General features: G+C 35.9%; 5 protein-coding genes across 5 annotated transcripts; 2 read left to right on the top strand and 3 right to left on the bottom strand.

Moving 5' to 3' along the window:
• Positions 1–32,560: 32,560 nt before the first annotated feature.
• Positions 32,561–62,335, bottom strand: LOC101894146 (uncharacterized). The gene is made up of 4 exons (XM_059132161.1): positions 61,592–62,335; positions 61,400–61,468; positions 39,778–39,900; positions 32,561–34,170 (listed from the first exon to the last, which is right to left on the bottom strand). Exons 1-4 carry the CDS (start codon positions 61,961–61,963, stop codon positions 32,812–32,814), a joined length of 1,923 nt encoding a protein of 640 aa, XP_058988144.1. The 5' UTR covers positions 61,964–62,335; the 3' UTR covers positions 32,561–32,811.
• On the bottom strand, positions 42,633–43,489 carry LOC101893688 (sarcotoxin II-1-like). Its single transcript, NM_001308996.2, has 2 exons — positions 43,287–43,489; positions 42,633–43,225 (listed from the first exon to the last, which is right to left on the bottom strand). Exons 1-2 carry the CDS (start codon positions 43,454–43,456, stop codon positions 42,670–42,672), a joined length of 726 nt encoding a protein of 241 aa, NP_001295925.2. The 5' UTR covers positions 43,457–43,489; the 3' UTR covers positions 42,633–42,669.
• On the top strand, positions 46,302–47,240 carry LOC101893852 (sarcotoxin II-1-like). The gene is made up of 2 exons (XM_005180022.4): positions 46,302–46,547; positions 46,609–47,240. The coding sequence occupies exons 1-2, from the start codon at positions 46,378–46,380 to the stop codon at positions 47,162–47,164; spliced, it is 726 nt and encodes a 241-aa protein (XP_005180079.3). The 5' UTR covers positions 46,302–46,377; the 3' UTR covers positions 47,165–47,240.
• On the bottom strand, positions 48,991–49,904 carry LOC131800318 (sarcotoxin II-1-like). The gene is made up of 2 exons (XM_059132179.1): positions 49,677–49,904; positions 48,991–49,613 (listed from the first exon to the last, which is right to left on the bottom strand). Exons 1-2 carry the CDS (start codon positions 49,844–49,846, stop codon positions 49,058–49,060), a joined length of 726 nt encoding a protein of 241 aa, XP_058988162.1. The 5' UTR covers positions 49,847–49,904; the 3' UTR covers positions 48,991–49,057.
• LOC131807150 (sarcotoxin II-1-like) lies at positions 53,773–54,812 on the top strand. The gene is made up of 2 exons (XM_059132173.1): positions 53,773–54,016; positions 54,079–54,812. The coding sequence occupies exons 1-2, from the start codon at positions 53,847–53,849 to the stop codon at positions 54,632–54,634; spliced, it is 726 nt and encodes a 241-aa protein (XP_058988156.1). The 5' UTR covers positions 53,773–53,846; the 3' UTR covers positions 54,635–54,812.
• Positions 62,336–72,089: the final 9,754 nt, after the last annotated feature.

Genomic DNA, 72,089 nt, shown 5'->3' with positions numbered 1-72,089 from the left:
GCTATGGACCTACACAGACAATTTTCTGTCATAGGCTTTAGTATCCATTACGAACTTCAAATACCAAATTTGAAACTATTCCGGTAAATAATGTCTCTAAAATCATCAAAATACCGAATATCGGGGGGTACCGTTATATGGGGGCTATACGAAGACGTGGACCTGCACAGACAATTTTTTGTCATAGGCTGTAGTATTCATTACGAACTTAAAATACTAAATTTTAAATAGTTCCGGTAAATAACGTCGCTAAAATCATCATATTAACGAAGATCGGGGGTACCATTTTATGGGGGCCACACGAAGACGTGGACTCGCACATACAATTTTCTGTCATAGGCTGTAGTATCTATTAAGAACTTCGAATACAAATTTCAAACAATTCCGGTGAATAAGTTCGATAAAATCATGAAAATACCGAATATCGGGTGTACCGTTATATGGGGGCTATACGAAGACGTGGACCTACATGACCCATTTTCAATAACAAAAGTCCTGCCGACATAATACACATTTGAGTAAATTTTTATCTACTTACTTCACTTCGTTCGGAAGCTAGAGTGATTTCCACAGGCGGATAGACGGACGGACATTGCTTAATCGACAAAGAATTTTATGGTGATCAAGAATATATATACTTTGTGGGGTCTAAGATGTATATTTTGGCGTGTTTCAAACGGAATGACAAACTTGATACACCCTCCATACTATGGTGGAGGGTATAAAAAATCTAAGATTTGTGGAACAATAACACTTGGAATATTGAAATTTAAAGGTTTATTTAATCTTAAAAAAAATTATTAAAATATATTAAATATAGCCAGATTTAAAATTTTGGGTGACCACTTTAGTGGAATTTATTGGACCTATATAACTTACTATCGTAGATTCTAATATTAATAGTTGTGTTGTCCCGTGGAGTTTTTTTTATTTTGTTAATCACAATAAAGTTTGATTTTCTATTCCTACAATTAAATTAAAAATTCAAGTGTAAACAATGCTATTCAAATGAAATATAAACTCCTTCCGCGAAATCCCACCCTAACCCCCTAATGCTTTACAAAAAACATGTGGCGTTACAGCAAATCCCGCAATAGCAAATAACAATCTGTAGCTAATAGTGTTACCGAATTTAATAATTGCCACCAAACAAATTCGCCGAATTGGTAAAGAAGCAAATGGCGACAGGCCAATTGAGAAAACGTATTGGCGACAACAACAACAACGAAAGCAGCAGCTAACAAACGTGTGCATAATTTCATTACAAATTACAAAGCAATAAACATTTGTAACACCGCGAATAGCGTGAACACTTTTTAACAGACCAGCAGCCGCTCTGCTTGAATACTCCCAAAAACACGGGGAGAGACCAGTTCAAACCTTTTACGAACATTGACTACAGACATAAACCAATGGACCAATGTTGGAAACACACACAATTTGATTCTTACAGCTGCCGCACGTGTTGGAGTAGCGATGAGTATTTACAAAATCACACGCAAATTGCATTTCCAACCGCAATAATACAATCGAGTACACAATCCGCCACCTACACTCCACTCTATGCCAAACCACTCCCGACACTAACTTCGAAGCGGATGTCATGTTTATAAATAAAAATTAAAATTCCATTGATTAGAAAATTGTTAATGCATAGAATTCGATGCTATCCTTTCCTGAGTTGCTAATTGACAGTGGGGGGAAATGTGGGGAGAAATAGGGAAACCTTTTATAAGTTCTTCTACTATAGAGGACATATAAATGTGAAGTTCTGGGAAGGGTACAGTGGGGAGAAATAGAGGAACTTATGTAAGTTCTTCTACTATAGAGGACACATAAAAAGTTCTAGGAAGGGTACACGAGGTGTTACTTAGAATTATCCGCTATTTTGGGCCAAGACAAACATTTCCACTGACTCATCAACGCCCAGACGAAATGGCTGAAGCTAGAATCTTCAGATTTTGTGTTAGGATCACTATTGGTCCGAAGATATCCGATAAGGCTAGGTTTTTGAAAAATTCGTACTAGAACGGTACGAAAAATATTAAAAACTACTAAACAGGGTACCTTTGCATTTGACGAAGAAGTAGAGCTAGACCTCTTAAACTTGGAATGAGGGTTACTCACGAAGTTGTTGAATGGTTTTGGAAATACGTACCGATTGGAGCTAAAAACTTGAAATTTGGAATGAGGATCAAGGATGAGCCGATATAAGGATGTAGTTTTGGAAATTTGTACTCATGTATACAAAAAGTACTAAAAGGTACTGAATTTAGTACAATTTAAATTTGGAGAAACGGATGGAGCTGGAATCTTGAAATTTGAAATGAACTTAACTGGCGGAGTGTAAGATTGTGATATAGAAAATGTTTTTGAAATTAGTATTTATGTTCAGGAAAAGTACTAAATGGTACTAAATTTTGTAAAATTTGGATTTGGGTAAACCGATAAAGCTAGAATTCTGAAATTAAGAAATAAAAATACTTGTAAATTGTGGGTCTAGGGAATGTAGGTATTTTCTGTTATTCGTACTTATATAAACTAAATGGTACTAAATTTCGTACAATTTAAAATTTTCGGAGAACCAACAGAGTTGGACTCTTGAAATTTGGAAATAATATTAATATTGCAGTGTACGACTGAGGTATGTAGGTAGTTTTGGAAATTCATACCAATTTTGCTGTCGGAGTTTTGTAAATTTTGTATTAATATGTACTATAATGTACTACATTTGGCAAAATTTGAATTTATGTGAGCCGATACAGCTGGACTCTTAAAATTTAGAATTAAGATGACCCTTGGAGTATAGGATTGGGTTGTGTAGATTGTTTTGAAGAATTGTACTTATCTGTACTATAAGTACTAAATTTTAACCATATTTTGAAAAAACAAGTAATAAAGCTGTAAATTCGACCGGGCCGAACTTTGAATACCCTCCACCATTTATTGCAAATTTGGCAATTTTCAAAAAATAAAATCCGTTAAAAATTCGGTTAAAGTCATAAAAATACCGAATGTAGACGTATATTAGAGTCTATACGACGACGTGGACCTGCATAGGCAACTTTTGTCACAAGCTATTACAATATTCAAATGCGAAACTTGAATAAAAATGTAGCTAAAATCATCAAAATATACCTCCGAATATAGGGAGGTACCATGGGGTTATAAAACGTGGACCTGCACAGACAATTTTATGGCATAGGCTGTAGTATCCATTACGAACTTCAAATGCGGAATTTGAAACAATTCCGGTAAATAATGTCGCTAAAATGATAAAAATACCGAATATCGGGGGGGTACCATTATATGGGGGCTTTACGAAGACGTAGATCTACTTGGCCCATTTTCTGTCTTGGGATGTAACACCCATTACGAACTTCAAATGCGAAATTTGAAACAATTCCAGTAAATAATGTCGCTAAAATCATCAAAATACCGAGTATCGGGAGGTACCGTTATATGGGGGCTACACGAAGACGTGAACCTGCACAGACAATTTTCTGTCATAGGCTGTAGTATACATTACGAACTTCAAATGCGAAATTAGAAACAATTCTGGCAAATAATGTCGCTAAAATCATTGAAATACCGAATATCGGGAGGTACAGTTATATGGGGGCTATACGAAGAAGTGGACCTGCACAGACAATATTTTGTCATAGGCTGTATTATTTATTACAAACTTTCGATATTAAATTTGAAATAGTTCCGGTAAATAATGTCTCTAAAATCATCTTAAAAAACCGAATATTGGGAGGTACCCTTATATGGGGGCTATAGGAAGACATGGACCTGCACAAACAATTTTCTGTCTTAAGGTGTAGTATTCATTTCGAACTTCAAATACCAAATATGAAACTATTCCGGTAAATAATGTCACTTAATTCTTTAAAATACCGAATATCGGGACGTACCGTTATATGGGAGCTATACGAAGACGTAGACCTACACGGCTCATTTGCTGTCATAGGCTGTAGTATCTATTACGAACTTGAAATACGAAATTTGAAACAATTCCGGTAAATAATGTCGCTAAAATCATTAAAATACCGAATATCGGGGGGTACAGTTATATGGGGGCTATACGAAGACGTGGACCTACATGGCTCATTTTCAATGCCAAATGTCCTGTATGCATAATACATAATTGAGTAAAACTTTATTAACGTACTTCATTTCGTTCGGAAGCTAGAGTGATTTCCACAGACGGTTAGACGGACAGACGGACGGACATTTCTAAGCCGACATAGAATTTTATGCTGATCAAGAATATATACTTTGTGGGGTGTAAAATGTATATTTTGAGGTGTTACAAACGGAATGACAAACTTAATATACCCTCTATACTATGGTGGAGGGTATACAAATAATGGATTAATGGAGGTAGAGAAGATAGATGAGTACTTTTTAGTGATCTGTAAAACTATTTAAAGGCTGATCAAAATGGATACATGGAAGAACATAATTTTCTGCTATACTGCCGAAGACACTTTAAACACTAAATATTGCTAAAGTGCACGAATTCCGAGGAATCTTGATACCTTTCCCCCACTGTGCCCCACCAAAATATCAATTGTTGTGGTAACTTGCCAGCAAATGTGTGGGTTGACTGAACATTTGTTACAGATGCACAACCAGCGACAACAACAATAGCAGCAGCAACAACAACAAAAACAACATTTTTCTGTTTCGTTGGAAATTGGTTTAACAACACGGATGTGGATTTTGCCATTTGCCAGCATCGGGAATGGTGGAAGTACCACTGAAGCTGAAGCTCGTTTTGTAGGAAGGACGAACGGACGGAAGGATGTTCTAATTTTTATTCGTGTGAAATCACAACACAACACAGCTACGACGCTATCTTTGATTTGCATAATTTACAATTGTTTGGCACAAATGAAACTATTGTTGCGAAACAGGAGAGAGAGAGAGAGAGGGTACAATCGAGTGAGTCAGATTATTCGTGGTAGCCAATAAATTTGTTGTTGCTGTTCAGATAATCTTATGGCAGAATTGAATATTGAAATTTATGTGATTTCTAGTTGTGCTGGGCCATATAATATTGTTATTTATAATTTGGTTTTAAATTATTTGATACTAAAAAGGAGTATTGTTGTGATTATATGCCAGGGATGGGGAAAAGGTAGTTGATTTGGAGCAAATATTTGTGGTAATGAAACTCGGAAAGACAATTCTTCAACATGAATTGATAATTCTTCAGTTTCATAAGAAGCCACGAAAAAGACATTTGATATATTATATATTTAAACAGAGTGTTACTCAGGGGGGTGGGGAGAATGGCTTCGATGGCGGCAAGAGCAACAAAACTCCCCAGATACGCTCACTACGGTTTCCTCCAAGGGAGTTTTAGAGGAGATGACAATGCGCCAATCAGCATCCGTGATTGATCGAGCAAGGGAAGTTGTAGTGGAACGTATGGAACTTATACACAGAGCTTCGTAAACACTTGGGCGCCACTATACAGAGTTAGATGAAAAAACCAGTAATCAACTTTAGAATGCTGTCAGTTCAAAGCCCCTCGTCCGACATCTGTTAAAATTATTCCGGTCATAGCTCATTATATTGTCTACAAGCGCACATAAGCATTTTGGTGAGAATTTGCCAGAAAAAAGTTCCCTGTGATGAAATTCAAGCGTGATAGTGTGATTTCTATATATTTGGTAGGAAAACCACAAGTGACTATCGTTAGAGTACTCTAGCATTTAGATGTGAATAAATCGCTTGTGTCTCGTACCATTGCTCGATACAGTTATTCTAGTAGCGTAGCCCTATGTCAAAGAAGTGGAAGGAAGAAAACAGCAACATCAGCAGAAATGGTTCGAAAAATAAAAAAAAAATAGTTGATCGAACCCGCGTAGCAGTTGTCGAAAAATTGCTCATGAGCTGAACATATCGCAATATTCCATTCTGCAAATATTGAACCAGTAAAGAACGACTTAAAGTCGGGTGGGGCCGACTTTATGATACCCTACACCATCTTGCTAATTTAGAAGAGCTCTACATAACAATTAAACGTTTTTATGGGAGAATTCAATCATACACGCTATGATTATAATTATAATTAAAAGTTCAAAAGACTAAATATGCCGAAGCATTTCTATATCTTAAATTCAGACCTGTATTGCCCATTTGATATATATGGGAGCTATATCCAAATCTGAACCGATCTTGATAAAATTTGCAAAGATATTTCTGAGCTGTATTTCATATATTTCCCCAAATATTGTTGATACAGAGTGGATATTACGGCTGCGGAGGACTAAAATAACAAATCGGATGAAAAATATATATGGGAGCTATAGCTTTATCTGAACCGATTTCGATCCAATTTGACATACTAGCCAAATTCCATCTTCATTGGGCAAATATATGACGTTTGGTGCACAATAAAAGCTAAATCGGACGAAGTTTTATATGGGACATATATCCAAATAAGAACCGATCTCGATAAAATTTAGCAGAGGTATTTCTGAGCTGTATTTGATATATTTCCTTGAATATCGTTGTTACAGAGTGAATATAACGGCTGTGGGTAACAAGTACAACAAATCGGGGAGCTATAGGTATATCTGAACCGATTTCGATCGAATTTGGCATACTTATTTTCAGGCCCAAATTGGTTGTATGTGCACAATTCTATAATATTCGGGCTGATATTATACGTTTGGTGCACAATAAAAGGCAAATCGGACGAAGATATATGTGGGAGCTATATCTAAATTTTTACGATTATCTCCAATTTCAATAGGGTTCGTCCTTGTGTAAAATTTCATCTGAATCGGGTAATAAATGCGAACTGTACTTTGTTCACAAAAATACATAGACAGACGGACGAACGGACGGACATGCATAAATCGACGCAGAATGTGGTTCTATGCAGATCATCAAAAGGAACTATGGGTCTATCTCGTTTCCTTTTGATGTTACAAACAAATTCACAAAGACCCTGACAACCTTTTGGTGTAGGGTATAATGAGCTCGGGGTAAAGCCATTGAAATTCCAAAATGTGCAAGAAAAACCGCAAGAGAAAGAAAATAAACTCAAAAGAGCTAAAGAGTTGCTTCGCTTGTCCGAATGTGGTGAACTGCCGAGTTTGGTTTTCTCCGATGTCCAGCTGTTTGTAAACAAACAAAATGATCGTGTTTACTTGCCAAAGAGGTCAGCTAAAAATGCGTACCTTCGGTTGGCCACCAGAACTCAGGCGCCGGCCATGGTGCCACCATGACAGCCGATGGGCGCTCTCCGTTCGTATTAATCGACCGTGGCATCAGAATAAATGCCGAATATTATCGCGAAAATATTCTGGAGGGTGTATTAAAGCCTTGGACATGCAAACATTTTGGCCGCAGACCTTGGACATTCCAACAGGACTCAGCACCATCGCACTCAGCGCGCGTCATCCAAGAATGCTTTCAAAACGAGGTTCCTCGCTTCATTTCCGGCGCACAATGGTCACCAAAATCTCCGGATACCAATGTTTTGGACTATTGTGTCTGGAGTAGTTTGGAAAGCAAGGCTGGCGCTAAAAAATACCAAGGTGTCGATCACCTCAAGCAAACGCTTCGCCGGGAATGGGCCAAAATGCCGCAGAGCAACATTCGGGCTGCATGTGACGTGGTTTCATTGGCGGTTTCATGGCCATAATTTGTGCCAAAGGTTACCAATTCAAACAAATCTAAACTTATTCTAAAATTTGATGTTATTTCCGACATTTTGCTTTCATTCAATAAAATTAAAAAAAAAAAAAAAAATAAATAAATAAAAATTATGGCGTTTGACTTTGTTGCAGTTTTTTTATCTCACCCGTTTGAAGGCCATTTGCAAAAAGGAGACCAGTTCGTGCTAAAGGTGACCAATTCGAACAAATCTAAACTTATTCTAAAATTTGATGCTATTTCCGACATTTTTGCCTTTAATTCAATAAAATTCAAAAAAAAAAAAATAAAAACACTATTTGCTGACATCATATTGGGGCTATGTCATGCTATTTTCTGTTTTTATACATGTCAACAACATTTAAACAGAGCTTAGAAAACAGTTGGGCGCCATAATATATAATGGTATTTTTTTTTTTGCCAAGGTGTTGGGATTATGTCATGCAAAAATGTGTACAAACTGTAACATTTTGTGCCTTAACGCATTTTCCTAATTATTTGTACAATTCTTACCTTAGAAGATTTTCAAAGGTTTCATATTTCATTCAATTAATTATTCGACTATCAAACCACAACCCTTTGACTTGTTATCGATTGCTTTTTGTATTGTTTTTTTTTCTTTTTTTTTTTTAATTTCACAAAACGCATCAAAGTTTATGTTCAAGGATTTCGGACTCACACAGATTTCAAAGGCATTTTTCACTCACTCGCTCGCTCTTTTCGCGGGTGCACTCCCTCCCTTTTGTGGGTTTTCAAAAGAATCCTTAAATTGGTTTTAATATTTTCACACATTGTTCAACAGTCCAATGAATATTGAAGTGCGGCAATTTTTGCCTTTGAGTTGTTGGTATTCGGCATTTTCACACACACACACACCCACGCAGTGCCAATAATCATGAGAGGCAATTTTTGGCCTTTTGGCAATACGAAAGGCAAAACAAAAAACACGAAACGAAACAAGTACTACCAAATGCTCACTTACATACATAACGAAATAAATATTTGTATCTTTGTTTATTTGCCAACATGAAAATGCAATGCCTATGCAAGTTATTAGCATGTTAACAGACACAAGTAAATGGCTGCATTGCTTTAATAAATCTGCTCATGGCAAAGGAATTAAACAGTGATTTCGAGGAATAACAGCGAAAAAAAGAAACTTTTTTTGGTAGAATTATTAATAAATTGTTGGTCCAACGTTTAGCAATAAGGTGTCCACTGTGACGTATACAATATTGATACGCGACAATTCTCATAACTCATACGCCATAACCATATAAAGAAATGCTTGCATTTGATAAGAGAAAGTGGAAAACAAATATTACGTATATCTCTTGTATGTCTTATTCATAATTTTTCTACCCTCCACCTTGACAAGGAGGGTATATTAACTTTGCATTCTTTTTTTAACATCCCTAAATATTCGTCGTAGACACCATAAGGTATATATATTCATGATCACCATAAAATTCCAAGTCGATTTAACAATGCCTGTCTGTCCGTCGCGATACAGCCGCATTATTTGACGTAGAGCTTCAAGTAGAAAAGTACCGCACGGTTTTGCCGACAGATGTATACCCTCAGCCAATGCTCGTTAATTAAAAAATATTTTGACTTCTGTTATGAATTTTCAAACTTTTGAACCTCTATGGAATGAGTTTTGAAATGCTATTAGGATTGGAGTAAAATCAGATTATCGTTTATCTTTCTGTGCAAAAAAAAAAAAAAATATTTTTTTTTTGAAAACTTCGACCATTTGTGGTGGAGATACCAGAAGGAGTGGACCTATATATTCAATCTTAACACCATACCTTGGGTTGACATAAATATTGGGATCTGTGAAATTACATCACATTGTATGAGAGCTGTAATAATTCAAAATATTGATCATTTGTGGGGGAGGTACTTGATGGAGTGGACCGATATTGTCCATTTTCACACGTGATCTAGCACTGACTTAAATATGAGGATGCGCAAAGTTGGAGCAAAATCGGATTATCCTTTCACATTCTGTGCAAAAAATATATTTTTTGAAAATTTCGAACTTTTGTGGGGGAGGTACCAGAAGGAGTGGACCTATATTGCCCAATTTCGGACTCGATCTAAGTTTGGCAAAGATATTACGATGTACGAAGTTTGGACCTAATCGAATACACCCTTCGAGAGTTATCGTGCGCACCAGCCAGCCATACAGACAGACGCACGGACAGACATTGCTAGATCGACTCCAAATGTCCTGAAACGGATTTGGTCCAAAGAGACCTAGGGTCTAAAACCGTTATTTCGACTAGGCACGTTTTAACCGTATCGAATTGTATATACCTTCTGTAGCCATATGGCTGAGGGTATAATGACATATATCGATCCACGTTATGGTATAACAGTCATATAACGGTACCTCCCGATATTCGGTATTTTGATGATTTTTGCGACATTTCTCCACGGATTTGTATAAAAATTGGTATATGTAGGTCTTAATGGGTTTTAATTTCACTAGCGGAACGTTTTTGTATAGCCCCCAATAACGGCACCTCCCAATATTGCGAATTTTCATGGTCCATTTTTTCCTATAGCCCCCATATAACAGTAATTCTCGATATTTGGTATGTTGATGATTTTTGTCACATTATCCACGGATTCGTCTAAAAATTTTTATATGTAGGTCATAATGGATTAAAGTTTCACTGGCGGAACATTGCATGATTTTCCCAACATTTTTCAACGGGGTTTTTTCTAAAAACATTATACATATACCAAGTAGGTCATACATATACCAAGTAGGTCATAATGGGTTAAAGCTCCGGTGACGGAATGTTGTCCACGTTTTAGTATTGCCGCCATAAAACTGGTTCCTCCCGATATTCGGTATTTCGCTGATTTTCGCCATATTTTTCCACGGATAATGGGTTCTAGTTACGGTGGGGGAACATTGTATGTATACAGGGTGAGTTGAAAAAACTGTCACCAAATTCAGACTGCTGTCATTTTTGAGCCACTCGCCCGACAGCTGTTAAAATTATTCAAGTGACAGCTCATTATATTTTTACTAGCGTACAAAAGCATTTTCATGAGAATTTTCCCGGAAAAAAGTTTTTCGTGATGGAATTCAAGCGTGATAGTGTGATTTCTTAATATTTGACTGGAAAACCGCAAGTGGCCATCGTTAGATCACTCCAGCATTTAAATGTGAATAAATCTTTTGTGTTTCGTACCATCTCTCGTTACCATGATACTGGTAGCGTAGCCCGACGTCAAAGAAGTAGACGGAAGATAACAGCAACATCAGCAGAAATGGTACGAAAAGTAAAGAAGCGACTTTATCGAAATCCGCGTCGCAGTGGCCGGAAAATGGCTCGTGAGCTGAATATATCGCAATATTCCATTCGGCAAATATTGAAAAATGAGCTTGGGGAAAAGCCATTGAAATTCTAAAAAGTGGAAGAACACAGCAACAGAAAGAAAATAGACTCAAAGGAGGTAAAGAGTTGCTTTGCTGAAAGTGGTGAACCTCCGATGAGAAAACATTCGTTTGCAAAAAACATTCGTTTGCAAACAAACCAATTGGCCACCAGAACTCTTGCGCCGGCCTTGGTGATGGTGTGGGCCGCCATAACAATCGATGGTCACTCTCCGCTCGTATTAATCGACCGTGGCATCAGAATAAATGCCGAATGTTATCGCGATATATATGTAACCATTTCCGGGTGGCGCATGCTGAGTGCAATGGTGGTGAGTCCTGTTGGTATGTCCAAGGCCTGCGGCCAAAATGTTTGCGTGCTCAAGCCTTTAACACACCATCTAGAATATTTTCTCTATAATATTCGGTATTAATTCTGATGCCACGATCGATTAATACGAGCGGAGAACGACCATGGCCTGTTATGGCACCATGGGCTTCGATTTTAATTTGAGTCCTCTCAAAGTCATGACTTGTACTCTTTGGTAATGATAAATTATATGAGAAGTCAAAGCCATTCTATTTGATCGATCGATATATAATTAGTGAACATTTCTTTTAATTCAAAATATGAATGGCATTTAAGAGAAAACGTTACCTGCTGTATGTTTACCTCCCACTATGTGTCCGGTGTAAATCACAGTGCCATAATTTTCCATTTAACGCAAACAAATCCGTTTTAAAGCTTTCATGGACATTGAACGCACATGTATTCCTAAATATTTTAATAGTTATTTTCATATTGACCCACAAATAACAATGACCATGTAGGCTGGAAGGTACTCTGGCCACCAGCCATCCATCTGGCCAGCCAACCACACATAAACTGTGCGCGCGCGAAAAGAAAACACAATTGCTTACCTTTTGAGAATGACCCCAAAATTGCATTGGAATTTTGTTTTTTGCCCTCACGGTCGGTCCGGCCAAAATGAATGGTTATGAAAATATATTCATAACCTTTCATATTAATTGCAGCCATCATTGCAGTACGAAGCTTGTTATGGGCCTGCGTGTGTGTGTGTGCGTGGATATCCTACTGATGATATTCACGCAAAACGCAGTTGAATTCCGCAATAGCTATATTACAATTGACCACTTTATATCACCCAGCCATGTGCAAATTTGGTAAGAGGCAGGCAGGCAGCAGAGAAATGATGCTGCCGCTGCCGCTGATGATGGCAGCAGCAGCAGCACAAAAAAATGTTTATTTATTGAAATGCAATTTGTGTTGTGTTTTTGGTGTTAATTGCTTTGCTGTTGTATGCAAACAAACATACACACACATTCGCTCACACACCACCCTCTCTTATAGACTCATCTATATTCGCGATTGTGTGTGTGTGAAGTAGTGGTTGTGTGCCTGCCAGTGCTTTGTTAGTGCGTGTAATGAAGTTGCTTTATTTATTGTATTTGTTTATGCGATACGTTTGTACGTTTGTTCCACACACGAGCTTGTTTCGTTCGCTCATTGGTTCTTTCTTTCGTTCAATTGTTCGTTTATTTCATTCAAATTTATTGTTATTGAGTGTGACTGTGTGTGGGTGGGGGAGTGTATGTGTAATGTGTTTGGATGTGCAAAGTGAGTGTGTTGCATTACCTGGTTCAATAGGCACAGTGAGAGCCAATTGAATTTTTACCTAAAAGGAGCAAATTGATGAGAGGTGATAAAACTCAATTTTAAATGATTGCAGAAGTTAGAAGTTTTAGATAGTTGTGTAAACTGAACCTATGGCCACTATATATGACATTAGCTTGAGAATAAAGTGAGTCAATATAGTTCTTCGTCGAACTTGGTAGAAATATTGTAATGCGTTGAGTAGAGAACCAAATTTTTAATGCATTGTACGGGAGGTACCAGCTGTGGGTTGTAATATAAATATAAGTATATTTGGTATGAGACCTTGGCTGTTTTCTGTTTTATATGAGTTTTTTATATTTCATGGCACAATTACCAAGGTAACGAATATATTTTTATACCCTCCACCATACTATGGTGGGTATATTAACTTTGTCATTCCGTTTGTAACTCCTCGAAATACTCATGTCAGACCTAACAAAGTATATATATTCTTGATCATCGTAAAATTCTAAGTCGATTTAGCGATGTCCGCCTGTCTGTCTGTCCGTCTGTTTTAATCACGCTATCTTTCGAATGAATTGAGATAGATGTCTAACATTTTGCACACATGTTCATTTTTCCAGTAGGCAGGTTAAGTTCGTAAATGGGCCATGTAGGTCCACGTTTTCATATAGCCCTCATATAACGGTACCTCCCGATATTCGGTTTTTTAATGATATTAGCGACATTATTCACCGGAATTGTTTCAAATTACGTATTTGGAGTTCGATATGGGAACTACAGTCTGTGACAGAAAATTGTGTATGCAGGGTTTAGGTACAATACCCACCGAAATTGTTTGAGATGTGGTATTTGTAGGTCGTAATGGATGCTACAGCCTGTGACAGAAAATTGTCTATGCAGGTCCAGGTCTTCGCACAGCTCAGATAGAATGGTACCTCCTATATATTGATATTTTGATGATTTTAGCTACATTATTCACCGTTTATTTCAAGTTTCGAATTTGAATATGGTAATGGTTTATGACATACAATGCCTATGTAGGCGCACATCGTATAGACCCCAATATAACGGCTATATTTATTATTTTTAAAATTCCAATAGAATGTTTTAAGATTTTATTTTTTGAAAATTTCCAAATTCGTTCCAAATGGTGGAGGGTATTCACAGTTCGGCCCGGTCGAATTTATTGCTTTTTTACTTGTCATACACTCAGGCATATGACAACATTTGATAAGGCCAAAACGTAACAAATCGAAATAACAATTTTAGACCCTGGGTTTCTTTGGACCAAATCCATCTCACGACATTTGATGTCGATTTAGCAGATGTACCCCCGTCCGTCTGTCTGTCTGGCTGGCTGGTACGCACGATAACTCTCGAAGGGAGTATCCGATTTGGTCCAAAATTGCTACACCCAAATATTATTATCAAACTTAGATCGAAGTCGAAGATGGACAATAGCAGTCTACTCCTTCTAGTACCTCCCCACAAAAATCGAATCGAATCGAAGGGTCAAAATGTTGAATAATTATAACTCTTATAAAATATGATGTAAGAATCTGACTGTCAATTACACACATCACAATATTTTCATTAACCCACGGCCTGGTATGAAGATGGAATATATCAGTTCACTTCTTGTGGTACGTCTCTCGCAATGGGTCAAAATTTTGAATATCCATGAAGTTTATAAAACACGAAGTTAACATTCGATTCCATTTAGACTTGGCACATCTCAACATTTTCATAAACAAAAAGATGTGTTATAAAAATGGTAGAGATCGGAAAATTCCTTCTGGTACCGCCCGAACAAAGGGTCACAGTTTTGAATAACCAAAACGATCATAAAATCCGAAATAAGGATCTGATTCTCTTCAGTTTACACATTAGCTATAGTTTTATTGACGCAATGTCTGATGTGAAAATGGGATACATCGGTCCAATTCTTCTGGTACCTCCCCCACAAAAGGTCGAAATTTTGAATATCGATAAAGCTCATAAAACGGGACTTTAACATCCGATTCCATTCAGACTAGGCACATTTCATCATGTCTATCAATACAAATCTGTAGTAAAGATGGCAGAGGTCGGACCATTTCTTCTGGTACCTCTCCCACATAGGGTTCAAGGGATCAAAATGCCGAATATCGGGAGGTCTATACGAAGACGTGAACCTGCGCAGACAATTTTCTGTCATAGAATGTACTATCCATTATGAACTCCAAATATTAAATTTGAAACAATTCCGGTGAATAATGTCGCTAAAATCATCAAAATACCGAATATCGGGAGGTACCGTTATATGGAGGCTGTACGAAGTCGTGGACCTCTACTGTAAATATTCTGTCTTTGGCTGTTGTATCCCTTAGGGATTTCAAATATCAAATTTGAAACAATTCCGGTAAATAATGTCGCTAAAATCATCAAAATTTCGAATATCGTGTACCGTTATATGGGGCTATACGAAGACGTTTACCTACATGGCTCATTTTCTGTCTGAGGCTGTAGTATCCATTACGAACTGCAAATATCAAATTTGAAACAATTCCGGTAAATAATGTCGCTAAAATCATCAAAATTTCGAATATCGTGTACCGTTATATGGGGGCTATACGAAGACGTTTACCTACATGGCTCATTTTCTGTCTGAGGCTGTAGTATCCATTACGAACTGCAAATATCAAATTTGAAACAATTCCGGTAAATAATGTCGCTAAAATCATCAAAATACCGAATATCGATGGGTAAAGTTGTTTGGGGTCGTATAGCCTACGTGGACCTACATAGCCCATTTTCAATACCAAAAGTCCAGCAGACATAACACACTTTTGCGTAAAATTTTATCAATCTACTTAAATTTGTTCGGAGGCTAGAGTGATTTCCACAGACGGACAGACGGATAGAAGGACAGGCGGAGGGACATCGCTAAATCGACATAGAATTTTATGCTGATCAATAATATGTATACCCTTCATATAATGGTGGAGGGTATAAAAAAATAATATCTTAAAAATACCGAACATCGGAAGTTGCCAATATAGGGGGGATATACGATATTTTGGACCTATATAAACAATTCGCTTTCAGGGGGTAAAGTACTTACAAGGATCTCTTTGTGTGGAATTTTAGACAATTCCATTGAAAAATGTGGCTAAAATCGTGAAAATACCAAGTATCGGGGAGTTCCGTTATATGGGGGATATACGATATCGTGGACCTATATTAACAATTCCCTTTTAGTGGGTAAAGTACTCACAATGAACACCTTGTGTAAAATTTTAGACAATTCCATTGAAAATTGTGGTTAAAATCATCAACAATACCGAAAATCGGGGTTACCGTTGTATGGGAGCTATCGTGGACCGATATAGACCATTTTCGAACTTGACCTGCCTGCAGACAAAAGAATGATCTGGACAAATTTAAAAAACATCCCATCTTTATTCGTTTTGACTCTAGCGTGATTACAACAGACGGACAGACGGACAGACGGACGGACGGACAGGGCCTAATCGTCATAGATTTTTACGCTGATCAAGAATATAGGTACTTTGTTGGGTCTAAAATTATTATTTCGATGAGATACAAACGGAATGACGAACTTACTCTCCATACTATGTAGGTGGAGGGTATAAAAATATGAATTAATTTCATTGCCCTAGAAACTGTAGGCGTATGATGCTTATTGTTTTATTCCTATCGTTCATACGCAGTAAGTTACCATATCTGCACCGATTTTCACCAAATTTGAATTTGTGTCAATTATCTTTATATTAGTGTTGATATTACACATTCGATGCACAATAACTAAATAATAGCGTCCAATGATTTTGTAACTAACTCCAGTTGTCAACCACTGTGCTGGGCACACATATGTTTTCGCATAGTTATTTGCACTCACCAAACGTACATATGTGCCATACAAATGCAAGAGTGCGTAAGGGTATTTGTGGGTGTTCCAACCGAAAAAAAACCTTAACAATGACACGCCACAAAGAAAGAATTTCCATTGTATTTTTGGTTTTGTATGGCGAACTGTTGAGTGCATCACACCACCACTTCCACTGCCACATATCCTTCTTTCGCGAAATTTCATGGCATGACTCTTTTGACTGGACTGGACTGCTGCTGCTGTTTGTTCAATGCCGTAGAGAAAGAACTGCATTTTTATAGCCATAAGCGATTTTAAGACAATAAATATTAAAATGCTATTTATGCCCAACAACAATTTCATTTTGAGTCACCATGTTTTTTTTTTTTTTTTTTTTTTTTTTTTGGTTTTACCCGCATGAACTGTCGCTTGCTTACCACGCACACCTTTCATTTTATACGTGTAATTGACACGTATTTTTGTTGCTGTTATTGTTGTCGTTTATGGTAGCGGGAAATAAATATTACCCAAAGTTTGCAATATTTTATTTTTAATGAAATTATTTCCGAGCAGGTTTATGGTTAGTCCACCTATAGATTGTATCAATTGCACAGCGATTATAGGGCAATAAGCGATGGGGAAATTATATAGAATATTTTATATTTTATATTTTTTGCATAGCATTTCCGTTGAGATTTTGGATTTTAAGAACATTTTATAGAGTTGACCATAACGAGATAGGATCAAAATGTTTGTGTATGAGATAAAGAGAATATTCATGAGAGTATGTGAAGGAAGTGCATAAAAAATTTAAAAATAAAATTATTTTCAATCTTTGTTATGCTTGCCGTGATCAGTAGGATCGTATGGATTTGAATAGCCGGAAAACGTCGTCCCTAAGATAATTGTAGATCAGGTGCTGATTTAAATGCATATTTGGTTTTTGCCAACGTTTTTTTTTTTTTTTTTTTTTTTGATTTATCATCTCCTGTAGAAATTTCGGAGTTTACTTCAAAGTTTACTACACGGCGAAGGGCTTCAAGTAGAATTGTGTAGTATGACCAAGTCTTTGTTCATAAGCCAAAAATACTATACATCTTAGCATTGGTATATAGCGTTTCCGAACAACTCGATTTTTTTATTTGAACAATTTACGGAAAAGGGGTTTGAAGGAGGAGAAAATTCTAAGACGAACTAGCCCTGTCCGCCCGTCTGTCTGTTGTAAACTCGCTAAAGTCAAAACGAATAAGTATGAGATTTAAAAAAGCACACAGATCAGTCTTTTGTCTGCAGGCAGGTTCGAAGATGGCCTATAACGATATCGTATAGCCCCCATACAACGGTACCCCCCGATATTTGGTATTTTGATGATTTTAGCCACGTTGTCCAATGGAATTGTCTGAAAATCCACACAAGGAGTTATTTTTGAGTACTTTACCCTCTCAAAAAGAATCGTTTATATAGGTTCACGATTTCGTATGGCCCCACACAAAGGTACACCCCGTTATTCGATATTTTAATGATTTTAGCCACTTTTTTGCAATAGAATTTTCTGAAAATCAGAACAAGAAGTTCTTTCTGAGCACTTTACCCTATGGAACAGAATTTTTTATATAAGTCTACGATACTGTATAGCCCCCACACAAAGGTAACGCACGATATTCTGTATTTTTATAATTGTAGCCAATTTTTTTTCAATAAAATTGTCTGAAAATCCACATAAAGATTTCTTTCTGAGTTTCAAATTCCATATTTAGAGTTCGTACAGGGAACTACGGTCTATGACAGAAAATTGTCCATGCAGGTCCAGGCCTTCGTACGTACGTACCAGTACCTCCCTATATTCGGTATTTTGACGAGTTTAGGTACAATACCCACCGAAATTGTTTGAGATGTCGTATTTGACGTTCGTAATGGATGCTATGGCCTGTGACAGGAAATTTTTTATGCTGTTCCAGACCTTCGTATAAGCCCCATATATCGGTTCATCCCTATATTCGGTATTTTGATGAATTTAGCTACATTTTTTTCAAGTTTCGTATTTCAATATTGTAATGGCTTATGACAAAAGTTGCCTATGCAGGTTTACGTCTTCGTATAGACCCCATTACATTGGCTATATTCGGTATTTGTAAGATTTTAACAGAATTTTTGGGGAATGTTATTTTTTTGAAAATTTCCAAATTAGTTCCAAGGGTATAAAAAGTTCGGCCTTGTCGAACTTACTTTTTTTATTTTAGTTATTTATTTATTTTATTTATTAATTAATTTATTATTATTATTATTATTATTATTATTTTTTTTTATTTGGAGAATATAAAAATATAACGGCTATATTCGGTATTTTTAAGATTTTAAGAGAATTTTTGGTAAATGTTATTTTTGTTAAAAATTTTCAAATTCTTCTAAACTTGTTTTTACTTTTTTTTTTATTTTATTTATTAATTATTTTATTTCAAGTTCATCAAAATGTTGGAGGGTATAAAAAGTTCGGTCCGGCCGATGAGGAACAACATTTCTTTAACAATAAGGAACAACATTGGTATCCTATTTGAAATGAGAAGGAGTTTTTTATTCCAAATATAAATGTAGGATATGAGCCAAATTCTTAAAAGTTAGCCGATTCTCGTTATGTTATACTACTAACATGTTTATGCAGGAGTACCATTCTCTTAGGTATACAGTTTTTCTTTAAGGACATACTATAACTTATTGTCTGTCCTATGTTAGTCCATTACTCCTAAATATTTAGAGATCATATACAACAAGTAAGCAAAGGCTATAGCCGTGCGGGGCCGACCATGTGATACCCTACAACACTACAATATGCTCGAAGTACCCTTATATCCAAATCCTTTTTGGAAGATTTCGTTTTTGAAATAATGTCAAAGAACCTCCCGAGAGGTTGCCCTTAGTTTTTTTACCCGGAGAATTTGGCCAATATTTACGCACTCCGTAGTTTTGTTAAGTATTCAAAACAATTTTACATGGAAGTTGTGGTCCATTTTACAGCTAAATATAATCCAATGGTCATCAAAAATGCTAGACTTCTTCCCTGTCTTAACTCTCTTCTGATGCGAAATTCCGAGTCGATTAGTTTTCCTTTGTGGCCTATAGAGCGACTGCAAAAATAGAAAAAAATATTTTTTTAGTCCATTTCGTGAGGATGGGACGATAATTGCGATATGCATATAATACCCTCAAAATGTAGTGTTAGGGGTGTAAACATTTAGAAAATTTACAATTCAAAACTTTAAGTCAAATTGAAAAAATCGCATGGGATAAAAAATATGACAAAAATTGAAAAAAAAAAAAATTTCTTAGATTTTTTCGTTTTCCTGCAAGAGACCATTTCGAATTGATGGGAATTGTGAAGATCGGCCCAGCCGTTCTTGATTTATAAGCAGAATAAATAAGATCAATTCATTTACATATATATTGTACTTATTTTGCTATATATCCGATTTCGTGGGATTGAAAATATTCGCGGTTTAGTGGAAATATTCCTATTTTCTTACATAAAAGTTATGGTCTATTTTATCCGTTAATTATTGTCCGATGGTCAAATTGGTAGGTTTCTGCCCAATCTCAAACTCTAACTCAATGTAAATTTTCGCGTCGATTGGTTAATAATTGTAGCCTATAAGCAACTGCAAAATCAGAAAATTATTCTGTTTTTGGATCAACACCTAAATATCGTGCGATCATCTCCAAAAACAATTTGGTTCTATTCTGACCATACCCCCACCTCCATTTTCAATTTCGTAAGGATCGGTTCATAATTGCTACCTGTAGCTTGATTACAAATTAACATGGACAGACCGACATACGGACGGACATAGGACATACATAGCTAGATCGACTCCTCTCGGTGAGATAGGAAGATCCATATATACTTTCCTATGCGGGAAACCAATATTTCGAGGTGTTACATAATTTTTGGCCACATCAAACTTATAATACCCTCAACACATAGTATTGTAGGGTATAAAAATATATAGGCTTTTATTTGGATCCCAAATCTCAATATTTTGACCCACAGAGAGATGTAAATTAACATAAACTAAGGGAGGAACACACATAGATATGCTCCTCAAGATATAGGGAACGGTTGAAACAATACTTTTTTTAATTTACAAAATAAGACGTTTAAATTCTTCATTTTACTTTAGTTCCCTAAAAATCAGTATGAAAACTATTAAAATATTTTCAAACAAATGTCTGATATTTTTTTTAACAAAAATTTACATTTTCCTTCAATGATTTTTCCGAGCCCTCCATTAATTTTTTGACACCATTAGCATTCTCTATTTTTATCTATTCTCAATGTCTAAAAATTCAGTCTCTATGACTCTTCCGAGGTGGTCCTTCCTTGTTTTTTTAAATTCAACATCGAGTATTTTTTTTTTATTCCTTTGCAACGATTATTTTGCTATAAATGTTGCTGTTGTTGGCATTATTTGATAACGACCAGTTGTGTGTCGCCTTGCCTCCAAAGAATGCACATTTGACCCCGTTGCATGTCTTACGCTGTTCGTTCTTTCCTACACTTGCTGTAATGTCTTCATAGTCTCTTCTCCGTTTTTTTTTTCTTTTGTTGCTTCCCTTTCCATGGTAAATGGGCGTTTCGAGTCGTTGGCGAGCTAGAGGCAGAGACGCAGAAGTGGTACTCTTGTTGTCATTAGTAGCCGCTGTTATGTGACGTTTGCATTTCCGTTTCCGTGACAGCATCCATTACTCTATTATTACCACTTAATCGAGTTTCCAACATGTAATCAACACTTTCAATATTTGATGCCAATACCAGCAGCAAAAGCTGTGGTGATGACTGGTAGCTGCTATCAAAGTCTCCATTGGTGTGACAACAACGTTTCTGTTTGATTTTGTGTTCGTTTTTTTTTTTGCCGTTGTTACTTTTGTTCTATTCGGCTAGAGCTTTTCACATCGGTGTCTTGTAATTGAAAAATGCTGTGAATAAGTGACACAATGATTTTGAGTAAATAATGGGGTATGGGTATTGGGAACACGGGTTTATGTTTTAATGTTTGGGAATAATATTTGTTAAATGAAATACACTGTGCAACAGCCAATCTGGGAAGTAGAAAATTCTAGGTGGTGGTATAGTATTCTGGAACCCAAAATCCCGCATGCATTTTGGGTTCCCAGGCCAAACAATTTTAGGTCCACACAGAAAGGGCCTCAAATATTTTATTTCGCAAAATTTAAATATAGTTTTATTTTGCAGTCCGATGGGTTACATGCAGAATCAATTGTACAAACTATGGATCATGTCGGCTAAGACGATTTTGCCCTGTCCGTACGTCCGTCTGTCCGTCAGTTGTAATCACGCTAGAGTCAAAGCGAATTTTGCACACATCGTTCTTTTGTGTACAGGCATGTCAAGTTCGATATCCATTTACGATATCGTATAGCCCCCATATAAAGGTACCACTCATATTCGGTATTTTGATGATTATACCCACATTTTTTCAATAGAATTTTCTGAAATTCTACACATGGAGTATTTCCACCCTGAAAGATAATTGTTTATATATTTCCATGATACCGTATATCCCCCATATATCGGTAACTCCCGATATTCAGATGATTGTTGTCACACATTTTAATGAAATTGTCCGAGATTCCACACAAGGAGTACTTTGGTATTTGAAGTTCGTAGTGAATACTACAGCCTCTGACAGAAAATTGTCTGTGCAGGTCCACGTCTTCATACAGCCCCCATATAACGGTACCTCCCGATATTCGGTATTTTGATGATTTTGGCGACATTATTTGCCGGAGAAGTTTCACGTTAGGTAATTAGAGTTCGTAATGGGAACTACAGTCTGTGACAGAAAATTGTCTATGCAGGTCCAGGTCTTCGTATAGGCCCCACATATCAGTACCTTGGTATTTTGATGATTTTGGCGACATTATTTGCCGGAGAAGTTTCAAATTACGTAATTAGAGTTCGTAATGGGAACTGCAGTCTGTGACAGAAAATTGTCTAGGCAGGTCCAAGTCTTCGTATAGCCCCCATATAACGTTACCTCCCGATATTCGGTATTTTGATGATTTTGGCGACATTATTTGCCGGAGAAGTTTCAAATTACGTAATTAGAGTTCGTAATGGGAACTACAGTCTGTGACAGAAAATTGTCTAGGCAGGTCCAGGTTTTCGTATAGCCCCCATATAACGTTACCTCCCGATATTCGGTATTTTGATGATTTTGGCGACATTATTTGCCGGAGAAGTTTCAAATTACGTAGTTAGAGTCCGTAATGGGAACTACAGTCTGTGACAGAAAATTGTCTAGGCAGGTCCAGGTCTTCGTATAGCCCCCATATAACGGTACCTCCCGTTATTCGGTATTTTGATGATTTTGGCGACATTATTTGCCGGAGAAGTTTCAAATTACGTAATTAGAGTTCGTAATGGGAACTGCAGTCTGTGACAGAAAATTGTCTAGGCAGGTCCAGGTCTTCGTATAGCCCCCATATAACGGTACCTCCCGTTATTCGGTATTTTGATGATTTTGGCGACATTATTTGCCGGAGAAGTTTCAAATTACGTAATTAGAGTTCGTAATGGGAACTACAGTCTGTGACAGAAAATTGTCTAGGCAGGTCCAGGTCTTCGTATAGCCCCCATATAACGGTACCTCCCGTTATTCGGTATTTTGATGATTTTGGCGACATTATTTGCCGGAGAAGTTTCAAATTACGTAATTAGAGTTCGTAATGGGAACTGCAGTCTGTGACAGAAAATTGTCTAGGCAGGTCCAGGTCTTCGTATAGCCCCCATATAACGGTACCTGCCGTTATTCGGTATTTTGATGATTTTGGCGACATTATTTGCCGGAGAAGTTTCAAATTACGTAATTAGAGTTCGTAATGGGAACTGCAGTCTGTGACAGAAAATTGTCTAGGCAGGTCCAGGTCTTCGTATAGCCCCCATATAACGGTACCTCCCGTTATTCGGTATTTTGATGATTTTAGCGACATTATTTGCCGGAGAAGTTTCAAATTACGTAATTAGAGTTCGTAATGGGAACTACAGTCTGTGACAGAAAATTGTCTAGGCAGGTCCAGGTCTTCGTATAGCCTTCATATAACGGTACCTCCCGATATTCGGTATTTTGATAATTTTGGCGACATTATTTGCCGGAGAAGTTTCAAATTACGTAATTAGAGTTCGTAATGGGAACTACAGTCTGTGACAGAAAATTGTCTAGGCAGGTCCAGGTCTTCGTATAGCCCCCATATAACGGTACCTCCTGATATTCGGTATTTTAATGATTTTAGGTACTACTCACCGAAATTGTTTGAGATTTCGTATTTGAAGTTCGTAACGCATGCTACAGCCTGTGACAGAAAATTGGCTATGCAGGTCCAGGTCTTCGTATAGTTCCGATGTAACGGCACCTCCCTATATACGGTATTTTGATGATTTTAGCTCATTATTCACCGTTTATTTCAAGTCTTGAATTTGAATATGGCAATGGCTTATGACAAACAAAGCATGTAACGGCTTTATTCGGTATTTTTAGGATTTTAACATAATTTGTAACGGATTTTATTTTTTGAAAATTTCCAAATTCGTTCCAAATGGTGGAGGGCATTCAAAGTTCGACCCGGCAGAACTTAGCTGCTTTTTTACTTGTTTTTTTTACGCCAGTATGAGCCTCTAAGATATTAAAGCTATTTCCCTAATTAAAATCTTGAAAAAATTCTCTTCAAAAACATTAACACTCTTTTCAGGAACTTTGCCTATTAACTCTGTTAACAAAGTGTCAATGTGATTGAAAAGTCTCACCCTGCAAGTGATAGCAATTTCCAGAAACATTAACCCAACTCATTTTCTAGCTGTTGTTGCACCACAATATTTTCTTCATTTCTTGCTTCCTTCCATTTCCCTTCTTTTTATGCTTCATCGTTTATGTCCTTATTTATTCATTATCTTCAGTCATCCTTGGAATATTTACAAAGCCTCTCTCTCTCTCTCTTCATTTTTTAATCAGTGTTCTAATTTGAGAAAATTGCAATAAGAAATTTCATTGCAAGGATTTTTCACTTGAAGTCCTTGTAGCCTCGCTGTCGTAGATTGCCTTATCAATAAGAAAACGAGGGGAGGGGGGAATCACTTTTAATTTTGTAACTTTGCACTTTGTTCTGGGTGTTAATTGAATACGTTTTCTATGGGGCCGTCCCTTTTTTATCAAAGACTTCTTCATCAGCATCAGCAGTGGCCTCAGTCGATGGTAAAAAAAATGAAAACAAGATGACATAGAGAGAGGCAAAACAACTGGTTTGTCAATGTATCCAAGAGCTAAATTATACAATATTGACTGCAATAATTACTTCTTCTATTCCATTTTATGCGTTTATTGAAAATATAACTGAGGTTCAATTCGATGGGTGCTGCTATACAAAATTGGGAATCATATTTTGTTAGTTATGTCAAATATATCGCCAGAACAGGGTTGACTTTCATTCATTGCAGATATAGCTGCATATACCGGGTGAGATTACAAAAATCGGCAACAAAGTAAAACGCCATAATTTTTACATTTTTTTTAAGTTTTATTGAATGAAAGCAAAAAATGTCGGAAATAGCATCAAATTTTAAAATAAGTTTATATTTGTTCAAATTGGTCACCTTTGGCACGAATTATGGTTTTAAAACGGTAAATGAAACCGTCACACGCTGCCCGAATGTTACTCTGTGGCATTTTGGCCCATTCCCGGCGAAGCGCTTGCTTGAGGTAATCGACACTTTAGTATTTTTTAGTCCCAACCTTGCTTTCCGAAATACTCCAGACACAATAGTCCAACGTATGTACAAGGTCTGCGGACAAAATGTTTGCGTGCCCAAGCTTTAATACTCCCTCCAGAATATTTTCGCGATAATATTCGGTATTTATTCTGATGCCACGTCCGATTGATGTGATGAAAATTTTGGGATGTTCCAAGTCTTGAATGGAATCATATGTCAATTTCGCTTTTTATGAGCTTAATGAATATTCATAATTTCGACCTTGAGTGAGGGAGGTACCAGAAGGCGTGTACCGATATATTCCATCTTAACACCAGACCATGTTGGGATGTGTGAAATTTGAAGACAATCGGACTTTTACATCACATGTTATGAGCGTTGTAATTATTCAAAATGTTGACCATTTGTAGGGGAGTATTGATGGAGTGGACCGATACTGTACACCCAACTTAGCACTGACGCAAATATTAGGATTTGCAAAGTTGGAGCGAAATCGGATTATCTTTTCTCTTTCTTTGCAAAAAATATATATTTTAAAAATGTCGACTTTTTGTGGGGGAGGTACCAGAAGAAGTGGACCGATATTGCTCATCTCCGAACTCGATCTAAGTTCGACAAAAATATTACGATTTCCCAAGTTTGGACCAAATCGAATATTCACTTCGAGAGTTAGCGTGCGCACCAGCCAAGCAGACGGACGGACATCGCTAGATCGACTCCAAATGTTCTGAAACGGATTTGGCCCAAAGAGACAGACCGACATCGCTGAACCGACATAGAATTTTACGCTGATCAGGAATATATATACTTTGTTGAGTCTTACGTGAGTATTTCGAGGAGTTACAAACGGAATGACAAAGTTAATATACCCTCTTTGGTATGGTGGAGGATATAAAAAATTACCAGGTTAATATTCTGTTAGATTGAGGACGGGTCAACGCTTTCGACATTACAGCATCTACTACTCTCAACGCAAACCCTCTGCTGTAACAAGCCTGTTCTATCCACCTAGGTTAGGTTAGGGTAAAAGACGCGCGGTTACCATATGCCAACCGCTCCACTCAGAGACCTATAGGTCCACTGTGTTCATCCTAGGAGAATGTTAAGAAAAGAGGAAAAAGTGGTTGGTAGAAGAGGTGAAGATAAGAGATAGAGTTGTAGAGTATGATCAACGGCTGAGGAGTTTGCCGTGTCGTCTTTAGTCACTTGAATCTTCTGGGTAATTGAAAGATTATTATAGGGTCAGTGTTAGAAAAAGAAGACAGATAACGTGACACTAGTTCTCCCACTAGTCTTACAGTAGTCAATGTCGAAGCTGTCCTATTTCGAGGTCATAGTCGTCACCTTACAATGACCTGTAATGATACCCACCACAAGTTTTAAATAAGGTTTTGACAATGACATCAACGAACTTGTTCTCTTGTCTGGGAGTGTGGGCCAGATTCTTTTGGAGATGGTGCATCCCACTTCGTCCAGCCATTTTTGTTGGACTCTCTCAGAGTAATGTCTGTGAATGACCTGTAGGAAATGGCACAGTGGTGGTTTAACCGAGTTGTCTACTTCAATTGTAGTTGATTCGGATCCTAGCCTGGCCAATTCGTCTGCAGAGCTTGATGGACAACCCAGTCTTCTCCAAGGCTTCCCTGCAGTTCAAAACAGCCCTAGACTTGATAGTAAAGGAATTTTAGGACTTCAGTGCCGCTTGACTATCGACATAAATAGTCACCGGACCGCTGTCCTCAGTGCTCCTCATGACCAGCAGGTCTGTGGCCTTTTTTGACCGCAAAGATTTTCGCCTGAAATACGCTACAGTTGTTTCCAAGCTTGTAGGATTCACGAACATTAAGTGTATCGCAGAAGACACCAGCTCCCGTACCACACTCCATCTTTGAACCGTCGGTATAAACAGCTATGCCGCGGAAAGGTGGGTTCTTATGGTGTTCTATCCACCTAAACGAAAACTCTATATGTTACCACCACAACCAAGTCAATGAGAATTATTTCTCATACGATGTTATGATATTCTAATTCACGAGACACGGTGTAAGCATTGCATATTGTGGTTGAATTGTTCGTCGTTCTATTGCGTTGCTTGGGTAACATTGCTGGGGTTGAAAGTTGGTGATGTTGTGTTGGTATTGTTAGAGAGTAGTGTGGTAGGTAATGGCTGATATTGAGTGTTAGTTGGTAACTATTGTTAGGATGTTATGCATGTGTTATTTTTCACCTGCTGTCATAAATTAAAATGAACTAAAATACCAAATGTATGGTTCAAATGTTTCTCTTATAAAACTCTTTGCTTAGGCCACTCTTTCAATTCGCTTCTAGCCATTGGCAAAATGCATTTCCATTTGGTGGCTTTTTAATTGCTTTCCATTATGCAAACTTCTCGCTCTCTCTCTCGCACACAATGCTGTGATTCCTCATAGTTTGTCATCGTTCTTTGGCGTCGTATTGCGGTTGGCTTTCTGGTGGCATTGCCGCCTCCAACTCTCTCACCATGATTCCGTTTGCATAGCCGGATTATACATTTCTAATTCATCTTCATTATGTTTGGAAGGAAACAGCTACATTTCTTAGTTTTAATTTAATTTTAATTGATCTATTGACATTAAGAGTATACACTGCCAAAGGCCGTACCCCTCACCCCACCACCCACCATCGATGGATAATTTAAATACCGCGGATGGTTGGTTGCTTGGTGTGGTGGCGGTGTCGTGTAGCCTTAACGTAGAAATATTGTCAATTAATGCGGAATAGTGAATATAAATTAGTGGAAATTAATTAATGTAACGGTTTATTAAGATGCATGGCATTGAATTGCAATGCATCGCGCGGCTCGGCACGGCCCTGCAATGCAAAGGTGAAGTACATGATTTAATGCAGTTAATGAATTTGTTTTCGTTTTGTAATCAAAGATCCCGGTAACAAGATGTCATTATTCTATGGCTTTGAGATTTTAATTATATTTTACAAGGGCTTCTTTGCAAGGGAAAATTAATTATTTTTTCCGAACTACATGAAAAGAAATGTATATTATATTTTTTCTCAAAAATATATGGTGACATTTTTGTCGTCGAAATCATGTCCTTCGGTGCCAATTGCGAACATTGTACAACTCTGATGATAAACAAGTAAAGAAAGTCTTAAAGTCGGACGGGGTCGGTTTTATGATACCCTACACCACTTTGCTAATTTAGTAGAGCTCCGCATAACCATTAAAAGTTTTTATGGAGAATTCAATCATACACACTATGATTATAATTTAAAGTTCAAAGGACTAAATATGTCGAAGCATTTGTATCTTTTAAATTTGGACTTGTATTGCCCATTTGGTGCACAATTAATTTGAAATCGGATAAAGATATATATGGGAGCTATATCCAAATCGGAACCGATCTCTATAAAATTTGGCAAACATATTTCTGAGTTGTATTTCATATATTTCCTTGAATATTGTTGTTACGGAGTGCATATTACGGCTATGGGTAACGAATATAACAAATCGGATGAACAATATATATGAGAGCTATAGCTATATCTGAACCGATTTCGATCAAATTTTGCAGACTTTTTTTCAGGCCTAATTCGGTCGTAAGTGCCAAATTCCATCCAATTTGGGCAAATATTAAACGTTTGGTGCACAATTAAATTGTAAATCGGACGAAGTTATATATGGGAGCTATATCCAAATCTGAACCGATCTCTATAAAATTTGGCAAATATATTTCTGAGCTGTATTTCATATATTTCCCTGAATATCGTTTTTACGGAGTGCATATTACGGCTGTGGGTAACAAATATAACAAATCGGATAAACAGTATATATGGTAGCTATAGCTATATCTGAACCGATCTTCACCAAATTTGACATACTAGCTTCTAGACTCAATTCGGTCGTAAGTGCCAAATTCCCTCCCATTTGGGCAAATATTAGACGTTTGGTGCACAATAAAATTAAATCGGATCAAGTTATATATGGCATATATCCAAATCTGAACCGATCTCGATAAAATTTAGCAAAGATATTTCTGAGCTGTATTTGATATATTTCCTTAAATATTCTTGTTACGGAGTGCATATTACGGCTGCGGAGGACAAAAATAAGTAAATCGGATGAACAATATATATGGGAGCTATAGCTATATCTGAACTGATTTCGATCAAATTTGACATACAAGCTTCTAGACTCAATTCGGTCGTAAGTGTCAAATTTCATCCCATTTGGAAAAATATTAGACATTTGGTGCACAATAAAATGTAAATCGGACGAAATTATATAGGGGACATATATCCAAATCTGAACCGATCTCAATGAAATTGAGCAAATGCATTTCTGAGCTGTATTTGATATATTTCCCCAAATATTGTTGTTACAGATTGTATATTACGGCTGCGGAGAACAAAAATAACAAGTCGGATGAACAATATATGTGGGAGCTATAGTTATATCTGAACCGATTTCCGATTTAGGCCTAATTTGGTTGTATGTGCAAAATTCCATATTTTTCGGGCTGATATTACACGTTTGATGCACAATAAAAGGCAAATCGGACGGATATATATGTGGGAGCTACATCTAAATTTTGAGTGATTATCTCCAGTTTCAATAGGGTTCGTACTTGAGCCAAACAAATGATCTGTGCAAAATTTCATCTGGATCGGACAATAAATGCGACCTGTACTTTGTTTACAAAAATACATGGATGGACGGAAAGACAGTCAGCCGGACGGACGGACATGCATAAATCGACTCAGAATGTGATTCAATGCAGATCATCAAAAGGAACTATGGGGTTATCTCGTTTCCTTTTGTCTGTGACAAACGAATGCACAAAGACATAATACCTTGACCACCTTGTGGTGTAGGGTATAAAAAGTGTCCAGATGTTGTATTTTCTTCATTAGAGTAAAATTGTACTGTTTTGAAATTCACCGTACGAAGTTCTTATAATCGAATTCTGATGTAATTTATAGTAGCAGGTATATAACACAATTTACAACCACTTAGTACTTTTAGTAGGTTTTTAAGTACGTAATTTCACCCTCGCACACTTATTTGACCCTGATAAAAAATGTCAGTATTCAACGGCACCAAACTGTCACATTTTCCGGATGTATTGGTAGCTGATCTTCACTCCAAAATCCACAATTTGAAAATTTTGCTTATTTACGTACTCTTTGAGGCAAAAATGAGCTTAGTTCGAAAAAAATGTCTGTATCAAATTTTAATTAATTGCGAAGTATAGAGCAAAATAAGGCCGAAATATTTGGCAGAAATATTTGGCAGAAAAAAATCGACCTGCGATTTCCAATAATAAACAAGTAAGCAAAGGCTATGGTCGTGCGGGACCGACCATGTGATACCCAACAACACTACAATAAGTTACAAGTCCCCTTATGTCCAAATCCATTTTGAAAGATTTCGTTTTTGAAATAATCTCATAGGGCCCTGCCCAGGTGTTATCTTTAGGCATTTGACCGAGGACATTTGCCCAATATTTACTCACTACGTCGTGTTGTCAGGTATTCAAAACAATTTCACACCAAAATTGTGGTCAATTTTACAACTAAATATAATCCAATGATCATCCAAAATGCTCGACAAATTCCCTGTCCTTAACCTCCAAAATTTCGTGTCGATTGATTTTCAATTGGGACCTGTATAGCCTCTGTCCGAATGTATATCTTCAAAAATAATAGGATTTAATTCTGAACCTAAACCTACCCTTATGCCAAATTTCGTTAGGATCAGACAATAATTGTGACCTGTATATAACACCCTCAACACACAATGTTGCAGGGTGTAGAAAAGTTTTTGAAAATGTACAATTCAAAACTGTAATTCAAATTGAAAATATCGCATGCGATAAAAAATATGGCAATAATTGAAAAAATATAACAAAAAATTATCACTTTTTCGTTGGCAGATTTTTACGCGATTTTCTTAGATTTTACCCCTTTCTGGCAAGACCCCATTACAAATTAGTGAAAATTGTGCCTATGTCGCTACATAACCGATATGTAGGCTATCAGCATCACTGTAATGGTCAGTGGTGATCTTCTAATCAATTTGTGATTTGGCCGAGATTAAAAATATTCGCGGTTTTGTGGAAATTTTCGTATTTTTCGACATTAAAGTTATGGTTTGTTTTATCCATTAAATATTGACCGATGACAGTTCAAATTGGTAAGCTTCTGTCCAGCCCTAAACTCTAACTCCATCCAAAATTCCGCGTTGATTGGTTTATAATTGCGGCCTGTAGAGCAACTGCAATATGAGGACATTGTTCACTATTTTGTCCATTTCAACCCCTTTAATATTGTACGATCATCGCAAAAAGAAATTTACTGATCATCAAATTTTTCACGAAGTAAGGGTCAGAGACCTATTGTTTTTTGAGTTTCTCTCAAAATATTTACTTGCTTAACCAAAAATTTAAAAGTGTACTTCGCTTTACAAAATATACACTTCAATATATTAAGTCAAATTGAAAAAATCGCATGCGATACAAAATATGAAAAAATAAAAAATGTTACAAATTTCTCAGAATCGATCCAGTCATTCTTGAGATATAAGCCTTCTAGCTGACATCGCCTTCCTTTGTATATAAACATTGTGTATATGTCGCTATATATATTCGATATATTTACTATCAGCATCTACGTAACGATCAGAACTGTTCGTCTATTTGTGATTTCGCCGGGATTAAAAATATTCGAGGTTTAATGGGAAATTTGGCTTTTACTTAACACAAATGTTATGGCCTATTTTACCCACTAAATATTGCCCGATTGCCATCAAAATTGGAAGACTTCTGCCCAGCCTTAAGCTCAAGCCCTGCTAAATTCCTAGTCGATTGGTCTGTAATTGCGACCTGTAGAGCAACTGAAAAATCAGAAAATTTTTCAGTTTTTATACGATACGAGGGTATAAAAATGTCAGTATTTAGTATTCAACGGCACCAAACTGTGACTTTTTTCGGATGTATTTGTAGCTTTTGCAATGCTTATGGCTGATCTTCACTCGAAAATCGACAATTCCACAACTTTGCTTATTTACCTACTCTTTGCTCTCAACTTCACATGGAATTTCCCACCCCAAACCTTGCGATTTCCAATGAAAAAGTAAACAGTTATTTATTTTTCTTTTTAATTATTCTATTTATAAATAGTATAAACATACACTATATACAAGATGCAAATATATTACCAACAACAACAACAAAATTAACATTAATTAATACTCATTTAAAGGAAACAAAAACATCTCAACACATCTACCAAAAAAAAAAAAGAAGGAATCCCTTTCGTTTATCAGTTTGATATTATCACCAACCTCAAATAGCGACTAAAGTTTACGGTTCCTCTGAAAGGATACATCTTTGCCACAAAGGTAGGCGGCTGCGAAAATTCCCAAATAACACCACCGACTACGCCTAAAATCAACTCAAGGATTTTAGGGAAATTGTTGAAGGTGTTGTGGGATTAGTCGAAGATGGAGTTGAAGAAATATTATCGCCCTCGCAGATGGCATCATCTTCATTATCGCTATGGTGATACAATTTGCTGGCTAAAGACAAGGGACTATCTTTTCTCAAATTCAGCTGACAATGCCTGGCAGCTATGTTCCGAATGGTCTGTTCATAGTGTTTGGGAAAAGGTCGACGTTGAAACCAAATTGGTGAGGTTTTGTTTTGAAAGAGAGAAGGAGAAAATATGGGTGCCGTGTTGGAGAGACAACTCGACGGTTGGATTGCAACTTCATTGGTTATTATTGCCATAGATTTAGTTCTCGTCATTGGCGGAAATTTTATTGTTGTTGTTGTTGCTGCTGTCTGCTCCATTGTTAAATCACTTGACGATAATGAAAAATGCCTGCTGCTCCTCGAAAGTATTTGTTTGCTACGACAATCAGTGTTTGAATTTATGTTCACATCATTGTTGCAATTTGTTGGATGCGTTTGGTGTTCGAATGGTTGTTTCTGCCTTGTCCCGGGGGCTGGCTGACATTGTCGTTCAACAGTTGTTGCCATAAAATCTTCTCCCTGAAATTGATTTGTGTTTAGCTGATGTTTGGCTGTTGCAAGTTCACATTGTTCCTGGAGTCCCCCACATCCTCCTCCTCCTCGTTTGACTTGATAAGCTTCTTCTAACCCGGATAATATTGATCGGTTGACCGTGTCACTGACAGCATTTGCATTTGTATCGATGTTATTTGTTAGATTTTCCATTGAATATGCCTTGAAATTGAACAGTTTCGTTAGCAATTTATTGCAGCGCCCATTCGTTGCCATTCGTTTGCTTCGTTGCGAGCTCTGAGACATATCTGTTTTATGTTTTCCCTCCGACGAAACCACCTCCACCATTGACCTCTGGACTCGGGTCCTCTCTGGCATCAATGACATGGTCGCCAATGACGACCATTCCGGGGATTTATGAAGTTGCCTCTTTAAGGCAACACATTCCAGTGTGGTCTTAACCATCTGCAATTGTCTATTATGGCGTCCAAAGATTTTCTGACGCACTTTATCTTCGTTGCGACATAAATCGAAGGCACTCGTTATGGCCGTTTGGAGTTGTTCAGCAATTAAAGCCGGCCGTGGATAATAACGATCTCGGCAAACGGGACAATTTTCAGCTCGAATACGACACTCGACACACAACAAATGACCATTTTGGCATTGCATGGCGGGTGGAGTGATTGTGTCACGACAAACCGGACATTCCAGAACGTTAAGTACGCATTGGACGATTGTGGAGAGGCGTTGTAATGTTTGCGGCATGGGAGCGGCACATAAACTCTGCAATGAAAAGAAATGAAGAAAAAGGAGAAGAAAATTGCAGTTCATTTAAAAAAAATTTAATTGAAAAGAAGAAAAAAGCTGTAAAGGCTAATCGGACGAAGTTATATTTGGGAGCTACATCCAAATCTGAACCGATCTCGATAAAATTTAGCAAATGTATTTCTGAGCTGTATTTGCTATTTTTCCCCAGAATATCGTTGTTACAGAGTGCATATAACGGCTGCGGAGGACAAAAATAACAAATCGGATGAACAATATATATGGGAGCTATAGCTATGTCTGAACCGATTTCGATCAAATTTGGCATACTTATTTTCAGGCCTAATTTGGTTGTAAGATCGGCTGGGCCGAACTTTGAATACCCTCCACAATTTGGTACAAATTCAACATTTTTTCAAAAAAAATCCGTTAAAAATTCTGTTAAAATCTTAAAAATACCGAATGTAGCCGTATATTAGGGTCTATATGAATATTACAACTTTGAATATTACAATATTCAAATGCGAAACTTGAAAAAGTCTGTTTATAATGTAGCTAAAATCATCAAAATATAGGGTGGTACCATGGGGGTTATAAAACGTGGTCCTGCACCGACGATTTTCTGGCATAGGCTGTAGTATCCATTACGAACTTCAAATACAAAATTTGAAATAATTCCGGTAAATAATGTCGCTAAAATCATCAAAATACCGAATATCGGCTGGTACCGTTATATGGGGGCTATACGAAGACATGGACCTACATGGCCCATTTTCTGTCCTAAGCCGAATTATCTATTACGAACTTCAAATACCAAATTTGAAACAATTCCGGTAAATAATGCGCTAAAATCATCAAAATACCGAATTTGGGAAGGTACCGTTATATGGGAGCTATACGAAGACGTGAACCTACATGGCCCATTTTCAATACCAAAAGTCCTGCAGACATAATACACAGTTTAGTAAAATTTTATCAACCGACTTCATTTCGTTCGGAAACTATAGTGGTTTCCACAAACGGAGAGACGAAAAGACGGACGGAATGATAAACTCCCTCCATACTATGGTGGAGGGTATAAAAATAGTGGATTAATGGAGGTAGAGAAGATGGAGGAGTACTTTCTCGTGATCCGTAAAACTATTTAAAGGCTGATCAAAAAAGAAACATGGATAAATGGAGGAAAATAATTTTGTGATCGGTAAACTTGTTTAATGGCCGTTTGATGCTATTGCTAGGCCCATATCTTTTCGGGAGGATTCTAAAAAATCACTATATAAAATAAATACTTTCATTAAAATAATTTTCAGAATTTTTTAATTTTTTTTCAGGGTCTTTCTGAGATGTTACAGTGAATTTTGAAAATGCCCAGGAAATTTCAGAGCCTTAGATGTTATAATATTCAATATTTCAAGAGTTATCATGATCCGGGATTTTGAAATATATATTTTTTTAAGGACTGTAAGCTAAAATCGTAGATTATTGAAAACAACATTTTAATGACCTTAAAAGCGGAACTATGTTTTTTTTTAATTCTAATTAAAAACAAGTTAAAAAGCGGTAAGTTCGGCCGGGCGGAATTTTGAATACCCTCCACCATTTGGAAATTTTCAAAAAATAAAATCCTTAAAAAATCCTGTTAAAATTTTAAAAATACAGAATATATTCGTTATATTAGGGCCTGTACGATGTGCACCTACATAGGCATTGTTTGTCACAAGCCATTACCATATTCAAATTCGAAACTTGAAATAAACGGTGAATAATATGGCCAAAATCATCAAAATGCCGTACATAGGAAGTTACCGTTATATAGGAGCTATACGAAGACCTGGACCTGCATAGATAATTTTCTGTCACAGGCTGTAACTTCCATTACGAACTTCAAATACGATATCTCAAACAATTTCGGTGAGTATTGTACCTAAAATCGTCAAAATACCGAATATAAGGAGGTACTGATATATGGGGCCTTTTCGAAGACCTGGACTTGCACAGAAAATTTTCTATCTCCGGCTGTAGTATCCATTTCGAACTTCAAATGCCAAATATGAAACAATTCCGGTGATTATTGTTGATAAAAACATCAAAATACCGAATATCGGGAGGTACCGTTATATGGGAGCAATATGAAAACGTGGACCTATATCGCCCATTTAGAACTGTTTTGTTTGTAATTTATGAACTCGAAAACCGCTGAACAGATTTTCCATAAAATTTCCAAGTAAAATAGTTCATCGCTTGAAAGAAACATAGGGTATATATATTTTAGGGTATATCTTGAAATTAGAGATATAGCATCAGAATCGGAGGTATCTCCCAGAAATGTAGATCTTATATGCATATATCTATTGATCGATTGCAGATACACTCTCCAAATTCGGAATGCGTAACGGAATTTGGAACAAAAAAAATTGCCAAATTATATTGAAATCGGTTAAGATTTCGATATAACTCCCATATATATTTTCGGCCGTTTTTACGTATTTGATGCACTCAATGCTATATTTACGTCCGATTCCAATAAAATTCGGAGTGAGAGACGAAATTTGGTACCAAAAAAAATTTGCCAAATTATATTGAAATCGGTTGAGGTTTGGGTTAGATCCCATATATATTTTCGAACGATTTCACATATTTGATGCACCAAACACGACACGTATGTCCGATTCCAATGACATTCGGTATTAGTCCCTAAATTTGGTACAAAAATAGTATTGTCAAATTATAGTGAAATCGGTCGAGGTTTGGGTATAGCTCCCATTTTATACATATTTCGATCGATTTCATGTATGTTATGCCCCAAACACGATATGTATGCCCGATTCAAGTAAAATTTACAATGTCTTTCGGAATTTGGTTACCATAATAAAAATCATCATCGTTAGAGCACTCCAGTATTTAAATGTGAATAAATCTTTTGTGTCTTGTACCATCGCTCGTTATCGTGATACTGGTAGCATAGCCATACGTCAAAGAAGTGGACGGAAGAAAACAGCAACATCAGCAGAAATGGTTCGAAAAGTAAAGAAGGGGACTTGATCGAAACCCGCGTCGCAGTGGCTCGTGAGCTGATCATATCGGAATATTCCATTCGGAAATTTTGAAAAATGAGCTCGGGGTAAAGCCATTGATATTTCAAAAAGAGCAAGAACTTACACCGCAACAAAAAGAAAATAGACTCATAAGAGCTAAAGAGTTGCTTCGCTTGGCCGAAAGTGGTGAACTGCCGAATTTGGTTTTCTCCGAAGAGAAAACATCGTTATCCAGCAGTTTGTAAACAAACAAAATGATCGTGTCTACTTGCCAAAGAGGTCAGCTGAAAATGTGCACCTTCGGTTGGCCACCAGAACTCATGCGCCGGCCATGGTGATGCTGTGGGCCGCCATAACAGCTAATTGCTATTCTCCGCTCGTATTAATCGACCGTGGCATCAGAATAAATGCCAAATATTATCGCGAAAATATTGTGGAGGACGTATTAAAACCTTGGGGACGCAAACATTTTGGCCGCAGATCTTGGACATTCCAACAGGACTCAGCACCATCGCACTCAGCACGCGCCACCCAAGAATGATTACAAAATGAGCTTCCTCGCTTCATTTCCAGGCCACCAAAATATCCGCATACAAATTCGTTGGATTATTGTGTCTGGAGTATTTTGGAAAGCAGGGTTGGCACTAAAAAATACCAAAGTGTCGATCACCTCAAGCAAGCGCTTCGTCGGGAATGAGCCAAAATACCGCAGAGCAACATTCGGGCAGCGTGTGACGGTTTCATTTTCCATTTGAAGGTCATAATTCGTGCCAAAGGTGACCAATTCGAACTTATTCGATAATTTTAAGCTATTTCCGACTTTTTATATCCTCAGCCAAATGGCTACAGAGGGTGAAAATGTGCCTAGTCGAAATAACGGTTTTAGACCCTAGGTCTCTTTAAATCAAATCCGTTTCAGAACATTTGAAGTCGATCTAGCGATGTCCGTCCGCCTGTCTGTCTGTCTGGCTGGTGCGAACGATAAATCTCGAAGGGAGTATTCGATTTGGTTCAAACTTCGTACATCGTAATATCTTTGTCAAACTTAGATCGAGTTCGGAGATGGGCAATATCGGTCCACTCCTTCTGGTACATCCCCCACAAAACGTCGAAATTTTCCAAATGTATATTTTTTGCACAGAAAGAGAAGGTATAATCCGATTTTGCTCCAACTTTGCAAATCTTAATATTTGCGTCAGTTCTAGGTCAGGTGTGAAAATGGGCAATGTCAGACCACTCCATCAAGCACCTCCCCCACAAATGTCAAAATTTTGAATAATTGCAACTGTCATAAAATGTGATGTAAGAGTCCGCTTGTCTTTAAATTTCACTCATCCCAATATTTATATTATCCCAAGGTCTGGTGTTAAGATGGAATATATCTGTCCACTCCTTCTGGTAAATCCCCCACAAATGGTCGAAATTTTTTAAAAAAAAATATATTTTCTGCACAGAAAGAGAAGCAGTAATCCGGTTCGGTCCAACTTTGCAAATCCTAATATTTGCGTAAGGTCTAGGTCAGGTGTGAAAATCGACAATATCGGTCCACTGCATCAAGTGCCTCCTCTATAAGTCTTAAAATTTCGCACATCCCATTATTTCTACTAATACAAGATCTGGCTTTAAGATGGATTATATCGGTCCTCTCCTTCTGGTACTTCCCCCACAAAAGGTCGAAATTTTGAATACCCAATAAGCTCTTAAAACGCGAAATTAACATCGGATTCCATTTAGGCTTGGTACATCTGAATATTTCCATCAATACATGATCTGTTAAAAAAACGGTAGAGATCGGACCATTCCTTCTGATACTTTCCCACAGAGGGTCAAAGTTTTGAATAACAAAAACATTTATAAAATCCGAAATAAGCATCAGGTTCTTTTTATATTTTTTACACATGACTTTATTTCCACTAACAAACGATTCGTTGTGAAAATGGGATATATCGGTCTACTCCTTCTGGTACCTCAAAATTTTTTCTGTAATTATTTTCGTGTAGCACAGTGTTATAGACTGGATATATATCTAAAATTAAAGGACTGCAAGGAATCTCATTCCCAAAATTTAAAAAAAGTAGGTTGGAGAATTTCTCCCTCTATAAATTTAAATTTACGATGTAAAAATTCTAAACGCCGATATACGAGTCTTATATTTGAAGCTCTACTTTCATAATCTGCTGGATATTTCCAGTAGTTTTTGCAAAAAAAAAATGTTGTCGCATAGTGTTGTCAGAGTTCTTCCACTTTATTGAAATGATTTTCAGGGAATATTCGAAAATATTTCTTCTTAAAAAATATTATTTTAAACTTTTTGCCCAGCGTTTTGCTCCTCCAAACAATTTTCCTCCATTGCTACTCGGACATTTTCAATAAAATGTTTAAAATCGTTGGATGAAAACAAGTATGTGTGTGTATGTGTGGGAGTCTGAATTTTCTTGTTTAAATAAACTAACATGTCCGCTGCAAAGCTGACTCACTTTATTGCATCAAGCAATTTCAATATTTCCACCTATACACACACATTCATTCATTCTCTCGCTAACAAAAAAACCTTCATCTCCAACACTTACACATTCAGTTGCATACTTACCTCTTGACTACATCCACTATTGCATTTACTGTTCCAGAGTAATAACGTGACTTGGGATTCCGAGGATTTTACCAATTTTGCAATTTCCGTGATTCGCAAACCCAATACATCAAAGCCATTAACCTGTCCCGCACACGAACGCACAAACACATACAGAAATGTTCAAGCGCCATGGTAGAGATCGTCAAAATGCAGCAGCACAAATATGAAATGAGAAAAAAAAGAAGGAAAACGAAATCAAACTTCAGCAGCAACAACAACAAAAAAGGAAAGAATAACAAAAAACATCAACGTGAGAAAAGAAACCATCATCATCACCATCATCAGCCAAGGTATCAAAAGCATCAAAATCATGACTTTTCCCATACACAAAACTTTGAACCGAACGCACACTTAATGCATTTTAACGGAATTGCAAGGCAAGCAGCGCAAGAGAGTGTCGAGGGAAGAGCACGAGAAATATAACAAAAAATATTGTTAAAATGACATGCACTTGCTTGCATTTTGGTGAAAAGTTGTCAATAAATTATAAGCCACTAACCGCAAAAAAAAGTATCACAAGGCATGTCTGTCTCTGAAACACCTACACCATATCAAGGAAGCAGCACACATACATGCGCCTAAAAGTATACATTGCTTTTTTGTGCGTTTGAACTGTTTGTTAACGGCACTCTGTAGTTAGCAGAGTTAAATATTATTTAAATGTTTTAGCAGATCGCTATTATCGACTACGAGAAACAGTGTTACCTACAGTTATGTTACGATTCTATTGCATGAGTTAAATGTTAGGTGAATTCTGTTAAGTGGTTTGTTTTAACATTTTCACCAATGTAAGTTACCTGTAAATCAATGATTAAAAGAAATCAAGTTGAAAATACATTGATGCCCTTGAGTGAAGAATAAATATAAAATCCTGGAATAATTCTAATGAATCAGAACTGTTGTATGTTGGCTATGGTTTTACATCAATACAAAACAACATGAACAACTTAAAAAATTTTAATAAAACGGTTTCCATAGCAAAACCAGCCTATATTGTAATACATCCCATACCCTCCACCATATATATTAAGTTCGTCATTCCTTTTGTAACTCATTGAAATAATAATTTTAGACCCAACTAAGTATATATATTTGATCAGCGTAAAATTCTAAAACGATTCAGTGGTCTTTTGGTCCTTGGAAATGATTTTCTTTAAAAAATCCACGTTTAGTGGTCTTTTGGTCTTTGGAAATGATTTTCTTTAAAAAATCCACATTTAGTGGTCTTTTGGTCCTTGGAAATGATTTTCTTTAAAAAATCCACGTTTAGTGGACTTTTGGTCCTTGGAAATGATTTTCTTTAAAAAATCCACGTTTAGTGGTCTTTTGGTCCTTGGAAATGATTTTCTTTAAAAAATCCACGTTTAGTGGTCTTTTGGTCCTTGGAAATGATTTTCTTTAAAAAATCCACGTTTAGTGGTCTTTTGGTCCTTGGAAATGATTTTCTTTAAAAAATCCACGTTTAGTGGTCTTTTGGTCCTTGGAAATGATTTTCTTTAAAAAATCCACGTTTAGTGGTCTTTTGGTCCTTGGAAATGATTTTCTTTAAAAAATCCACGTTTAGTGGTCTTTTGGTCCTTGGAAATGATTTTCTTTAAAAAATCCACGTTTAGTGGTCTTTTGGTCCTTGGAAATGATTTTCTTTAAAAAATCCACGTTTAGTGGTCTTTTGGTCCTTGGAAATGATTTTCTTTAAAAAATCCACGTTTAGTGGTCTTTTGGTCCTTGGAAATGATTTTCTTTAAAAAATCCACGTTTAGTGGTCTTTTGGTCCTTGGAAATGATTTTCTTTAAAAAATCCACGTTTAGTGGTCTTTTGGTCCTTGGAAATGATTTTCTTTAAAAAATCCACGTTTAGTGGTCTTTTGGTCCTTGGAAATGATTTTCTTTAAAAAATCCACGTTTAGTGGTCTTTTGGTCCTTGGAAATGATTTTCTTTAAAAAATCCACGTTTAGTGGTCTTTTGGTCCTTGGAAATGATTTTCTTTAAAAAATCCACGTTTAGTGGTCTTTTGGTCCTTGGAAATGATTTTCTTTAAAAAATCCACGTTTAGTGGTCTTTTGGTCCTTGGAAATGATTTTCTTTAAAAAATCCACGTTTAGTGGTCTTTTGGTCCTTGGAAATGATTTTCTTTAAAAAATCCACGTTTAATGGTCTTTTGGTCCTTGGAAATGATTTTCTTTAAAAATCCACGTTTAGTGGTCTTTTGGTCATTGGAAATGATTTTCTTTTATCTTTAAAGATTTTTTTTTTAAAAATCCACGTTGTGATCTTTGGTTTGGTCATTGAGAAAATACACATCTATATAAATACAACAATGGTAAGACAAAGAGTACTCGGCAAGAGAAAAATTAACTCAATGTCGATCGATTTTTACACCCCTTCGAAAACGAGGGAGACAAGGAGCGATCTCCCTCGAAGTTTAATATAAGTGATTTCCCACAAATTGTGCAGATACTGCTAATTCCAAGTAATACAATCTACTCAAATTTAAGCTATTTTTTTTCTTTTTCGATGTTTTCTTAGGATAAGAAAATATGAATGTTGGAGTGTACAGCTATCGAAAGGCTAAATAAACACCGAAATACCTTAGAGGCATTTCTCTTGCCAGTACAAATTTCTCGATAATACTTTTTTAAATTTGTCAATTTCCTCGATGAGAGGTCCATTGAAGTTTCTACTGCGTCTGTTAGAAAATATAAAGAAAAACTGGAAAAAATACCCATTTTTGATAAGTATTGTTCCAGGGGTAATTCTAATGACAATACAATAATTTTTCAAATGTAATCTAATAAATATTTTTTATTTCGTAATTATTATTTTTAAAATCTTAAAAACTATATGTTAAATTAACCCTTAAAAGCATGACTTCCTCCAAAGCCGAAATTGAACTCCCTATGATTTTCCAAGGGACCATTCAACCACTTCGAACCGGAGCCGTAGGCATCCAAACGGGTATTACCATCATTGGAAGTGAAGATATTTGTGTGACCACCAACCGAGGCCTGTTTGCCGAAACCTTCAAAACGCGTAACACCAGCATTCAGACCATGTCCACCTTCGTTGGTCCATTTCAGCGAGCCACCTTCTCTGTTGAAACCAAAACCATTGTTCAGTTTTGTGTTTGACTGTGAATAGAAGGCATCGACACTGTTTCGGTCATTGTTGAAGATGTTGACACCCAACGATTTGGTAAAGGTATCACTGTGACCCTTGGTAATGTCACGACTCAGCGAGCCACCAACGCCCAGGGAGTTCTTCCAGTCCAACGAACCCGATGAGGATTCTGAAAATTGTCCATTGGGAAAATAGGTCTTACTTTGGGTTACGGTGCCGTCCAATTTGTTCGAAGGACTTGTCAATATGTTACTGCTCACCGAGTTGGTTTTTATTTGGATACCAGTGCTTTAAAAAAGAGGAAATTTTAAAATTTCTCCAAAGGATCACGGAAATCAAAACTACTTACTTTGCTGCGGGATTATCGGGAGAACGACGAGCTCTCATAAGCTGAGGTGCCTGAGTGGGAGGTGGATAATATGGCAATTTTTGTACATAAACTCGTTGCGGATGAGCTTCTGTTACGGAAGCAGTAGCTAAAATGCCAACACAAGCTGCGAACAATAGAATACACTTCATTTTCAGGCTAAAATTGATTGATTGTTCGTTTATTTTCGTTTGAATACTCTCTGTGTTCTGATATCATCTGTGAGAGTGGCATGGTCTTTTATACTTAAAGACAGTTTTGGGTTTTTTGTCCAATGTGTAATCTTATCAATTTTTGTTTTACTTTCGGTTCTTTGAGATTCACCATCTTCGAGGGAATTTACACACAGCTGCTTGTTGTAGCAAAATGAGAATAATTCGTAAAATAGCACGCACAGTATATTAACTTATTATTTAAAGAAGAAAGGGGAGTTTACAAGCGATATATTTTAGAGGTGGCTAAAAACAAGGAAAAATAAAATTTTGGGATTTTTTTTACCGTTATATGGGGGGGCTATACGAAGACATAGACCTACCTGGCCCATTTTCAATACCACATTTGAGTAAAATTTTATGAACCTACTTTATTTCGTTCGCAAGCTGAAGTGATTTCCACAGACGGAATATATATATATATATATATATATATATATATATATATATATATATATATATATATATATATATATATATATATATATATATATATATATATATATATATATATATATATATATATATATATATATATATATAGGACTTTTAGTATTGAAAATGGGCTATGTAGGTCCACGCCTTCGTATAGCCCCCATATAACGGTACTTCCCGCTATTCGGTATATTGATGATTTTAGCGACATTATTTATCGGAACCATTTCAATTTTGGTATTTCAAGTTCGTAATGGATACTACAGCCTATGACAGAAAATTGTCTGTGCAGGTCCGGGTCTTCGTATAGCCCCCATATAACGGTACCCCCCGATATTCGGTATTTTGATGATTTTAGCTACATTATAAACAGATTTTTTTTCAAAGTTCCGCATTTGAATCGTGTAGACCCTAATATACGGCTACATTCGATATTTTTTAGATTGTAACCGAATTTTTAATGGGTTTTATTTTTTGAAAATTGTTAAATTTGTACTAAATGGGCGAGGGTATACAAAGTTCGGCCCGGCTGAACTTTCACCGTTTTTACTTGTTATTTTTCGAATATAGATTTCTCGAAATCCGAGCATTTTAAATATATAGTGTCTTCCGCAATATTGCACATAAAAATACGAAGAATATTTTGGTGGAAAATATTAACCCTCAATCAAGTTGCAAAATTTGGACTTTTTTGAACTTTTTTTAAAAAAATGATTTAAAACTTCCCGTGATCAATTTAAATCAATATATTAAAATTATTCCTCATAAAATTATACTAATGGTCCTAGAAGACGTCAACAGTCTAAACCTTACCTAAGCGCTAAAATTCATGTATATAAAAATAACATTGAAACTTTACATCGCAAAGTAACCTTAATTGAGGGGATAGATTTCGCCTATCTTTATTTTTTTTTTTTATTGATGTTTTCGAATATAGATTCCTTTTAATCCATTGAATTTAGGTATATGGTGACTTCGGCAACATTCCAGAGAAAATTACGAGGAATGTTAATGTCGAAAATGTTATGCCTAAAGTGAGCCGAAAAAGTGATATATTTGGTTCTTTTTTTGAAAAAGTGGTTAATTCCCTTGAACGGGTCGTAGCGATTCAAAATATTCCACAAAATTGCTTGTCTTAAAATTCTATTATGTGTCTCAAAAGACGTCAAGGGTCTAAGTCTTACCTAAACGCCAGGAATTCGTAAATATAAAAAAGCTCATTTTAGGGTTAAAGTTGTACTTTTTGTGAGTTCATGCACATTTCTCCCACAAAGCATCTGTTTAGAAGGATTACGTCAAAGGCAAACATATTCTTCAGAAAATTTCACCATAAGCTGCCGAAGAGAAGAAATTTCTATATCCATTATATATCACGAAAATATTTGCATTACTCTTGCCAAAAAATACACGAAAATATTTCTTAATTTTTTGATCAATTTTCTACGGACTTTTTTCGAGTTGACGCCTGAAAGTAAAATAAAATTTCGTTTCAGGTGGAAGGTGTTAAAGAATGAAATATTGTACACAAAATTTAACTAAAAATTCCGGAATAAACCATATTTCTAAAATCCATAGTTTTCAAGAATATTATATTCGAATTTTACATATTTCAAGTGAAAATTATGAGTTTTTGATTTCTACTGTTAATTTAATACGTTTCGACTTTAAGTCAGAATCTCCCTTAATACACAATTTTTTGGGGAAAGTATTAAAGGAAGAAATATTCTAGATCAAATTTCAATGTGAGTCTCTGAACAAAAGAAATTTGTATAGGTAATATGTAACATAAAAATGAAATCATTTTTTGTTAATTCAGTTTTTTTTTTTATTTCAGAAAATTTAAGTATTTTTTTCCAATTCGCTCAAAAGGAACTCTTTCTAGGTTCGTCGTATTTTTGACAATACCTCATATTGTTATGAGTAAATATTGTTATCGTAATATATGAAATTTTCTTTAAAAAAATTCACAGCATTTCCCCACAACATCGGTTTGCACAAATTAGGAACACATTATTAGTGCCGTAAATAATCCCTGAAATAAGATCACAAAGAAGGAGGCAACAAACTTTGAAGTCGAAAAAATCCCAAAATTTTATTATTTTCTTATTTTTAGCCACCTCGCTTGTAAATTCCACTTTCTTCTTTAAATGATGTCTTTATATTGACTTAATATACTCTTAATATGTGCGTGCTATTTTGCGAATTATTCACATTTTGCTACAACAAGCAGCTGTGTGTAAATTCCCTCGAAGATGGTGAATCCCAAAGAACCGAAGGCAAAACAAAAATTGATAAGATTGCACATTGGACAAAAAACCAAAACTGTCTTTAAGTATAAAAGACCATGCCACTCTCACAGATGCCATCAGAACACAGAGAGTATTCAAACGAAAATAAACAAACAATCAATCAATTTTAGCCTGAAAATGAAGTGTATTCTATTGTTCGCAGCTTGTGTTGGTATTTTAGCTGTTGCTTCCGTAACAGAAGCTCTGCCGCAACGAGTTTATGTACAAAAATTGCCCTATTATCCACCACCCACTCAGGCACCTCGAGTCATGAGAGCACGTCGTTCTCCCGATAATCCCGCAGCACAGTAAGTAGTTTTGATTTCCGTAGTTCTTTGGAGAAATTTTAACATTTCCTCTTTTTTAAAGCACTGGCGTCCAAATAAAAACCAACTCGGTGAGCAGTAACATATTGACCAGCCCTTCGAACAAATTGGATGGCACCGTGACCCAAAGCAAAACCTATTTCCCCAATGGACAATTTTCAGAATCCTCTTCGGGTTCGTTGGATTGGAAGAACTCCCTGGGCGTTGGTGGCTCGCTGAGTCGTGACATTACCAAGGGTCACAGTGATACTTTTACCAAATCGTTGGGTGTCAACATCTTCAATAATGACCGAAACAGTGTCGATGCCTTCTATTCACAGTCGAACACAAAACTGAACAATGGTTTTGGTATCAACAGAGAAGGTGGCTCGCTGAAATGGACCAACGAAGGTGGACATGGTCTGAATGCTGGTGTGACGCGCTTTGAAGGTTTCGGCAAACAGGCCTCTATTGGTGGCAACACAAATCTCTATACCTCCAATGATGGCAATACTCGTTTGGATGCCTTTGGTTCGGGTTCGAAATGGTTGAATGGTCCATTGGAAAATCATAGGGAGTTCAATTTCGGCTTTGGAGGAAGTCATGCTTTTAAGGGTTAATTTAATATAGAGAATTTAAGATTTTAAAAATAATAATTACGAAATAAAAAATATTTATTGGATTAAATTTGAAGAATTATTGTATTGTCATTTGAATTACCCCCTGGAACCATACTTATTAAAAATGGGTATTTTTCCAGTTTTTCTTTATATTTTCTAACAATTAACAGACTCAGTAGAAACTCCTATCGACCTTTTTTTTAAGGAAAATCATTTCCAAGGATCAGAAGACCACTAAACGTGGATTTTTTTAAAGAAAATCATTTCCAAGGACCAAAAGACCACTAAACGTGGATTTTTTAAAGAAAATCATTTCCAAGGACTAAAAGACCAATAAAACTGGATTCTTTAAAGAAAATCATTTCCAAGGACCAAAAGACCACTAAACGTGGATTTTTTAAAGAAAATCATTTCCAAGGACCAAAAGACCACTAAATTTGGATTTTTTTAAAGAAAATCATTTCCAAGGACCAAAAGACCACTAAACGTGGATTTTTTAAAGAAAATCATTTCCAAGGACCAAAAGACCACTAAACGTGGATTTTTTAAAGAAAATAATTTCCAAGAACCAAAAGACCACTAAACGTGGATTTTTTAAAGAAAATCATTTCCAAGGACCAAAAGACCACTAAACGTGGATTTTTTAAAGAAAATCATTTCCAAGAACCAAAAGACCACTAAACGTGGATTTTTTAAAGAAAATCATTTCCAAGGACCAAAAGACCACTAAACGTGGATTTTTTAAAGAAAATCATTTCCAAGAACCAAAAGACCACTAAACGTGGTCTTTTAAAGAAAATCATTTCCAAGGACCAAAAGACCACTAAACGTGGATTTTTTAAAGAAAATCATTTCCAAGAACCAAAAGACCACTAAACGTGGTCTTTTAAAGAAAATCATTTCCAAGGACCAAAAGACCACTAAACGTGGATTTTTTAAAGAAAATCATTTCCAAGGATCAAAAGACGTGGATTTTTTAAAGAAAATCATTTCCTAGGACCAAAAGACCATAAAACGTGGATTTTTAAAAAAAAAATATTTCCAAGCACCAAAAGACAATTAAACGTGGATTTTTTAAAGAAAATTATTTCCAAGGACTAAAGACCACTAAAGGTGGATTTTTTAAAGAAAATCATTTCCAAGGACTGAAGACCACTAAAGGTGGATTTTTTAAAGAAAATCATTTCCAAGGACTTAACGCTGATTTTTAAAGAAAATCATTTCCAAGGACTAAAGACCACTAAAGGTGGATTTTTAAAGAAAATCATTTCCAAGGACTTAACGCTGATTTTTAAAGAAAATCATTTCCAAGGACTAAACGCTGATTTTTTAAAGAAAAGCATTTGCAAGGTCTAAAGACCACTAAAGGTGGATTTTTAAAGAAAATCATTTCCAAGGACTAAACGCTGATTTTTTAAAGAAAATCATTTCCAAGGACTAAACGCTGATTTTTAAAAAAAAAAAATCATTTCCAAGGACCAAAAGACCACTAAACGTGGATATTTTAAAAAATATCATTTCCAAGGACCACAAGACCACTAAATGTAAATTTTTTAAAGAAAATCATTTCCAAGGACCAAAAGGCCACTAAACGTGGATTTTTTCAAAGAAAATCATTTCCAAGGACCAAAAGACCACTAAACCTGGATTTTTTAAAGAAAATCATTTACAAGGACCAAAAGACCACTAAACGTGGATTTTTTCAAAGAAAATCATTTACAAGAACCAAAAGACCACTAAACGTGGATTTTTTAAAGAAAATTATTTCCAAGTACCAAAAGACCACTAAATGTGGATTTTTTAAAGAAAATTAAAAAAACTTTAGATTTCATATAATAAATATTTATTTTTCATTTCTATTATTTTTTTAAATCTTAAATTATATTTCTTCGATTAACCCTTAAATGCATGACTTCCACCAAAGCCGAAGTTGAATTCTCTTTGATTTTCAAATGGACCATTTAACCATTTCGTACCGGAACCATAGGCATCCAAGCGAGTATTGCCATCATTGGAGGTGAAAAGGTTTGTATTGCCAACAATAGAGGCCTGCTTGCCAATGCCTTCGAAACGCGTAACACCAGCATTCAGACCATGTCCACCTTCGTTGGTCCATTTCAGCGAGCCACCTTCTCTGTTGAAACCAAAACCATTGTTCAGTTTTGTGTGCGACTGTGAATACATGGCATCGAGACTGTTTCTGTCATTGTTGAAGATGTTGACACCCAACGATTTGGTAAAAGAATCGCTGTGACCCGTGGTAATATCACGACTCAACGAACCACCAACGCCCAGGGAGTTCTTCCAGTCCAAAGAACCCGAGGAGGATTCTGAAAATTGTCCATTGGGAAAATAGGTTTTACTTTGGGTCACGGTACCATCCAATTTGTTCGAGGGGCTGGTGAATATATTGCTGCTCACCGAGTTGGTCTTAATTTTAATGCCAGAGCTTTAAATGGAAGAGACATTTCTAAAATTGTCCATAGGACCTCAAGAAATCAATACCACTTACCTTGGTGGAGGACTATCGGGAGAACGTCGCGCTCTCATGATCTGAGGTGCCCGGGTGGAAGGTGGATAATATGACAATTTTTGCACATAAACTCGTTGCGGCTGAGCTTCTGTTACCGAAGCAATAGCTAAAATGCCAACACAAGCTGCGAACAATAGAATACACTTCATTTAGGCTATAATTTTTGATTGATGTTTATTTTCGTTTGAATACTCTATGTGTTCTGATAGCATCGGTGAGAGTGACATGGTCTTTTATACTTAAAGACAGTTTTGGGTTTTCTGCGCAATGGGCAATCTTATCACTGTTTGTTTTACCTTCGGTTCTTTGGGATTCACCATCTTGAGGGGAAATTACTCACAGCTGCTTGCTGTAGCGAAATAGGAATAAGCATGCACGCACATATTTTTGAGTCAATATTAAGGCATTATTTAGCGGAGAAACGGGAATTTACAAATGAAATATTTTAAAGGTTACAAAAATAAAAAAAAAAATTATATTGTGGATTTTTTCCGACTTCAAAGTTTGTTGCCTTCTTTGTGATCTTATTTCTGTTGTCCAGCATCATAAGGGATAAATTCTACGAAACCAAATTTGTGGGTTTATTTTTTGGTGAATTCAAATTTTATTGGAGGGTTTATGAGGTGTACTTTTTCGTTTCAAAATTATCAAAATTCTTTGGTCCTATAATAGGAATCTCTGACTCTTTTTTTGAGTTACCGATAAAAATTTGGAATTACTTATAATTTCGGCAGTTAATAAAATTTTTGCAAGTTAGTGACAAAAATATTTTTTTCTTTTTTTATTTTTTTGAAATTTGATTGATATATTTGATATATAATGAAAATATATATTTTTTTTCTTTAATGACTTGAAGGGAAATTTGATGTAGAATAATTTTTTCTTCGACAACATCCTTTTAACACCATGCTTTGTGGGAGTATTTTTCATAAATTCTCATAAACTATGGGTTTAACCCAAAAATGCGTTTCTAATATACCTGGATTTCTGGAAGATTAAGACTTTCGATGTACTAGAATTTTATGACAAATAAATTTGTAGAATATTTTGACTTCTTACGATCGCAGTTAGAATATTAAATGAAGTTTTTAACCATTTTTAGAAAAAGGGACCAAAAAGACCCCTTTGGTGACTCGCATATGATTCAAAATTGTTGACCAAAATAATGCTCGTGTTGTTGTCTGCAATATTTCCAAAGACACTATATACCTAAAATTTAAGGATTCCAAGGAAACTAATTCCAAAAATTAAAAAAAAAAAATGGAAGATAGGTGAATTTTTCTTCAATTTTTAGCTCAACTTTCTGTGTGAGATTTTTCCTGTAATTATTTTTTGTATCTTCGACTCTAATTTTAAGGCCACGTTTTTTAAGGCAACCAGATGAGATTTGACATATTTGGTTCTCATATGTGAAAGTTCTATTGACTACTGATATGGCCTCCAACCCATGGTTCCTAGTCATTTGAAGGTTAAAAATTCTACAGGTTAAAATTCATTCATGTTCTCAGAGTATGTTAACCCTATCTGTAAAACAATTGTCAATATAGGTACTAAAGTGGGGAGACTTAAATACCTTAGAGAATTTTTTTCAAGGACCAAAAGACCACTAAACCTGAATTTTTTAAAGAAATCCATTTTCAAGAATAACAGGACCATTAAACGTGGATTTTTTAAAGACAAAAATATCAACAGCCAGAACACCACTAAACGTGGGTTTTTTAAAGAAAAAAATTTTCAAATACCACAAGACCACTAAACGTGGATTTTTTAAAGAAAATCATTTTCAAGGTCCACAAGACCACTAAACGTGGATTTTTTAAAGGAAACTATTTTCAAGGTCCACAAGACCACTAAACGTGGATTTTTTAAAGGAAACTATTTTCAAGGTCCACAAGACCACTAAACGTGGATTTTTTAAAGAAACAGTTTCAAGGACCAGAAGACCACTAAACGTGGATTTTTTAAAGAAACAGTTTCAAGGACCAGAAGACCACTAAACGTGGATTTTTTAAAGAAACAGTTTCAAGGACCAGAAGACCACTAAACGTGGATTTTTTAAAGAAACAGTTTCAAGGTCCAGAAGACAATAAACGTGGATTTTTAAAGGAAACCATTTCCAAGGTCCAGAAGACAATAAACGTGGATTTTTAAAGGAAACCATTTCCAAGGTCCAGAAGACAATAAACGTGGATTTTTAAAGGAAACCATTTCCAAGGTCCAGAAGACAATAAACGTGGATTTTTAAAGGAAACCATTTCCAAGGTCCAGAAGACAATAAACGTGGATTTTTAAAGGAAACCATTTCCAAGGTCCAGAAGACAATAAACGTGGATTTTTAAAGGAAACCATTTCCAAGGTCCAGAAGACAATAAACGTGGATTTTTAAAGGAAACCATTTCCAAGGTCCAGAAGACAATAAACGTGGATTTTTAAAGGAAACCATTTCCAAGGTCCAGAAGACAATAAACGTGGATTTTTAAAAGGAAACCATTTCCAGGTCCAGAAGACAATAAACGTGGATTTTTAAAGGAAACCATTTCCAAGGTCCAGAAGACAATAAACGTGGATTTTTAAAGGAAACCATTTCCAAGGTCCAGAAGACAATAAACGTGGATTTTTAAAAGGAAACCATTTCCAGGTCCAGAAGACAATAAACGTGGATTTTTAAAGGAAACCATTTTCAAGGTCCAGAAGACCAATAAACTTGAATTTTTTAAAGAAAAAATTTTCAAGGACCACCAAAATCTCAAAGGTCCAGAAGACCACTAAACTTGGATTTTTAAAGAAAAAATTTTCAAGGACCACCAAAATTTCCAAGATCCTGAAGACCACTAAACGTGGATTTTTAAAGGAAACCATTTTCAAGGTCCAGAAGACCAATAAACTTGAATTTTTTAAAGAAAAAATTTTCAAGGACCACCAAAATCTCAAAGGTCCAGAAAACCACTAAACTTGGATTTTTAAAGAAAAAATTTTCAAGGACCACCAAAATTTCCAAGATCCTGAAGACCACTAAACTTGGATTTTTAAAGAAAAAATTTTCAAGGACCACCAAAATTTCCAAGATCCTGAAGACCACTAAACGTGGATTTTTAAAGAAAAAATTTTCAAGGACCACCAAAATTTCCAAGGTCCAGAAGACCACAAAATGTGGATTTTTTAGGAAAAAATTTTCAAGGACCACCAAAATTTCCAAAGTCCACAAGACCACTAAACGTGGATTTTTTAAAGAAACGTTTTCAAGGACAACCATCGTGGATTTTTTAGTGAAACATTTTCAAGGACCACCCAAGTGGACTTTTTAAACAAACGTTTTCAAAAATGGTCGACCAATATTGAATTTTTCTATTGATGTTGCTATGTTTAACATTTCGAAATTTTAGTAGGTTAAAAAATTATTCGGGATCCAAGATTTGAAATTTGAATTTAAAGGTGCTCCTCACTTTGTTTAACTGATTGGACTTCAGCTTCATTATATTTACCAAAATTTTTGTATTTGTATTTGAAGTTCGTAATGGTCCACGTTTTATAACCCCTATGGTACCTTTATTACATACATTATAAACAGATTTTTTTTTTCAAGTTTCCCATTTTAATATTTTAATAGCTTATGACAAAAGTTGCCTATGCAGGTCCACGTCATCGTATAGACCCTAACATACGGCTACATTCGGTATTTTTAAGATTTTAACAGAATTCTTAACGGATTTTTTTTTTGAAAATTGTTAAATTTTTACCAAATGGTGGAGGGTATTCAAAGTTCGGCCCGGGCGAACTTACAGCTTTTTACTTGTTTTTATTTTACAATTGAAACTATTTTCTACCTCGTAAATTCCATTAGCTTCCCTAGTAAATCACCTACCTTCGCTGAACTTCCTAATATTAAAATAATTATTCATGTTGATCTGTATGGGTAATTATTCCTATTTTTTTGCAAAAAGAAAAACAAAACAGTTCATATTTTGCCTATAAAAATTCCCCCTGAGATGGTGAATCCCAATCTACAAAATACAAAGTAAATTGATAAGACTGTGCTCAAGGCAGACAATCTTTCGAAATATAAAAGACCATGCAACCCGAACAGATGGTATCACAACACGCGGAGTATTCAAACGAAAATAAACATCAATCAAAAATTATAGCCTCAAAATGAAGTGTATTCCATTGTTCGCAGCTTGTGTTGCCATTTTAGCTGTTGCTTCGGTAACAGAAGCTCAACCGCAACGAGTTTATGTACAAAAATTGCCATATTATCCACCTCCCACTCAGGCACCTCGAGTCATGAGAGCTCGTCGTTCTCCCGATAATCCCGCAGCAAAGTAAGTAGTATGGATTTCTAAGTTCCTGCCGACAAATTTTAACAATTCTTTTTTTTTTAAAGCACTGGCATCCAAATTAAAACCAATTCGGTGAGCAGCAACATACTCAAGACCCCTTCGAACAAAGTGGATGGTACCGTAACCCAAAGTAAAACCTATTTTCCCAATGGACAATTTTCGGAATCCTCATCGGGTTCTTTGGACTGGAAGAACTCCCTGGGCGTTGGTGGCTCCCTGGGTCGTGACATTACCAAGGGTCACAGTGACACCTTTACCAAATCATTGGGTGTCAACATCTTCAACAACGACAGAAACAGTCTGGATGCCATGTATTCACAGTCGAACACAAAACTGAACAATGGTTTTGGTTTCAATAGAGAAGGTGGCTCGCTGAAATGGACCAACGAAGGTGGACATGGTCTGAATGCTGGTGTTACGCGTTTTGAAGGTTTCGGCAAACAGGCTTCTGTTGGTGGTCACACAAATATCTTTACCTCCAATGATGGTAATACCCGTCTGGATGCATTTGGTTCGGGTTCGAAGTGGTTAAATGGTCCATTGGAAAATCATAGGGAGTTCAATTTCGGTATTGGTGGCAGTCATTATTTCAGAGGTTAAGTTTGAGAAATATATGATCTTTAAAAATTAGTAATAAAAATAAAATATTTATTGAAGTGTAACAAAATAAAGATTAAATTAAAATATTTTTAATATTGATAGGGTATCATTAGAATGATTGAGATGTTAGATCAAAATATTAACTTTAAAAATAAAAAATAATTTAAAAAAAAAATATTCTTGAAAAATATTTCATTTTTATGCCCATGAAACTACAAAGAGTGTGATATTATTGAATGAAAGCAAAAATTGTCGGAAATAGCATCAAATTTTAGAATAAGTTTACATTTGTTCGAATCGGTCACCTTTGGCACGAATTATGGCCTTCAAACGACCAATGAAACCATCACACGCTGCCAGAATGTTGCTTTGCAGTATTTTGGCCCATTCCAGGCGATGCGCTTGCCTGAGGTGATCAACAATTAGGTATTTTTTAGTGCCAACCTTGCATTTCAAAATACTCCAGACCAATGGATTGATATCCGGAGATTTTGGTGGTCATTATGCGCTGGAAATGAAGCGAGGAACCTCATTTTGTAACCATTCTTGAATGACGCATGCTGAGTTTGATGGCGCTGAGTCCTGTTGGAATGCCCAAGGTCTGCGACCAAAATGTTTGCGTGCCCAAGGCTTTAATACACCCTCCCGAATATTTTCGCTACAATATTGGACAGTTATTCTGATGCCACGGTTGATTAATACGGGCAGAGAGCGACCATCGGCTGTTATGGCGGCCCACACCAACACCATGGCCGGCGCTTGAGTTCTGCTGGTCAACCGAGGGTGCACATTTTAAGCAGACCTCTTGGCTGGACTGCTGGACAACGAATGTTTTCTCATCAGAGAAAATTAAACTCGCAGTTTACCACTTTCGGCCAAGCGAAGCGACTCTTTAGCTCTTTTGAGTCCATTTTCTTTCTGTTGCGGTGTAAGTTCTTGCACTTCTTGGAATTTCAATGGCTTTACCCCGAGCTCATTTTTCAATATTTGCCGAATGGAATATTGCGATATGTTCAGCTCACGAGCCATTTTTCGGCCCCTGTGACGCGGGTTTCGCTCAAGTCGATACTTTACTTTTCGAACCATTTCTGCTGATGCTGCTGTTTTTTTCCGCCCACTTCCTTGACGTCGGGCTACGCTACCAGTAACGAAAGATGGTACGAAAGATGGTACGAGACACAAAAGATTTATTCGTATTTAAATGCTGGAGTGCTCTAACGATAGCCACTTGTGGTTTTCCAGCTAAATATAAAGAAATCACACTATCACGCTTGAATTCCATCACGAATAACTTTTTTTCTGGAAAATTCTCACCAGAATGCTTTGTACGCTTGTAACATGAGCTGTGACTGGAATAATTTTAACAGCTGTCGGACGAGTGGCTTAGAAATGACAGCAGTCTGAAGTTGGTTGCAGTTTTTTCATCTCTCCCTGTATAGGCCACATGCAACGGTACCGGCCGATTTAATGTCTTTTGTTTGCTTAAGACACACATTTAACCCGAATTTGCTGTAAGCTGGCAGTTTGTGTTCTCAGTATGTAGGAATCATCCTTGCTCTGCCCTTATGGGTCGAAGTTTTGGTATGGAGGCCTTCGGTATTATGATGAATTGTCTTACACTTGTCACCAGAATTATTTCCAATTTAGTATTTGTAGTTTGTAATCGGCACTTTCTCCTACGAAAGAAAATTTCCTGATCCACGCCTTCGCAAAGCCTTCATATAACGGTACCTCCTAATTTTTTAAATTTTGACAATTTTAGTTGAATCTTTTAACAAAGTTATCGTATATCCCCACATAACAGTAACGCTTGATTCGGAATTTTTTAAATTATAGTTGAATTTTTCAACAGTTTTTTTTTTTCATTTTTCAAGTTCCTTCCAAAAAGTTCAACCTGGCCGAACAAAGCTTCTTTTTTACTTGTTTTTAAATATATTATTTATGTATGTATATTTATGCAGATAACAGATTCTTGCAAAATTATCTGTTTGTCAAATGTCTTTTCAGATATAATTAGTAATAAATAAAAACACTAATTTAGTGTTCCGTTTCACACTTGCTGTTCAACAAATATTTTCGAAAAATGAATGTTTTTATGGAAATGTATTTTGGCAAACAAAAAATTAAATAAATTAACCAGTAAGGAAAGTCTTAAAGTCGGGCGGGCCGACTTTATGATACCCTACGCCCCTTTGCTAATTTAGTTGAGCTCCGCATAACAATTAAACATTTTTATGGGAGAATTCAATCATACACGCTATGATTATAATTATAATTTAAAGTTCAAAGGACTAAATATGCCGAAGCATTTGTATCTTTTAAATTCCGACTTGTATTGTCCATTTGGTGCACAATTAATTTGAAATCGTATAAAAATATATAAGGGAGCTATATCCAAATCGGAACCGATCTCGATAAAATTTGGCAAAGATATGTCTGAGCTGTATTTGATATATTTTCCTGAATATGGTTGTTACGAAGTGCATATTACGGCTGTGGGTAACAAATATAACAAATCGGATGAAGAGTATATATGGGAGCTATAGCTATATCTGAACCGATTTCGATCAAATTTGTCATACTTATTTTCTGGTCCAAACTGATCGTACGTGCAAAATTTCATACTATTCGGACTGATATTACACGTTTGGTGCACACAAAAAGCAAATCGGACGAAGATATATATGGGAGCTATATGTAAATTTTGACTGATTATGATTTCAATAGGGTTCGTCCTTGGACCATACAAATGATTTGTGCAAAATTTCATCTGGATAGGGCAATAAATACGAACTGTACTTTGTTTACAAAAATACATGGACAGACGTACGGACGGACATGTATAAATCGACTTAGAATGTGATTCTATGCAGATCGTCAAAAGGAACTATGGTTCTATCTCGTTTCCTTTTGCCTGTTACAAACAAATGCACAAAGACACAATACCCTGACCACCTTGTGGTGTAGGGTATAATAATATATAATATAATATTTATTAGGGTATAACGTTTGTTAGATAATCGAAATATATTTTAATGACAATAGAGGTTTAATCCTGAGAGTCAAATTCAAACCCACTTCTTTTAAATAAAATAATTTAAATAACAGTATCGGGAAGTGAGCATGGCATAGTAATAACGTTGACATGTAGGTATTAAGGCTAAAAAGTACTGTATAAACCCATTAATAACCAGTAAGGAAAGGTCAAAAGTTGGGTGGGCCGGCTATATGCTACCCTACACCACTATGCATATATAGTAGAGTTCCGTAATAAAAAAGTTTATATTAGGAATTTATGTAAAGTATCATATCATGGATTTAGAGTAGTCACAATTTGGCAAATGTACCTAAATCTGAATCGATCTAACAAGTAAAAAAGCAGTAAGTTCGGCCCGGCCGAACTTTGAATACCCTCCACCATTTGAAACGCATTAAAAAATTTTCAAAAAAATAAAATCCATTAAATATTCAGTTAAAATCTTAAATATACCTAATATCGGGAGGTGCCGTTATATGAGGGATAAAGAGAATTGTCAGGGGTTAAAGTGCTCACAAAGAACTCCTTGTGTAGATTTTCAGGCAATTCCGTTGAAAAATGTGGCTAAAATCATCAAAATACCGAATGTCAGGGGGTACCGTTATGTGGGGGCTATACGATATCGTGGACCGATATAGCCCATCTTCGAACTTGACCTGCCTGCAGACAAAAGACAGATCTGTGCAAAATTTTAGCTTCCTATCTTAATTCGTTTTGACTGTAGCGTGATTACAACAGACGGACAGACGGACGGATGTGGCTAAATCGTCTTAGAATTTTACGCTGATCAAGAATATATATACTTTGTTGGGTCTAAAATGATTATTTCGATGAGTTACAAACGGAATGACGATTTTAATATACCATCCATACTATGTATGGTGGAGGGTATAAAAATGGAAAAATTCGGTTGAATATTGAAAATATTATATGCTGAAAAGTAACCGTAAAATCGGACCGATCTCGATAAATTTGGCAGACGTATTTTCGAGCTGTATCTAATGTCCGGTATTGAATACCTTTGTGGGGTCCATGTTACACATGTGATGGACTTTTACACAAAATCGGATAAAACATATATATGGGAGCTATAGCTATATCTAAACCAAATTTTATATACTTGCTTCTAGATTGAATTCGGTTGTATGTGCCAAAATTCAGGTGATTTGAACTGATATTGGCCAATTTTGACCGATTCTCAACAATTTCAATAGGGTTCGTCCTTGGGCCAAACAAATATTGTTTTGCAAAATTTCATCTCAATCGGATAATAAATGCGACCAGTATTTTGTTCATAAAAATATATGGACAGACGTACAGACATGCATAAATCGACTTTGAAAGTGATTCTACTAAGATCTTCAAAAGTAATGGGTCTATGGGTCTATCTTGCTTATGTGTACTAAATGATACTAAATTTGGTACAACTTGGATTTGGGTGAAACGATAGAGCTGGAATGAGGTTTGGTATATGGAGGAAGTTTTGGAAAGCTGTACTTATGTGCGCAAAAGTTACTGAATGATACTAAACTTGGTATTGCGTGAGTGGGTGCCGCTTAAATTTGGCATTAGGATCACTATTTGTGTGTAGGGTTGAAATGTGGAGGCGGTACTAAATTTGGATTTTGGGTCTAAATATGGCCGAACTTTTTAAATCTCCACCATCTTCAAAATTATCAAACAAAAAAGGACAAAAAAAAAACACCAACAATAAAAGCTGCTAAATTCGGCCGGGCCGAACTTTTAATACCCTCCCCCATTTGAAAGAAACGTGAACTTACAAATTCTAAAACCACCACATAAACAAAAACCGTTATATGGGGACTATACGAAGACGTGGACCTGCCTATGAAATATTTTGTCATAGGCTGTAGTACCCATTACGAACTTCAAATATGAAATTTGAAACAGTTCAAGTGAATAATGCCTAAAATCATTTAAAATATATCGAATATCGGGGGGAATGGTTTATATATACGAAATTTTTTCGCCATAGATTGGAGTACTCATTCAGATTTTCCAATACGAAATTTGATACGATTCCGGTGATTAATGTTGCTGAAATCATCAAAATTCCGAATATCGGGAGGTACCCTTATATGGGGGCTATACGAAGACGTGGATTTTTAAATATGAAATTTGAAATAATTTCGATAAATAATGTCGCTAAAATCATGAAAGTACCGAATATCGGGAGGTACCGTTATATGGGGGATATACGAAAATGTGGACCGACATGGCACTTAACCCGCCTACTGGTAAACTATGCATGTATGCTAAATGTTCTACCTCAATTCGTTCGAATGATAGCGTGACTACAACAGATAGATATACGGACATCGCTAGATCATCTTAGAATATTTTTTTAGAGCCGTGGATATTTTAAAAATATTTTTTCCAGAGGAGTGGATATTTAAAAATATTTTTTAAGAGGCGAGGATATTTATAAAATATTTTTTCAGAGGCGTGGATATTTTAAAAATATTTATTCCAAAGGCGTGGATATTTAAAACATTTTAAAAATGTTTGTTTCAGAAGCGTGGATATTCTTAAATTTTTTTCCAGAGGCGTGGATATTTCAAAAATATTTTTCTATTTTTCTATATATATACTTTGTAGGGTCTATTATGTAAATTTCGAGACGTAACAAACGGAATGACAAACTTAATATAACCTACATGCTATGGTGGAGGGTATAAAAATGGAAAAATGAGGCATATATGGGGGCTATACGAAGACGTGGCCATGGATAAGTATTTTATTTTATTTTTTTTTTGTGTCATAAGTTTACGATTACGAATTTTAAATCCGCAATTTAAACCAATTCCGGTGAATAATGTTGCAAAAATCATGAAAATACCGAGTATCTGGGGGCACCGTTAAGTGCTCACAAGGAACTCCTTTTGGGATTTTTCTGACAATTCTATTGAATAATGTCGCTAAAATCCTCAAAATACCGAATATATGGAGGTACCATTATATGGGCGCTATAAAAAGACGTCGACCGACATAGCCCACATAACTACTGCCTACTGGAAAATACACAATTTATCCTTCTATCTCATTTCGAATGATAGCGTGATTACGGCAGACAGGCAGCAGACTGACAGAAAAACAGACGGACAAATCGGCTGATCCGGAAAATCGGCTGATCCGGAAAATATACACTTTGTAGGGCCTACCGTAAGTCTTTCAAGTAGTTACAAACGTAATAACAAAGTTAATCCTATACCCTCCATGAAATGGTGGAGGGTAAGAAAAACCTCTGATTTTGATCAAATTTGTCAAGGTATTAATTTCGTCTCGGTAGAGGGTATCCTATACCCTCCATAAAATGGTGGAGGGTAAAAAACTCTGATTTTGATCAAAATTGTCAATGTTTTCATTTCGTCTCAGTAGAGGGTATTTAAAGTTCGATCCGGCTAGACTTAATGTCTTTTCCTGTTGCCGTACTTAATTTTGTAGGAATGCATTTGTATAATAACAAAATTCCCATGCCCGGCACTTCCTATAAATATTCAGTACCGCATTGACCATATCAAAGAATTTTATTGCCTTCAAATTATAAATCTTAAAATTTATATCTCTTTTTAACTGCGCTACCAAAAAAAAATCTCTCTTTGAATTTCGTACGAAAGTGATTTATTTGAAATTCCGAAACAAGTCAGGTGCATTTTTTTTTCTTTTGTACATAACCACAATTATTGGCTGTGATCCAATATACTAACCTCTAAAACGCAATCGCCAATTTCTAGGCCAGCTTTGGCAGCCGGACTAAAGCAGTCAACACCACTGACCTAGACACCAGTATTTATGTTTGGGGAAAACAAAAAACAAGAAATAAAATAATTAACACACACACACAGAGACGACTGGGTTATTAAATTTTCAACATCATCATCAAGATGAAGACACACTACCCATGGATAGGGATCCCATTTTGAACGGGTCAAATGGAAACCACACGAACCATTTACGGTCTTATCGATTTGTAGTAGACGCACTGCTGATTCATAATGATCATCATCATCATCGTAATCATTATTATCATTTTTGTTGTTGTCGTCATCAACGCCAGCATCACAATTACTATTGTTATTGCTGTTGTTGAGGTTGTTATTGTTGCGATCACTGATCTTTGAACCGTAACGTTGGTCCACAAATTGCTGCCATTTTCTGTTCTTAGCAGAGCTGGTTTCAATTTCTTGGTCGATATGCTGGGGACTTTTAATTTTTATTGATAATAATTCCACATTGTTGGTGTTGTTATGGCTGTGTTGTTCCGTGTGCATGATTTGTTGTTTACGTTCAATCAATTGGATTTAATGCTGATCGCAGAATAAAAAAACCCAATGATTTGAAATCTTAGAAGGTGAGGTATTTATTTATTTTTTGTTGTTATTTTTATTTAATTTAATTTCAATTTGATTTGATTTTTTCTTAATTTTTTTTCCTATCTCTTGACAACCCGTTGCATACGAAATAGACGTCTTAAAGCAGCGCGTTCGTAATTTATACTGATTTTTTTTATTAGCCGTATTTCTTGGCATCTGTTGTCTCTATATGTGACCAGCAACAACAACAACAACAATGCCAGTCTATCAGCAAGTATGTTTCTTTTGTTTTTCTATTCTCTTAGCGCAAATAAACGTTTTAACTCTTTTGCTAGTTTTGCTGGGTGGCTGAATTCTCGTCTGGTCTGTGGCTAACTGACGCTGAAACTCCGAGCGTTGTGTTTAACCTTTTCAATTTGGCATCACTATTGTTGACTTTTGTCATTAGTAGTAGCTATATTTTAATAAACACATGTATGATATTTTGGGAGATTTGAAAACGTATGCCCTATAGCAGGTTTCTTTGTGTCGTGGAATTTGGTTAGACTGATGTGTGGCCAACAAAACCACAAGTTACTTGTATGCCATTTAGATATTTTGATGTAACAAAATAATAGAAATACACTGGAAAAGATGAGCATTGTTGTAGTAACTTATTGGCAAGAAAGATTTGAAAAAAAAAAATTGAATAATATGTTAATATTCATGATCAGCATGAAATTCTTAAATATATACCCGACTATAGCCTTTACTTACTTTTTATACCATCCACCTTGAAAAGGAGGGTATATTAACTCTGTCATTCCGTTTGTAACATCCTTAAATATTCGCCGTAGACCCCATAAAGTATATATATTCATAATCAGCATAAAATTCTAAGTCGATTTAACGATGTCCGTCTGATCGTCTGTCCGTCTGTCTGTTGAAAAGACAATACAGCCCACATTATTTGACGTAAAGCTCCAAAATTTAGCAGAGCAATTTCAATTGTGTCTAGGATGGTTGGTATTGAAAATGAGATACATCGGTCCACGTTTTGATATAGTCGCCATATAACGGTACCTCCCGATATTCGGTATTTTGAGGATTTATGCCATATTTTTTCATGGATTTGTCTGCAAATTGGTATTCGTAGGTCAAAACGGGTCCCAGTTCGTGTGACAAAACATTGCATGTATATGTCCACGTTTTGGTATAGCCCCCATACAACGGTACCTCCCGATATTCGGTATTTTGATGATTTTTGCCACATTTTTTTAAGAATTTGTCTGAGAATTGGTATTTGTAGGTTATAATGGGTCCTAGTTCGTGTGGCGAAACATTGTTATATAGGTTCACGCTTTGGTATAGCCCCCATATAACGGTATCTCCCGATATTCGGTATTTTGATGGTTTTTGTCACATTTTTTTCACGGATTTGTCTAAAAGTTGGAATTAGTTGGTCGTAATGGGTTCTAGCTCCGGTGGTGAAACATTGCATGTATAAGTCCACGATTTCGTATAGCCCCCATATAACGGTATCTCCCGATATTCGGTATTTTAATGGTTTTTGCCACATTTTCCCACGAATATGCCTAAAAATTGGTATTTGTGGGTCATAATTGGTTCTAATATTTCCATTACCCTAAGGTGGAGGGTTTCAATTTTATGTTTTTTTTACTTGTTTTTAAATTCGCTTTGAAAAAAATTTTTTTAACAATCCCGGAATTTTTAATTAAAATTAGAAATATCTGTAAAAACTTAAAATTGAAATAAAAAATTTTAAATAATCGACGACACAAGCAAAGATTTCTATAAAATCAATATTAAAAATTTAAAATTTTTTTTTTATATCTACGATTTGGAAAAATTTTATTATTTAAGATTTCTTAAAAAATAATACATTTATAAAAACCCAGATTTAAAAAAAAATATTAAAAGAAACGACAGTATAAAAAAATATTCTTAAAAACTTTACAGTATCGAAAAAATATTATTAAAAAAACTACGACGTAAAAAATGTTCTAATAGTTTTGGAAAAAGAAAAGAAATTCTCTATTTAAAAATCCAAATTTTTAGAAAGCCACAATTGTTGGGAAATCATGTTTAAAAAAATAATTTTTTGGAAAAAAAAAGCTGTAAGTTCGGCAGGGCCGAAATTTGAATGCCCTCCAACCTTTGGTACAAATTTGGCAATTAAAAAAAAAATAAAACCCGTTAAAAATTCTGTTAAAATCTTAAAATACCGAATGTAGCCTTATATTAGGGTCTATACGACGACGTGGACCTACATAGGCAACTTTTGTCACAAGCTATTACAATATTCAACTGCGAAACTTGAAAAAAATAATCTGTTTATAATGTAGCTAAAATCATCAAAATACCGAATATAGGGAGGTACCATGGGGGTTATAAAACGTAGACCTACACAGACAATTTTCTGTCATAGGCTGTAGCATCCATTACGAACATCAAATGCTAAATTTGAAAGAATTCCGATGAATGTTGTCGCTAAAATCATCAAAATACCGAATATCGGGAGGTACCGTTATATGGGGGCTATACCAAAACTTGGACCTACATACGAAAAGTCCTGCAGACATAATACACATTTGAGTACAATTTTATCAATCTACTTCATTTTGTTCGGAAGCTAGAGTGATTTCCACGGACGGATAGACGGACGGTCATCGCTAAATCGACATAGAATTTTATGCGGATCAAGAATACATATACTTTGTGGGGTCTAAAATGTATATTTCGAGGTATTACAAATGGAATGACAAACTTAATATACTCTCCATACTATGGTGGAGGGTATAAAAACTATTTTTTTTTTGTGAGTGTATACAATTTGTACAGAGGTAACACCAATCAATGTGTAATATAAAATGTATTTACTCATAAAAATGTTTGCATAAGAATTACTATGATCCGATTAAGTTGAGTTGAGTATAGAATTTTGTGGTTTTGCTGTAGCCTAAAATTGAGGACGTTACTGCCAACTAATACACTTTGAATATGGTAAATGAGATATTTGCTGATGTTAATATTACGCTTTATAGCTTACTTCAAAGACGTTTGTTGTAACTCTCTCTCTCTCTCTCTCATCTCAGTAGACATGTGAGAAAATTCTCTTAAAATAGCATATCAAAACTAGTAAAGAAAGTCCTAAAGTCGGGCGGAGCCGATTTTATGATACCCTACACCACTTTGCTAATTTAGTTGAGCTCCACTTAATAATTAAAAGTTTTTATGGGAGAATTCAATGATACACGCTATGATTATAATTGTAATTTAAAATTCAATGGAATAAATATGCCGAAGCATTTGTATCTTTTAAATTCGGACTCGTATTGCCCATTTGGTGCACAATTAATTTGAAATCGGATTAAAATATATATGGAAACTATATCCAAATCTGAACCGATCTCGATAAAATTTGGCAAAGATATTTCTGAGCTATATTTGATATATTTCCCTGAATATCGTTGTTACGGAGTGCATATTACGGCTGTGGGTAACAAATACAATAAATCGGATGAACAATATATATGGGAGCTAAATTCGGTCGTATGTGCCAAATTCCATCCCATTTGGACAAATATTAGACTAAATTCGGTCGTATGTGCCAAATTCCATCCCATTTGGACAAATATTAGACGTTTGGTGCACAATAAATGGTAAATCGGACGAAGTTATATATGGGAGCTATATCCAAATCTGAACCGATCTCGATAAAATTTAGCAAAGATATTTCTGAGCTGCATTTGATATATTTCCCCAAATATTGTTGTTACAGAGTGCATATTTCGGCTGCGGAGGACAAAAATAACAAATCGGATGAACAATATATATGGGAGCTATAGCTATATCTGAACCGATTTCAATCAAATTTGGCAGGCCTAATTTGGATGTATGTGCAAAATTCCATACTTTTCGGGCTGATATTACACGTTTGGTGCACAATAAAAGGCAAATCGGACGAAGATATGTATGGGAGCTATATCTAAATTTTGACCGATTATTTTTCAATAGGGTTCGTCCTTGGGCCAAACAAATGTTGTATGCAAAATTTCATCTCAATCGGATAATAATTGCGACCTGCATTTTGTTCACAAGAATACATGGACAGACGGACTGACATGCATAAATCAACTCAGAAAGTGATTCTATGCAGATCATCAAAGGAACTATGGGTCTATCTCGTTTCCTTTTGCCTGTTACAAACAAATGCACAAAGACATAATACCCTGACCACCTTGTGGTGTAGGGTATAAATATTCCAGAGATAATATTTTTGTTAATACACAAATGGCTACAGCTGCAAGTAGGTGAATTTATCTTTGTAATTATCACCTAAAAGGAATGTTCTTATCTTATCTTAAGATGATATGTAAATTTTTCCACAATGGACCAAATTTTTTTTAATTTAAAAATATTTATTCACATTCATACATTCAATATTTTAAACATTTGTTTGTACTTGAAAAGTACATTATTTTTGGCAATAAAAAAGAAAAGAAAAAACCTTTCGTATCAAATTTACACCCACCTCCATTAAGCGTGAATGATTGATGTTATCGGTTGTTATTGTTAATCCATTTTTTAATAAATTTATTTAACAAGTTGATTGACCGATTTTTGTTAGCGGCAATGAAAAAAAAATGATATGACACCTTCCGCTTAATGTTCAATGAGTTTCAAATTGCTACTAGCAATCACCAAAAAATTCTGTTGACTTTCGATTTTTTTCTTTTTTATGACACCACTAGAAAGGCCGGCTATATTCGATATTTTTAAGATGTTAACAGAGTTTTGAACGGATTTTATTTTTTGAAAACTTCCAAATGGTGGAAGGTACTGAAAGTTCAGCACTACCGAACTTACTGCTGTTTATTATACACTCAGCCATACGGCTATAGAGGGTATATAACATATGATACTCCCAAAACGTTCCTCATCGAAATAACGGGTTTAAACCCTAGGTCTCTTTGGACTAAATCCATTTCGGAACATTTGGACTCGATCTTGCGATGTCTGTCCATCAGTCCGTCTGTATGTCTGGCCGCACGATAACTCTCGAAAGGCGTGTTCGATTTGATCCAAACTTCGTACATCGTAATATTATTATCAAACTTAGATCGAGTTCGGAGATGGACAATGTCCACGCTTCCTGTAACTCCAACACAAAAAGTCAAAATTTTGACAGAAAATAATTTACCTCACAGAACAAGAAAGGAGCAACGGATTTTGTTCAAACTTTGCAAATCCTAATATATGTATCTGTGCTGAGTTAAGTGCGAAAATGGACAATATGGACCGACTGTTTCTAGTAACTCTCTCACAAAGGGTCAAAATTTTGAATAATTATAACTAATGTAAAATTTGATGTAAAAGTCCGATAGTCTTCATATTACATACATCACAATATTTTTTTAACCCATTTCTGGTACCTCCCCCAAAAAGGGACAACATTTTGAACATCCATGAAATTCATAAAACGCGAAATAAACACTGGAATCACTCAGACTTAACACATCTAGATATTTATATCAACACAAGATATGTTGTAAAAATGATAGAGACCGGACCATTTCTTCTAGTACCTCCACCCAAAGGGTCAAAGTTTAGAATATCCATAAAATCCCATTATCCCATTATTTCTACTAATACATGTTGTGAAGATGGGATATATTGGTCCACACCTCCTGTTACCTTCACCACAAAGGGTCAACATTTGGAATAATTATAACTCTTATAAAATACGAAATAGAAACCCGATTCTCTTTAAGTTTCACACATCCCCATATTTCTACTAATACAAAATCTGGTGTGAATATAGGATATATCGGTATTATGAAATTCATGATTTCGCACATATAAATTTTCAATTTTCTTATAATTTTGCACATATCAATATTTTTATCAGTATTAGATGAAGTATGAAAGTGGACTACTTCGGTCGGATATATCTGGTACCTCACGCACATTTCAACATTTCCTAAAAATTATCACATATCTTATAAAAAGTGAAGGAAGTAACCAATATAGTCCAAACCTGGCACGTCGGAATATTTATATCATATTTATTTAGGACCTATACGAAAATGACAATATTGGTCCATTCCTTCGGAACCTTCACCTCGGAGGGTCAACAATTTGAATGATCATAACGGAAGTTCAAATATATAGAAATAATCGAACAATGCACGAGGGTATACATCTGTATTCAAAACCGGCTGATACTTTTTATACCCTCCAACATACTATGGAGGGTAAATTAACTTTGTCATTCGTTTGTAACTGCTCGAAATACTCATGTTAGACCCAACAGAGTATATATATTCTTGATCAGCGTAAAATTCTATGTCGAATTAGCGATGTCAAGCTATCTTTCGAACGAATCGAGATAGAAGGCCACAATTTCCCAGAAATGTTTATTTTGCCAGTAGGAACGTTTGTAAATGGGTCATGTAGGTCCACGTCTTCATATAGCTACCATATAACGGTATCTCCCAATATTCGGTATTTTGATGATTTTGTTTCAAATTTGGCATTTGAAGTTCCATAGGGATACTATAGCCTGTGACAGAAAATTGACTCTGCAGGTCCACGTCCCTGTATAGCCCCCATATAACCTCCCGTTATTCGGTATTTTGATGATTTGAGCGACATTATTCACCGGAATTGTTTAAAATTTGGTGTTTGAAGTTCCAAAGGAATAGTACAGCTTAAGACAGAAAATTGGCTGTGCAGGTCTAAGTCCCTGTATAGCCACCATTTAACGGTACCTCCCGATATTCGGTATTTTGATGATTTTAGCAATTTTATTCACCGGAATTGTTTCAAATTTGGTATTTGAAGTTCCAAAGAGATACTAGAGCCTAAGACAGAAAATTGCCAGGTCCAGGACTTTGTATAGGCCGCACATATAACTGCCTCCCTATATTCGGTATTTTGACGATTTTAGGTACAATACTCATCGAAATTGTTTGAGAGGTCGTATATTAAGTTCGTAATGGATGCTACAGCCTGTGACAGAAAATTGTCTATGCAGGTCCACGCCTTCGTATAGCCCCCATATAACGGTACCTCCCAATATTCGTTTTTTGATGATTTAGCGTCATTTTTCACCGTAGAAGTTTCAAATTACATATTTAGAGTTCGTAATGGAAACTATAGTCTGTGACAGAAAATTGTCTATGCAGGTCGAGGTCTTCGTAAAGGCCCCATATATCAGTACCTCCCTATATTCGGTATTTTGACAAATTTAGGTACAATACCCACCGAAATTGTTTGAGATATCGTATTTGACGTAAGTAATGGATGCTATAGCCTGTGACAGAAAATTGTCTATGCTGGGCCTTCGCACAGCTCCGGTATAACGGTACCTCCCTAATACGATATTTTGATGATTTTAGCTACATTATTCACCGTTTATTTCAATTTTCGAATTTGAATATGGTAATGGCTAATGGCAAACAATGCCTATGTAGGTCGACGTCGTATAGACCCCAATATAACGGCTATATTCGGTATTTTTAAAATTTTAACAGAATGTTTTTAGTTTTTTTTTTTTTTGAAAGTTTCCAACTACGTTCCAAATGGTGGAGGATATTCAAAGTTCGGCCCGGCCGAACTTACTGCTTTTTAACTTGTTTCAATTTGACTTAGTATTGAAGTGTATATTTTGCAATATTTTTCACCTTACAACACAGGTTGGGGTTATTATATACACACTGCAATTATCGTCCGATCCTCACGAAAAAGGGTAGTGTTAGGCCAAGAAGAACTAGGCCTATTGTTTTCAAAGATGTCTGCAATATATTTAAGGTTGAAATGGACCAAAAACGGAAAACAATTCTAATCACACAATTGAAGCCAATCGACACGCCTGAGAAGAGAGTTAACGACAGGAAAGAATTCTAGCATTTTGTATGACCATTGGATTATATTTAGCTGTAAAATGGACCACAACAACTAACAGCACGACGAAGTGCGTAAATATTGGGCAAATGTTCCGGATGAACAATATATATATGGGAACTATAGCTACATCTAAACCGATTTTCACCAAATTTGACATACTAGCTTCTAGATTCAATTCGGTCATAAGTGCCAAATTCCATCCCATTTGGACAAATATTAGACGTTTGGTGCACAATAAAATGTAAATCGGACGAAGATATATTTGGGAGCTATATCCAAATCTGACCCGATCTCGATAAAATTTTGCAAAGGTATTTCTGAGCTGTATTTGATGTGTTTCCCCAAATATTGTTCTTACAGAGTGCATATTACGGCTGCGGAGGACAAAAATAACAAATCGGATGAAAAATATATATGGAAGCTATAGCCATATCTGAACCGGTTTCGATCAAATTTAGTATACTTATTTGCAGGCCTAGTTTGGCAAATCGGACGAAGATATATATGGGATCTCTATCTAAATTTTTACCGATTATCTCCAATTTCAATAGGGTTCGTCCTTGGGCCAAACAAATGGTTTGTGCAAAATTTCATCTGAATCGGGCAATAAATGCGAACTGTACTTTGTTTGCAAAAATACATGGACAGACGAACGGACATGCATAAATCGCCTCAGAATGTGATTCTATGCAGATTATCAAAAGGAACTATGGGTCTATCTCGTTTCCTTTTGCCTGTTACACACAAAGACATGAACACCTTGTGGTGTAGGGTATAAATATCACTTATGGCCTCTAAAAATACAAGTAAGCCCCATACTATTGCGATATTTTTTTCCAATCCATAAATTAACCTTAACTCTTATGTTTCTTTTTACTGCTACTCTTATCAATGAACATTGGTATTTCATTCACCGTGAGCCTCTAAAATCTGATATCATTTTGCCTTTTTTTATTTTTTTTTGCGACAAACTTTTTTTCGAACCTAGCAAAATTTTATCTAACAGCCAATGTGAACTTTATTTATCTAACTTTTTGGTACAAAAGAAACAAAAAAAAATCTAAAACACTTGCAATACTGCCATCAAGGTTCCATGATGATTCCAAAAATAATGAAGAGAATAATTGATGATGCATTCAAGCAATGGGCAAATATTTTCATTAGCTTGGTGTGTTTGTCAGACTGGGTTACTGAATAGATGGCTGTTTGTTTTTTTAATCGTTCGCATGTCACATTAAATTTACACTGTTAATTAAATCAAACAAATGTCAGCAACCAGTTAGCTAAAATAAACAAAGTGCTTAGGAGGAGAAAAAAAACTATGTATTTACAAACTATTAATGTATTTGAAATTTGTCATTTGTCATCATTACTTGGAAGTGTATTGGGATAAGATGAAGGAAAAACGGGATGGTGTGAAAAGGACGTATCGAAAAAAAAAAAAACAGTGTATGAGGTACCAGAAGAAATGGTTCGATCTCTACCATTTTTATAATCTATCCTTATATGAGCTTCATTGATATTAAAAATGGTGACTCTTTGTCGGGAGGTACCACAATGAGTGGACCGATATTTCCAACTTCACACCAGACCTTGAATTAATAAAAATATTGTGATATGTGCAATTTTATAAGAGTAATAATTGTATAAAATGTTGATCCTCTGTGGGGGGGGGGGGGGGGTACTATATGTAGTGGACCGATATTGTCCATTTTCGTATCTGCATATTAGGATTTGCAAAGTTGTAGCAAAATCGCATTATTCTTTCTCTATCCATGCTGTTAAATATTTTTTTGAAAATTTCAGCCAGTTGTGGGCAAAGTACCAGAAGGGGTGCATCGATATTGCCCATCTCCGAACTCGATCTATGTTTGATAACAATATTATCTCATGCAGCCAGCCAGATGGGCGGTCTGACACCTCCAAACGCCCTGAAACGAATTATGCCTCTTTGGACAAAATTCGTTCCAGCACGTTTGGAGAAGTTTTGGAGGGTCTAAAAGCGTTGTGTCAATGAGGCTCATTTTCGCCGTATCGAATAATATACGGGGTGATATGAAAACACTGCAACCAACTTCAGACTGCTGTCATTTCTAAGCCACTCGTCCGACAGCTGCTAAAATTATTCCAGTGACAGCTCATCATATTATTTACAAGCATACAAAAGCATTTT

Source organism: Musca domestica, unplaced genomic scaffold (assembly GCF_030504385.1).
Source record: "Musca domestica strain aabys unplaced genomic scaffold, Musca_domestica.polishedcontigs.V.1.1 1, whole genome shotgun sequence".
In the NCBI taxonomy this organism is placed as follows: Eukaryota; Metazoa; Arthropoda; class Insecta; order Diptera; family Muscidae; genus Musca; species Musca domestica.
This window is presented reverse-complemented; position numbering and strand designations above follow the sequence as displayed.

Excerpts from the sequence above, each read along its gene's own strand:
- LOC101893688 (NM_001308996.2), bottom strand. The coding sequence starts at position 43,456 with ATGAAGTGTATTCTATTGTTCGCAGCTTGTGTTGGCATTTTAGCTACT. Across the intron at positions 43,226-43,286 it reads CCCGATAATCCCGCAGCAAA|CACTGGTATCCAAATAAAAA; the intron begins GTAAGTAGTTTT and ends TCTTTTTTAAAG.
- LOC101893852 (XM_005180022.4), top strand. The coding sequence starts at position 46,378 with ATGAAGTGTATTCTATTGTTCGCAGCTTGTGTTGGTATTTTAGCTGTT. Across the intron at positions 46,548-46,608 it reads CCCGATAATCCCGCAGCACA|CACTGGCGTCCAAATAAAAA; the intron begins GTAAGTAGTTTT and ends TCTTTTTTAAAG.
- LOC131800318 (XM_059132179.1), bottom strand. The coding sequence starts at position 49,846 with ATGAAGTGTATTCTATTGTTCGCAGCTTGTGTTGGCATTTTAGCTATT. Across the intron at positions 49,614-49,676 it reads CCCGATAGTCCTCCACCAAG|CTCTGGCATTAAAATTAAGA; the intron begins GTAAGTGGTATT and ends TTCCATTTAAAG.
- LOC131807150 (XM_059132173.1), top strand. The coding sequence starts at position 53,847 with ATGAAGTGTATTCCATTGTTCGCAGCTTGTGTTGCCATTTTAGCTGTT. Across the intron at positions 54,017-54,078 it reads CCCGATAATCCCGCAGCAAA|CACTGGCATCCAAATTAAAA; the intron begins GTAAGTAGTATG and ends TTTTTTTTAAAG.
- LOC101894146 (XM_059132161.1), bottom strand. The coding sequence starts at position 61,963 with ATGCACACGGAACAACACAGCCATAACAACACCAACAATGTGGAATTA. Across the intron at positions 61,469-61,591 it reads AATGGGATCCCTATCCATGG|GTCAGTGGTGTTGACTGCTT; the intron begins GTAGTGTGTCTT and ends ACTGGTGTCTAG. Across the intron at positions 39,901-61,399 it reads TTGGCGATTGCGTTTTAGAG|GTTAATGGCTTTGATGTATT; the intron begins GTTAGTATATTG and ends TGTGCGGGACAG.